This window comes from Lycorma delicatula, chromosome 6 (genome assembly GCF_047948215.1).
Source record: "Lycorma delicatula isolate Av1 chromosome 6, ASM4794821v1, whole genome shotgun sequence".
Lineage (NCBI taxonomy): Eukaryota > Metazoa > Arthropoda > Insecta > Hemiptera > Fulgoridae > Lycorma > Lycorma delicatula.
The window spans coordinates 3890606-3962694 of NC_134460.1; the positions used below are offsets into that span (position 1 = coordinate 3890606).

The 72089-nt window shown below is 30.9% G+C and overlaps 1 protein-coding gene across 1 annotated transcript; it reads right to left on the reverse strand.

Annotated features, from left to right (window-relative positions):
* Positions 1-8178: 8178 nt before the first annotated feature.
* LOC142326467 (uncharacterized) lies at positions 8179-36643 on the reverse strand. Its single transcript, XM_075369029.1, has 2 exons — positions 36576-36643; positions 8179-9667 (listed from the first exon to the last, which is right to left on the reverse strand). Exons 1-2 carry the CDS (start codon positions 36585-36587, stop codon positions 9329-9331), a joined length of 351 nt encoding a protein of 116 aa, XP_075225144.1. The 5' UTR covers positions 36588-36643; the 3' UTR covers positions 8179-9328.
* Between the last annotated feature and the right edge of the window lie 35446 nt (positions 36644-72089).

Here is a 72089-nt window from a genome sequence, read left to right on the forward strand (position 1 = left end):
TTATTTGAACGAGCATATCGTACTTGTTTTAGCTTCTTCGTTTTATCGATAATGAAAAGTTTATTTATTTACTTCTAAACGGTGAGGGAAGAAAAGGGATGCAAAATGATTTTATTTAAAATCAGCTTATTTCACTTCGCTTGGTACGTAACGATGAAATTTATCAAAAATATTCTCTTTTACTCGAGTTGTTACATTTATTTTAAGTTTATGAATTTTCATTAAAACCAATACTAGACGTTATTCCCTAACCTCAATTAGCCTTTGAACTTGTTACGATTGAAACTTGAAATCGATTACGGTTAATCAACTCCAGAATTACATAAAAAATCCGACGATAAAATCGTTACAGTTTCCTGGCAACTTATTCCTAAATAGAGGAAAAATAAAGTATATGAAAAAAGTTAAAAAAATTAAAAGAAAAAATCGAAATTTCTTTTACTTTTTCTGCTTCCCTCCCAAAAATCACTTCCCAAGTAAATATTTTGATTTGTCTACGTTTACAGCACAAATTAAAGAAACTAAATAAAATTTCACTGAAAAATCTTCAACCTATAAAATGTTACGTAAGATTTAATTTTTGAGGGTAACGGTGAATTATGATGAAATCTTATTGTAATATTATTTATAAACTAAAACGATTTTGAAAAATTCAAAAAATTGATATTTTAAAAATTTATTGACTTCTCACCATTAATGTTGCCTCAAAAGTAATTTCTTTGGGGCCACTTACATTACTATTATACTTAGGAAGACGTGAAAAAAATTCGGTAAAATAATAAAACAATACTTCGGAAGCCATAAAATAAAAAAATATAAGAAGATAGTTTTTTTTTATTTCTAGCTTTATTTACTAAATTTTTTCTCTTTCGATCTATAAGCCTTCTAGACGGACTATGCAATTATTAATCGCAGGGGTTTTGGGTTTTTTCTTTTGCCAATAGACTTTCATCTGTTCGTTTTTCTTTCATCCGACAACTGGGCTCCTCCTTGATGTCTTCTTTCATTTGCAAAGACTGTGTAGGTGTTTTCTGTATTCTGGTCTGTTATTGCACGATTCGTTCGTGATGTGTTTCTTTAGTAGCTCTTTCGTTGTTTCGGTGAAGGTTTAGTTTGTATTGGAGTTCGTCATTTCGGTATAGATTTGTTTTATCCGCCTTTTTTCTTCCGCCCTTTTTATGCGTCCGTAGAATTTGAGTTTTCGTTTGACGATTAGTCGAGTAAAATATCTTCTTTGTACTCGTATATTTTTTGTGCGGGCGTTCTTCTGTAGCCTTCTGTTTTCAGCGGCTAATATTTTTTTTTTTAGTACATTCTTTTCTATTTTCTGAAGGTTTTTACGGTTCTGTATTTTTAGAGAAGGGATGAAGTCGGGGAAAATTATTTTGTAAAAGTACAAGATATGCATTTACGCATACGCTGAGCGTAATATAAAGCGGGATTATATTTGAAAAATTGACCCTAAAGAAACTATCTACCTCATACCTATTAAATTATAACAAACCGACAGAAATCCAGACCGTAATTCTATATCTAATATGGAATAAAAACAAAAACAAAAAACAGAAAACTGTAATAGCTGCTACTTCAATGTCAAACTATAAATCTATCCGACTAAGCAACAAGTCGCGCACACATCTGCACGCAAGACAGTCCTCCAACCTGCAGTCGCGGATTCCCTACTTGGCAACAATTCACATATATGGGAGCACTCTCACCTTCTTGACTGAACAGTCTTTGGCGTGGTGTCCCTCCGTATCACAATACGAGGAGAGCTCCTTTCCCTTAAAATTCTTGGCCGTGTCCCCTAGCCCGAGACACTTGAAGCAACAGCTCAACGTAAACGGTCCCTAACCTTGCACGAATGACGTTCAACAAAAAAACGACCTTATTTCTCAACAAGCTTTTTACGAATCTTCTTATCGCACTCGACTATGTAATGCACAACTATCACTATTACGCTTACCAGCAGGAAACGAAATGCCAATTTTCTCGATAATCATCGTAATCGTAATCCGGTAAAAGTATATTCTGATTCCAGGCCGCATCCAGGAAACCTTCCTCCTTCAGGGCAATTTTCCCCTTTTTTTTGGCCGCCACACTTTTTTTTGTTGTTGTTTGGGATCTCTGGGTCATGAAACGTCGAGAAACGCAAAAAAACTCATACCCCATTTTTTGGTAAATGTTGGAAATATTAATAAAAACATCTAGTTAGAATGAAAATTTCAAACGCGGGTAAGGGTTCGTAAATTCCGTTTACAGATCAAATTTTAAATTTATTTGAAAATTAAAAATATAAATTTAAATTTTCTAGTCTAAATATACAAGGAAATACAAAAATATGGAGCTTAAATTTGAGTAATACCTATTCGAAGAACGTATTTTAGCAAGTGTCCTCGATAAAAGAAGGATGAATTCGAAAAAAATTAATATAATTATTTAAAAAAAAATAATTTATTTGGTTACGTGCATACTGTATACGAAATCAATAAATATTGTAACCTTAACCTGAACTGTGTTAGTCGGCTAATATCACGATGTTCATGTTTTGAATCATCTATTATTTCATGTGTTATTGTTATAATTTTTCTTTTGTATTACGATTTTGAAATAATTCTATTCATTGGTGTTTTATATAGACCGTGTTCGGATTTCGTAATATAAAAAAAAAAATATTACATTTTATCCCGTTAATTAATGTTTACTTGCATTAGGAATAGTTTTCATTTCTGCAATCCAGGTTACAAAAATAATCGCCTCTAGTCCATAAACTTTACTATTTTAATTCTGATATGAATTAATCGCCTATAACGGTAGATATGACGTGAATATTTGTGCCATTATCATTTCCGTATAACAGTACTCATTTAAAAACGTCTAACGTTCTTTTCGTTTATTTATCACATAAACATATGTGTTTATTTCTGTAACAAAATACATATGTTGATTTCCACTCGGTTCCGAGCCAAGGTAAGAATTCTAACCGACGAAGCAAGTCGCACTCCGGTTTTTTGAAGTAAATTATCGTACTTTGTGAAGCATCAAATGAAGGCGATCGGGCAGAATTGGTAGATGGGTCTTTTGTCGACGGTAAGCGGCAGAGACGCATTTAACATATTATATTGTCATGGAGATCACCAGGGCGATACAGTCCCCGTTAATTAATTAATTCTCGGTGGTTTGTGGTTCAGATATTCCAGGTTAACGCTTGAGTTTTATACTAAGATTAAGTTTAAAATTTTATATTTAAGAAATATGTGCTGTAATAATTAGACTGTTTTATAAAATATTCATCGTGATGTTTTCTACGTTTTTTTTGTTTTTTTACTGTAAAACGCTTTTATGTTTATTTTTGAGTAATAATTGTTTGACCTTAATTTAAAAAAATTACGATCACTGATTGACATTATTTATGTTAATTAACAATGTTTTGTATGTGTGTGTGTGTGTATATATATATAAGGAGTTAGCATAGTACGGCTTAAAAAATCTCAACAGACACTTTTATAAAAATGAAATTTAACAAAACATCCTACCTCTAAACGATTTTATTTCTGTAGATTAGATTTTCTGAAGGTGTATTTTACTTAGGTTAATTTTGAAAATAACTGTGAAAATGAAATAACAAGGGGCAACATTTTTGGCTTCCGATGGTTTTTTAATTATATCTCACAACAATACCCTTTTAATTAATAATTGTTTAGGTTACCCCAGAGTGTTTGGGTTATGGTGGTCCCAAACTGAACAAAAGATAAATATTAAAAATTAAAAAAACACGACAAAAGATATTTTATTCTAAAAATTTGAAAGAAACCTAATTATTTTATCTGAAAATATATTTATTTTTGGAATTCATATAAACAGTAGTATATGCGAATTAATTCGATAATTTTTTTTTTTTTTTTATCTAATAATACCTTTCATTGTTTATTTTGTAAAATTTAAACTGGTTTTTAATGTTACGGTTATATGAAACAAAAATACGGTAATTTAACCGCATTAATTTATTGATTTTCAATTTCTTTTTCATCGGGAAGTCTTTATTTACGCTATTTTACGTAAATATTTTCCTTTTTTTTGTTTCTATCAGATATATTTAACAGATTTTCAACATTTTTTCTTCTCAAAAAAAAAAGTTGAATTTTTATTTTTTTAAGAAATGCAGTGGTATGAATTGGAATGCAATTAAATCCGTCCTTAAAACACTAAATAATAATAAAAAAAAATTGAAAAATTAGACCCGCCATTTAAAATTAACCCTTTTAAAAAAACAAGCCCGATTAGAATGATCCAGCAGCAAGGGACTCTGTCCAGGTTCTGCGATGGAGTAGGGAGTAATAAACTCCTGCCAACTTTGCATTCCATTCCAGTGGTATGAAGATGCAAATAACAGTACATATTTAAATCAATAGATTTTGCCTATTTATATAAAAACCTTATTACGTAGTTTGTAGTTGATTCTTGTATTTATTAGAATCTGTGTAGAATGATATAACGTATAATTCCCCATAGAAAATGTTACAAATTTTTATTTTTATTTTACTATATGATGAAACATACTATGACTTACGCCTAAGTTATTCCTTCTGAGAGTACAAAGTTCACTTTATACCTAGTAGTTCTTGTGGTGAACTAAGTAAAATTCATCTGTATTTTTGGTAAGCAGAAGTGTAATCTATTTAGTGAAAAAGGTAACACGGGACTATTTCCTTTTTACTTTCCTGGCACCTTAGCTCTAGAAGGGCTATGCTGAAAGAAGTAAAGTACGGTAATCGGTAAAAAAATGAGGTTTGGATGTTTTTCCAATTTTCGACGTTTCATGTCCCAGGGATCCAAAAAAAACAAAAAAAAAGCAGTGAGGGATAATATTTGTACGTATCGTGTTTGAAGCTCACTAATTTTTGACTGGAAAAACCGATTTTAATGAAATTTGGCACAGAGAATTGTGTAAATGGGGCGATATGTTGCTAAAAGTTTGGGGTAGAATCTCCAGGGAGTGGAGTAGATAGTTTGGGGTAAATTTTCTGAAAATTGTGCAAACATAACCTCACTTCTCATTTTATATTAAGCTCAGCACATGCTTATTTAACAGTTACAAAACATTTGCCTGCAAATTCTTCCTCTTCCTCAAAAATCGAAAACCAACCTATTTCTTTTTACGTTAAAGTCGCCCCCAAAAATACTACGGGAACAATATTGAGGGTTGGGAAGCCGATCAAAATCTAAAAATATGTATTTTTTTAATTTTTGAAACCGTTTTTAGTCTTGTTTGGTTTTTCTTTGTCTTATCATTACCGTACGAGCAAAACCATCTCATCACAACAAAATGGATTTTAAAACAAAATTTCTTACCGATACTAGGAAAGTATAACAATTTTTTTGCCAATTTTTTAAAAAGTTTTTCCTTGCAAATGCGACATGGGATGTGTCTTATTTGTCAAAAACGACTATGCCATTTTCAAAAGTCGCCAGCGATTTGATTATAGTCGTAATTAAAAAAAACCTTGAATAATAGAATCTATGAAACGGACCTCTGATACGTTTCGTAGATTCCTTGATTTATCTGTTCTTCTACTCATATCGTTAGGACTACATGATTACAAATGGTACAGATTGACCGAGAATCCTGTATCAATATCGCATGTAATTATTTTCTCGAGTAAAGAATACGCATTTCATTTTAAAGGCCTATTAATAGCTTACAATGTAAACATTCTGTGAATCTTAATGTATTTTCAAATAACACTGAAGTCTTTTGCGCTTCTAGTCGAGTCATATGTCCTGTTTGTTTAATCTCCTTATTTTTTTTCTTATAAGAAATGAATTTAGAATAAATTAATGCGTATTTTTATTTTTTCCTAACATTCTTTTAAAATTATTATTAGATTTATTTTTTGGTTTTGTATATCTTACGAGTAAAATATTTTGTGTAACTATTTTCATTCGTATATATTTGTTGTTTACCAGCTGGGATCTTTAAAGATTTTAGTGTAAAATTTATTTTTACTATATTTTTTTAGTTTTTGACTTTTTTAGTCGTTTCTGACGTAGATTCTACAGTAGAAGTAATATCCTGTTTAATACACCTGAATTTAAAGTTTTCCTTTTTCGGGTAAGGGAAATCATAAGCCAAGCGTAATAACGGTAAACGATGCAATAATATTATATTAACAAAGATAATTCGCTTTAATTATTTATTTTGTAATCTTTTATGTTCGTATATTTATTATAAATTTCGAATATAAAATATTACAAATGTTCTCTGTACTCGGTCGGTCAACGTAGAAACACAAATATAAATTATTATAATGAATTTTGTGAAGCGTAAACTTTGCTGGCAATGAAGACCGCTCCATTTTTACACTATTATTTTATTAAATGTTAAAGTGATTGATTTGACAGAAGTTTTAAGTTATTGTTTTCCACGGTTTTTTTAATAACTAGGCCACGGTCGACGCCTTGCAGGTTTAGTATTTAGATCCCACACTATTTGAGGACAGATAGGACGTCGGAACGGACTGTAGACCGTCGGTTAGTCGGTTTGCAGGTTAAGTTACTGTCGTCGGACAGTTATATTTTAACGAATGCGACCGTTATGTAATTTCTATCCGTCGAGTCTTGACGCCTAACGAAGGGTTATGTCAGTCGTGTTCGCTTTCAGTAAGCGTATTTTAAGTAGACTGATCGCTAGAAAGTATTATTCTTCTAAACCGGCTTTACGTAAAAGAAAATAAAAGTTAATTGTGCAATTACAGTCGTTCTGTTTTAAACTAATTATAATATGAACTACTTATTTCTTTTTGTTTGTTTTGTTTTTTTTTTTTAACTGTATTACGATTATTGTTTTAGTTTAACCGTGATCAGCCGAAGTTCCTATTACTATTTTTTATGGTATTGTAATAGTTATCTGTTCTTATGAATTATTAATATAGCGAAAAACATTTAGTTGTTTTTATTCTAATAATGAATCTCTTTAAAGGATTTACATCGCGATTTTTTTTAGTCTATCTTTAAAAAACCGTATTAAATTTTTTATAATTTAAATATTTTTCCTATTTAATCGACTTCAGAAAAGTAGATTATATACTCGTCCGGAATTTATATTTTTTTTAAACGTTTTTTCTATTAATTCGATTGATATAAATGTTGTTGAAATCGACGCAGTTGTTTTTCGCGACGGTACCATGATGTTTAGACGTAAAACGTCTGTTTGAAAATTGACAAAAAGGATTTTTTCGCCGTCAGGCGGATAGGTATGGGCAGGGGAATCTTAATATTCTATATGTAAACGTCACGTTAGATGATGTTATGTGGTGTTTAGTAGGGCAGGTATTGTGAGTTTTCGAACGTAGGTAGCATCCTTAATAAAATCATCAAAAATCTAGATATCTCTTAAACCTTCAGATCCGATGTACATTATATATAATATACAGCGTCGGTAGGGACAGTGGGAATCTTATAGTTCCATATACATGCATCACATTACTCTGTCTTTTGCGGTCCCTTGCAAGGTCGGAAAATTAAATTTCTTCATAACACTCGTAACGCTGTTGATATGTCATTAGTAATCGACGTAACGACATCTTGAGCGAAGTGCGGTATATCATTTAATCCTGTGCAAGGTTTCTCAATCTTTCCGTTTCAGCAAATTCTTTTTTATCGTGCGAACTATTCAGTACTTTATGTAGATCTAAATCACTCAAAGCTAAACTATCGACATAAACTCGTCCTTTTGCAAATATTTTTTCTTCAAATCTACTGCAGCTCTATTTGATGTACTTTAACGTTTGTGCATTATTACAGCCTAACTTAAAATTAAAGGTAACGTACGGCTTTCTACATCTTCATAACCTTTAGTACCTTGAAAGTAACGCCGTTAACTAAACCATCAGAAAACGTCACCTTCAAAAATTTCAAAATGCCGGGTATCTTAATTTTTTAATCTTTAATATTGTTTGTATCGACTTGATCGGGTGAGAAATATTAAATCAAAACCATATACCTCTTCGTAGGACACTCTGTGTGTGTGTGTGTGTGTGTGTGTGTGTGTGTGTGTATGTGTGTGTATATGTGTATATATATATATATATATATATATATATATATATATAAATTAGGGATTAAAATATTTATCTATGGGTTTATGTTTGAGTTTTTTTCGTAAAAAAAAGAATAGACTGAAGGAAAGAATTTGAAATCTTTATTATTTCAAATTTTGACATTTCGTTCTAGCCTTAAATAAAAATAGATATACATAAATTTCTTTCTATGTTTAAACACAAATATATGTGTACATATATATATATATATTTAACTAACAAAAACATCATATTATTAATTATTTAGTTTTATTATTATTATTTAAGTATTATCTTACTATATTTTTAATTTAAAATTGTAATTTTTAAAATTTCTTATAACACAAAGTTACCCATCATTAATCTGATAATGGTAATATTACTATTATTTTAATCTGATTAAAATCGATAAAGTGTAATTCGCTAATGTTATTAATCGGTGAAGACATACTCGTATTTTGACGGAAACCAGAGATGGGCTAGAAGGAATAGTGAACGGCACGGATTTACTAGCGGGCGAGCAATTTAGTTTTAAAAATCGGTAATAAAATTTAATATAAAGGATGAAAATGTGGAATTAAATACTAAAATAGAAGAACACAATCTTGTAAAAGCGGGAAAATAAAAAATCTATATATTTAATTTAAAAAAGGAAATTAATAAGGTAAAAAAAAATCAATCTGGAGCAACCAAGGAGACCTGTTTTATTAAAAAGAAATATCAGATATAAAACTAACAAAGAAATAGAAAGAGATTCTTACTAACACCTGCTGGAGTGTACAATTGATTGATCGATAGAGAAATATGGACGTAGGAAAGGTCGGAAGGAAACCTGCAGAGATCTTTGATATTACAAAGAAATACGACGTTACAAGTTTATATTTATCTCTTCTTTTTATAAGGATAGGAGAGAAGTTCGCGGCAGAATTTTGTGAAGAGAAGAGACGAACTAGGTTGTGTTACATGTAATAAGACGTCCGGTTTAGTTAATCTGTTGTAAGAGGAAAGAACTGCAGAACAAGTCAAAGATTGAAATTTATAAAGCAAAAAAACTAAAGTCGAGGTTAAAGGATCGATACAGGACAGAAGGAACGAAGCGTAGCACCAAACTAGTCGATAACGATTAAAAATAAAAGTATTCTTTTTATTTTATCGCAAATATCACATTTTAACAGTTAATGTATAGAATTCTTAAAATATTATCTGATAAAATCTAAATAAAATTAAGTATTAAACCGGTTTTCTTTTTGTCAATAGTAACCGTAATGTCCATAATGAGGAAGATAGTGTCCGTAATAGTATGGAGATTTCCATTTATAAACGACCGGTTTATATACTGGAGCGTGTTCCTGATAACGGTTGGAATATGATATCGCACCGATGGGATAATGAGGATAATGATTCCATCCACCGTAGTTTCCATAAGTGTAGGTCGGATAACCTCCTCCGTAATAACCACCGTAACCGCTTGCGTAACTATGCGAGGCTTCAAGGTCACTTTTATCGTCTACTTCTACATCGTCAACTATTTCTTTTTTTACTTTCTTTACTTCTGCCAATGCAACTGCCAATATAAAGAAATAAATTACCTGCAAACATACAAAAAAAAAGTTAGAAATTTTTTAAAACTAGTAGTAATAATATATAAATTAATTTAACATTATTGATTTTATTTGATTTTCAATTTTTTATGACCTTTATTTACTAGAATAAAAGAATTTGTTATAATGAAACAAACAGATATTTTATTCAGGATACTAAATAATTACAGATCTCGTCTATAATTAATCGAATTCACGAATAACAAAGGTCATTTGCTTGAATGAATCGAGGAAAACCGTAGACAAAAAACTCGTCAAACTCGTCACAACAGTATAACGATGTAATATTGTGGAGTATGAACTAGCTGACAGCGATATTGCTGAACTTTACCGGCATTTACATAGAGGTAAATGTTTTCTTAGATTTTTCACAAAGGTAAAATTATTATACTTTTTCCCCTGTGGTAAATTTGAAAATTATTATTCGTCATAGAACCACTATTTTTTTATTTATTTACTGTATTTTTCATTTACGCTTTATTTAATTTCGTTAACATATATACTTATGTTCCAGAGTACGCACAAATGTCTCGGCATCTCTGCAGAGTATTGCTGACATCAAGTCACTGTGCCGTTACTCTGTAACCTGGTATACATAAATAAAAAATCTGATGTGGATACCGCATGACTTCCTTGTACGCCTATTAAATTACATATACACATTTTTTGCTGCACTTCTTTTAAACTTATTTCATTTGATAGTGAGATACGATCCTCCAATTCTTAATAAAGTGGACTTACACGATTGCTGAAACAAAAGAACGTGTTCTCAAATCGAGATCAGAAGAATTATATCAAACCAAAGAGAGATTAAATGAGTGATAAATAAAACAGTTAAACGAAACGATGATCAACTCCGACTTAGGGAGAATATTGTCCTACAATATCAGAGGAGTAATGAACTAAAAGATAGAATATTTAGCAATTTATTAAAGAACGCGCATGAAAGCCTCACTGTATATGTTGTTCTTGTGAGGGTCTATTTTTCAGTCGCTCTGTAGTTAACTTTAATGTAGATAAAATTAAACAGAAACTCTAGAATAATTAAATAAATCAAACTGGAAAATCCAAAAATAATACGATTCTAAATCATAATTTTCAATTAATATTAAATATCAGATGTTTCACCAAATCTATTACATATACACGTATGTAATAATGCCTATTAAATTAAATATACAATTTTTAAAAGTACATAAAATTTCATTTCACTAATTTTTTCACATTTTTTTACAATTTTATTTTTAAAACTTTTTTAAGCGCGGGTTAATAATTATTAATAAATTAATATATTTAAATTAAAAAAAGTTAAAAAAAAAGGAGATGAAGCATGATTCGAACAGATGTGCCTTCCCTTGTAAGATCCAAATATTTCATTAATTAAAATTTTATTTGGCTATAACTTTGGAACCGATGAAAATAAGTATCACTTTTGTTATATCGTTGAAAAGCTCTCGATGAGGGATTATTACTGGCGTTAAGAAAAAGTAAAAAATCCAAATGTTTTTGAATTTGGGCTTTTTTGGACACTTTTGGTCTGTCGATTGCAATGAAAAGGGGAGGTGCACAACTAGGTTACAACAGTCCTAAATACAAAATTTCAACATCCTACGGTTCATCGTTTTTGAGTTATGCGAGATACGTACGTACGCACAGACGTCACGCCGAAACTAGTTAAAATGGATTTAGGGATGGTCAAAATGGATATTTCCGTTGAAATCTGAAAACCTAAATTTTTCGCGATCACAATATACTTCCTTTACTTCGTACCAGGAAGTAATAAATAAATAAAATTACGTTACATTTTTAATCGTATATTTATATTTATGCTTCTTCATTTTTATGTTTATCTTTTACGCATATGATATGAATTCATATTATATATACGTTTATGTTTACCGGCTTACAGAGTAAAAGCACAGTAAAACGATGTCAAAAATACACTGCAGTGTTGCCAAGGCTTCTGTGCGCAGTCTGGCGTGTAAATGTGAAGTCTTGAACAAAATCATGCCGACCTCTCCTGAGACTTGTGTTTAATTGAACCCCGACCGCAAACAACACCGGTATTCACAGTCTAGCATTAAAATATGTATCAGCTGATTTTCGAAATCGATATATATGCATACATACATATACAGCTCTTTGTAGAATTTGAATGAAAACCCCTCTCTCAATTTTTACTTTTTCGTCTAGATAGCGCTGTCGATCTAGAAGGGAAACTATTATAATCGGTCCGATTTGGGTATATGCGGTTTTCATCGGATCTTGACGTTTTGATTACTAGGAACCCAAAAAACCGGATAGAAATTTTCCAAATGTTAATATTCGTATGTACGTGTGTGTGCTCGGTGTCGGCCTCTAAATCACCTTATATCTTCAGAACTACTGAATCGATTTTGACCAAACATGGTCAGATTACTTCTGTATATAGGGCATTGACACCAATACATTTTCAATTTAAACGGTCAACGGGGTGAGGCGGTAGAGCAAGGTCATCCTCAGTATCTCGAGATTTCGCCTGATATTAACGATTATAAAAAATAATCGATTAATAAATCGATTTATTTTATTAAGGTAATCATTAACGATTAAAAAATAACAATATTTGCAAAAAAATGATTTTTGTAAAATCGCACTCCCGCCCCAAAAAATGCTGTTGTAGTCGTCTGCTATGTTGTAACGTCACAGATAAGCGGTAGAGTAGATAAATGAATAATATTTAAAGTGTAAAAATGTAATTCATCCGGTTAGGTTTCGAACACGATCGATTGGTCGACTCGGTACCCGGTGCGTTGAACCTTGCGGCTACACCGGTCTGCCGTACAATCGAAATTTGTTGTATGTAAGTTGTGAAATTGCATTAGTTTAGTTAGCGCCGACCGTCTCCCCTAGTACCGTAACACTCACGTGATATAAATTCGGTATGCGCGCGCGCTTTAGTTAAAGGATTGAATTAAATAAACGAAAATATATTAAGAGTATGTATAATATTTTAATATTATAATAAATAAAAAAATAAATTTTAAATAAATAATTTAATTATTAATAATTTATATAATACTATTATATTTAAATAAAATTATAAATATCTTAAATTAAGTTGTGCGTATATGTGTGTAAGCTGTGCATCAGAAACAACCCACAGTTGTAGGACTTTCCTGGAACGTGGTTTTAGTTATGTGACGGGAAAGTCCTACAACCGTGTTCACCGATTTTTGTATTCAAATTTACTTATGATTCCGGTTAATTGGAATCGATTGTAAATTAAACGCCGAATCCATTTTGACTAGTTTCAGCGTGACATTTGTATATATGTACGTACGTATGTATCTCGCATAACTCAAAAACGATTAGCCGTAGGACGGTGAAATTTTGGATTTAGAACTGTTGTAACATCTAATTTTCACCTCCCCTTTTCATTGCGATCGACAGAACCAAAAGTGTCAAAAAAAAAGCCATAAATCCAACGTTTGGTTTTTAACTTTTTCTTAACCGCATTAATAAGCCCTCATCGAGAGATTTTCATCGATATATCGTAAGTCGTACTTATTTTTATTGGTTCCAGAGTAATAGCCGAGTAAAATTTTAATTCATGAAATACTTTGATCTAACAAGGGAAGTTCGAATCGCACTTCGTCTTCTCTTTTTTTAACGTTTTTATTTAAATTTATATATATCGATTTATTAATAATTATTTATCTGTGATAGTAAAAAAAAAATATTACAATAAATAATAATTCAACAAAAAAAAAGTAATAAAAAATATTACAATAAATAATAATTCAACAAAAAAAAAGTAATAAAAAATATATAGGCGTACAAAGAACTCGTGTGATGTCCAGATCAGAATTTTTTCCTTTTTTTATATCCTTTATCCTGAAATCGCAAGGGAATGTAATTAATCAACGAAAAATTATTATTATTGATGAAAATATATAGATAAATAAGAAATAATATCAGAATCGAATAATAAATAAAATGTTTTAAGGATAATTCGTATAAAATTATTTTAGTACAGAATACATGATGGTAGAAAATTTAGATTTTACCACCGGTTTTAGGGTATCAGGTTACTTACTCAAATCTTTTATTTTGTTTCTCAAAAATATTTAAGGATAAAATAACAGATAAAATTACTTAAAATTTAATTTAGTATTATTACAATTTATTCGATGTCGGCGTCTTCATATGAAAGTGCGATTCGTGCCATTACTTAAGATAGAAAAAAAATTCTCAAAGGTTGTCGACATTATGCTTAGTTCGGAGTATACTTTTATTGTATGGATAATTGGAATTAACTGAATGCAATTTAAAAATTAAAAACGAAACCGATATTATTTTAGTAGACTATATAAAGAAGGGTGGTTTAAGACGAAACATTATAGTGCTAAGAATAGTCTGGAAATTCATTTTGTAATTTATACATTTCTTTGGCGTCAAAAACTGGTTATCTAACCTCTACACCGGTATGAATTAAGAAGAAGAAAAAGCAAGAATTTTATTTTGAAAGGAGTTAACTTTCTTTTTTCCGAAAACTTGAATCGTTATAAAATATTGTGCTGGTTTTACTGAAAAAAAAAAAAAAAATTAAAATTGTAGGCTACTCAGTAATTTGTTTTCTAATTTGCATAATATTTTTTTGACGGAGCGTTAAAATATATTACTACGAGTATATGATACGGTCTAATTTTTATCACGATATTACTAGAAATAGATTTTTAATAAATTAGAATTTAATCGACAAATTATAGGTTTGTAGTAAATGCACACGAGCTAAAAATTTATTTATTAATATAATACAATAAATAATGCGATCTTTGTAGATCGAATATAATACGTACAGCCTAGTAAGTCCTCAAGAACGCTGGACAAATTCTTATTGCGTAAGAAAACTGATGTGCGTGAAAGTTCACCGTGTTGTTTGTTAGCTATTGTAAATGTCATACGGGCTACCTACTTAATAATTTGGCATCGATATTATTACTCTACACAGTCATAGTCAATCACCCTTTATTATTATAACCTATATCTAATCTTTATTATTAATGCAACATTATTTATTACAGATATAAATTAATTCGATAAGTAACAAAGTAATTTAATGTATTTCTATCCGGTTTCCTTTCTTTATTATTTTTTAAAATGATTCTTTAAATAAATTTAGTTTAATTACGTCACGGTTGTTATGTTTGATGTCAATAATGAATTGCAGTTGCCGTCGTGATATATTTAAAATCAATTTCAGTGTATTTACCCTAATATTTAAGCCTGTTTCCTACACGTATCGTAATTTTGGGTTAAAAATATTCTGAAATAGGTTTTCATTCTATTTTGATAAAAATTATTCTTTATTTTCTTTAATCGTCATAAAGTATGAATGAAATTTACGGCGTGTATTAAACAGATGATAAAAACTAAAAAAAAACATGTTCGATCGATAATTTATTCGTTTCGGCCGCTCGTAGTCGGTAGTTCTATTTTGACATTTTGTAGCGGTATAAAGAAATCGAAAAATACCTAATTTAAATTTAATTTATCAAATTATTTATTAGTCAAAAACATTACGGTTTGATAACTAATAATTTTAAAGGTTTATCTAGAAATAGAAAATAATACTTTATTCACTAGCGGTACGCCGGATAAAAGTTTTCCGTTTATTTTTATAAAAAAACAAATCGCAGTAGATTTTAAATTTGGCCAATAGATCGGTTCGTTTTCTTAGACATCAGAGGTACGAGATGGATAAAAACTTTGTCGTTTGCTATTTTCTTAGCAAACATTAATCGCAGTTTAGTTTTAAAAAACTTCAACGGTGTAATATTTAATGAAAAACAACACCGATGTACCTTACTCGTGTATCGATAATACTTTTGAATTAAGTGTTATCGTATAAGTACTCGTGTATTAATTTTTAATTTTTTAGGAATGTGAAAGAATTTATTAATATTTTAGAGAAAAAAATAATTACCGTCCGTCGCCATAAAATTTACGAACGAGTTATGTGTAATTCTGCAAGGGAAATGCTTGCCGGTTTTCTCTGTCAGTCTTTTTAATATATTGTGGAATAAGCCGACACAAGTCTCCAAAGTACTTCAGACGTTAGGATAATTGAACGCTAAATAATTTTGTGGAAAAAATTGACTCGCTCGGCCCGGTTCTGTGTCTCTAATAACTTCCAGAACGTTTTCATAACCGGATTGAACTTAACGAAAGATAGGTCCTAACGATATCAAAGCGCTTAGGCCTCGCATTCAAGAACGATAGTGTTTATCGATGTCTGGACACCGACAACAAATTCTACGTAGAACGTCATCCGGCAGTAGCCCTCAGTACATACGTCGCTTAGAAATTGTTCCCGTCCGATAATAAATAAATAAGACCTTCTTCAAGAAGATCTTGATTAACTGGTACAAAAGATTCATTCGTGATTTCTGGTTGAAAATATCTCGCGGATTTTCTTAGCGTTTGTACAACGCCTGGTGGTATTCAATGCGGTATAAATTCGCATGGATACATACGGATTATCTAAACTTTTCTACAGGGTAACAACATTAGGTCTATACGGTCCTAACATATAATAATCGGTTCTTTCTTGATGCGAGGACGGGAGGAAAATAATATAAAACATTACGTAATTTTTTCACTCTTGAAAATTGTTTCAATGCATTTTATTAAATCTCTTTTTTATTTTACTTTCACAGTAGGCTATTCTTTCGGCATACACTCTTGCTTATTGTTAATTTTTTTGAAGAAAATCGGTAAAAAACTGAAATAGTATGGGGAAATTCTGGGGAAAAATTACAATAAAATTTGTCAAATTCTAAAGTAAAGATCGGTAATTTAAAGATTTGTCGAACCGGTTATATGTTTTAACGCTAACAACTCCTGTGACTGGCCACCATTCTGTTGATGATTTCTAATTAATTCGATCATTCTAACCAGGCGATCCGAAGATGTAATAAGTTAAAGATACCTCCGAGTCAAAAAATTGAGACTTCTGGGATATCATGTCAAAAGATTTTTTAATTTTTTATTTTAATATATCAAACATCTTGCCCGAACAAAAACGATTGATATATAACTCACTATTTGAGAGTAAAGGTTTGTATATAATATAGCTACAGCTAAAATGTCTTCGGTTAAAAAGTCGTGAAGTGAAGTAAAGTCGTATAGTAATTGGGGATCGACAAACTACAATGTATTTCAAATGAATAATTCTATAATGAGTAAGAATAAAGAGACGTTAGAGATTTGCTATCTATACAAAGGTATAGTTTATTTGATGAATCTTCCTATAAAAATACGGTGACAACAGAAAACCTTTTTTATTTAAGCAGAATAATGAAACGGAGAGCACACTAAACTTAAATAGAAACTAGTTTCTAATAATTACCAGAAATACTACATTTATAATACTAATATAAAAATCAGCTGATAAAGGCGACTTGTAGTTAGTTACTGTAAATCCGAAAGTTTCAAAATAAGTAGGATCAGTATTTAAAGATATAACGTTTTACAAAATATACGCTTTCTTTTGAAATACTTTTACTTTCATTTAAAATTGAACGATAATATTTAGGTTTCAATAAATAAATAATTATACTAAATGAAAAAATAATTTTAATAATTAATGATAGATTAACAAAAATAACTCCTAAGTTTTTATTTTTAAACCGGTATTTTAGAATCGTTCAAAAACAGTACCCCCCCCCCCCCGATTTATTTTTCAATTTGTATTTGTTGTTACCTTCTACTAAAACCGGTTTTAATTTTATTATAATAAAATTTCCGAAGGTATTTAAAAAAAAAAAAATATTTAAACGAGAGAAAATAGTAATGAAAATTTCATTGACCCTACCGGTATTTAATAAATAATAATTAATTCTTAGGATAAACTTTACCGTTCACAAAACTTGTTTTACCATAAAAGATTGTTCGTCTTATTTTATAAAATCGAATGGCGATTCAAAATAAATGTATTAATGAATTAAATACTTAATAATAATAGATTGATTTAATAATAGACTTCATCAGCTAGATTCTTACCCTGAAGTTCTTAGGTTCTATCTCCGGTTAATGTAAAGAAAATTAACCATTAGTTACCCTAAAAGTTAAATAATATACATATTTAGTATTCGCTAATGATTTTAGTACTTTATTTATACGATAAACTTTAAAATAAAATACTACGATAAAAAAACCGTATAACAAAGAAACGTTTGTTGTTTTAATTTAACGGCTTTAAATTTTGACTTAGTCGCCACCGGAATAAAAAAAAAATAAGTAAATAAATAAGTTACCGATGAACTAACGACCCTTACTCGTTCACAAATTTTCAAAACTCTTAATATAAGAAGAATTGATAAAATATTATTTACTGTTAAACATTTTTTGAGTCATTTTTGATTTGATGTCGGTTTTACTGTAACTATTCTAGTTATAATTTTATATAAAATACGGTCAAACCTAAAACGGTAAAAAACTGTTTGCACAAAAGGAAAGACAAGAAGTCTTATAAAAATAAGAAAATAATGCACGAAAGCGATCGTAAGATATTACTATTAAGCGAGAGAAACGCTTTTTGGAACGGATATATTTTTTTTTTACTGTTAAGTTTTGTCACTGATATTTTAATTTTTAGCGAAAATACTCGAATATAAAATGACTTCAAACTATAATATTATTCTATTATATTCCGATGTTAAGAAATAATGAAAACGGATTAGAAAATGAAAATTATTGTAAAATCTTTCTATCTAGATAATGTACTTTTCTTAAAAATAATTTTTTCGCTTAATTTGTCCTTAAGAACTTAGTAAATAAAAAAAAAAGAATTATTAAAATTGGTGAATTATAAAACGCTCAGTTCTTTTAAGTGAAATCGGTTACAAGTAAAAGAGTTTAATGTACGCCGACTTATAACGTTTTCAAGTATTCCTGCTTTCCGCATTGAAGTTTCCGATGTGATCCCGTCTACGTTCTGGAAAGTGAAATGGAAAAATTTTAATTCGCTAATAAAAACTTTAAATTTGAGTCTGAATTTTTAAATAACATTTTTTACAATTTTTAATAATAGAAACGTACGATTATAAAAAGGATAAAAATGTAGGTTACATAAATGATAGTCTAAAAAAATTGATTTGCCTTTGCGGATGATCTGGCAGCGATCACAAAAGATCTCGAATAGGATATTTATTTATTACGGTTTGAATACTAATTAGAGAGAAATTAAGATATTTGAAAAAATATAAATAACTCGGAGAAATATTACAATATAACGCACTAGAAGAGATCCAACTCAGAAATGAAAGCAAATAATGAAACTAGTTCATCAACAAACAAAAAATATATGTACAACCAACGAAAGCCCCTTTCTTTTAATGTATTATTTAGACACAATAACCGTTATACTACAGTGCGTTCGGAAAGTTGTGCGCTGGAATTATGGAAGTGTAATGACGAAACTTTCTTAATTATTACTTTGTATTTTTATTTCATTATTTTCTAGAAACGGATATTACAATAAACGGAATAGTTTATAAAAGACGTTGAAAATGACTTCCTCTAACATCAGTACAACACTGCATACGTTTCAATTTGTTTTAAAACTCTTTAACCGGCTGATAAACTGGAATGTTTCGTACGTATGCCGTTTTTAGTTCGTCAATCGAGCGCGGTCCGTTGAGATACACTTCTTGTTTCGCTACGCAACCGTAGAAAATATCTGAGGGAGTCAGATCGGTCGATCGTGCAGGCCACAAACCCCTCGAAATGATCGTTCACCGAAGACATTTCGTAAAAACGTCATTGACCTGTTAGCTGTGTTGGCCTGATAGCTGTTAGATGTGCGCTGTGGCGCCATCTTGTTGGAACAACCGTGATTTATTTTCACCGTTAACTAACAAATGAAGTTTTTAAAATAGCACGATAACGATCACTATTAACTGTATTTTGAAAAAAAGATTGGACTCGCAATACGCGTTATACTCGCACCGATCCGGAATCCAGTTTTCGTTTCGTGTAAAGATTGTTCGTGTAATTCATCGGGGTTAGTTGAAGAACACAGTCGACTTTATAAATCGATATACCTTCACCGATGAAACCGTGCTTCGTCTGTAAAAGACATAATATCGAGGATACCTGCGGAATTTTGGTCGATAAAACGTTTAAACGGGTGACAATAAGTTATTCACACATTACTCTGCGGGGGAAAAGTTTCAGTTCTTTTCTTACAGCTTTATATAGGGTAGCGATATCTTGCTCCCGTGCTAACTTACGCGCTGACTTTGATGGATTTTCGTATATAGCATCCGAAATATCAAGCGGCTTCTGTTCGTTTAGTTTAGCTGATCTTCCGCTTCAATTACCTCATCAACAGCGCCCTATTGCGAATTTTTTCGATAAGAGTTCGAATCGCATTGCGATGAGGAACTTTCTAGAATAATATCTGGAAACGTTTCAAAAACCTTGTGCTTCATTAAATCCGTATAACTTGTCACCTTCACGAAAGACGTGTTCAACGAGATAAACGCTTGCTTTACCGAAAAAACCGTTACGTTACTCGCCGCTATTGATTCCGATAAACGAAACGAAGCGCGTTCAATCACAACTCAACAATTCTAAAGCGTACTGAACAATGAGATTTTGAACGCACTGTAGGATGTTTATATGATGCAGAAATCGATGATGACAAAATCGAGACTGGAAAAGGAAAATTTAAAAAAGGTTTTAGAACCTTAATATAAAAATAATACTAAGAAATTAACCGCATTAAAAAAAAGTAACGAAAAAATATAACCATCTACTGCAACAAAAAGAGAATTTTGTTTTTACAGTCGCTTAAAAGGACTGGTGGGCAACAGTTTAACTGAAATAATATTTAATTGTCTTTCTAGATTAAAAACTAAAAAAAAAAAAATGATCACAAGAAATCGAAAAATGTGTAAATGATTTAAATATTAAAGAAGAAAAGTTTTGGACCAAATTACTTTCAGAAATAAATTTAAAAATTTCAAGATTTTTCTGGGAAAAATCAAGAAAAGAAAGGAGGAAGCAAGTTTTCAACAAAAGAACGAAGTTAGTTATAGAATGAAAGACTACTGGGAGAAAAGGAAACGAAATACAAAATGAAGTTGTGTTTTTTAAGCGATTCATAGATGGTCCAAACGAAAAAAAACCTGGTTTTTATAAATTTATGTTTTAATGGTTATATTAAATAAACATCAATCTGTTAGTGATTTATCCGCGTACATAATGTTACAACAATAAGGTTACTTATATATATTTTTTTTACGAATCATTATTACCTAATTTCCGTTTTTTTGCAATACCTAGGTTGTTAATTGAGATGTTATTACTGTACTGTAATCTGTAAACGCGCGCGTGTGTGTATGTGAGTGGTTTCATTAAGAGACGTATAAGTTAAGGTGGATATTTACGAAGTATTGCGTCCCTGATGATTAATTTATTTTACTTTCCCTCATACCTATACTTATCGTCTCCTTTATGCCATTGTCCTGTCTTGTCATTAAAAAACACTTTATCATCTATTCTGTTCACTCTATCGATTTCGATGCAAGTAATTTTTTAATGTTAAATCAAATTCGTGAGACTATGTCGTAAACTATTCGCGCACAATTTGTTTTCTATTCTTTATAACTAAACTATAGATTATGATCATTGTAACAAAAATTCTTTTAAATTTATTATGTAATTTCTTGTTCTTTTAGTTCTTTCTTTTTGTTTGTAATAATTGCAGTTTAAAAAGATTTTTATCGTCATCGTGGTAGGGTAAATGCTCAGAATAATAGAGAATGGAATGATGTTTCAGGGTCATTATCAAATTCGTAACTTGAGTGTAAGTTATTCATAAATTTCAATAAATATTTTTTCTCTCCTTGTTGAATATTTAAAAAATCAAACAAACTTTAATCGCTTAGGTATGACATGTAATAATTTTTAGGCTTGTGATAATTAAGTAATTTATGTTTTCATTTTATTACTTTTGTTATTTGAAAGACGTGTTTGGGAATAATCATTTTTAATCTGATATGATTAAAATATGTTGTAATGAGTATGAAATGCCGGCGCTTATCTTTTCACGCAAATTAAGTCTTCATCTTACAGTTTATTATTGTTTTTATGATAACCTGTAACTTATGATAAATGTTTTTTTTTTTGTTCTTATTCGAAAAAAATCTTATCTTAATTTCTTTTTGCGGTTATACAAAGCATTCTGTAAGTCGCTATGCAGTACTCTTTAGAATTACGTGATGCATTCGGTTCTTTCGCCGTTATCTAGTTTGCCCTGTGGGTTTCTTGGGAGTTGATCAGTATTAAACCAAGACGTCAGTAGTTGAGTTGTGATTGAAAGGGTTTCGTTTCGTATTGTTTCGCTTATCGAAATCAATAGTTACGAGAAACGTAACGGTTCTTTCGGTAGAGGAAGGCATCTTCTCGTCGAACACGTCTTTCGTGAAGGTGGCAAGTACACTGATTTAGTGAAGCACAAGTTTTCTGAAACGTTTCTAAATATTCCTGTTCCTTACTACAATGCAATTCGAACTCTTATCGAAAGATTTCGGCCAAAAGGATCGGTTGAGAACGCTGATCGAAACAGAAGACCACCTAAACTAAACTAACAGAAGCTCTTTGACTTCGGATGCTACGGCCGAAAGTCCATCAAAGTCAACGCGAAAGTTAGCACAGCAGCATGATAACGGAGTTGCTACCCCGCTTAAAGCTATAAGAAAAGAGCTGAATCTTTTCCTCTACGAAGTAACGTGTGAATAATTTATCGTCAACAGTTTAAACGGTTTATCAACCAAAATTCCAAAGGTATCCTCGACATTATGTTTTTTACAGACGAATCGTGGTTTCATATGGGATGGTATATTAATTTTTTCAAAATACTCTTAAGCGACTGTTACTGTGCTAGTTTAACAAACTTTAGCCCACCGGGCTAAACTCATCATCGCAAATCAGCTGATTTCGAAGTCGAGAGTTATAAGGTTCAAATCCTAGTAAAGGCAGTTACTTTTATACGGATTTGAAAACTAGATCGTGGATACCGCTGTTCTGTGGAGGTCGGTTTTCAATTAACCACATATCTCAGGAACGGTCGAACTGAGACTATACAAGACTACACTTCATTTACATTCATATATATCATCCTCTAAAGTAATATCTTACGGTGGTCTCGGAGGCTAAGTAGAAAAACAGAGAGTTTAACAAACTTCGTTAGTCAATAAACAAAAGTGGAAATCAGTAAGGTTGCTTCAACATGATGCCGCCACAACGCACATGGCTAACAAATCAATGACTTTTTTTCGAAATGTCATTGATGAACGAATCTTTTCGAGGGGTTTGTGGCCTGCACGATCGCAAGATCTGGCTCTCCTTGATTACTTTCAACGGGTAGCAGCAAAACAAGCGGTGTATCGCAACAGATCACGCACGATTGACTAACTAAAAACCGCAATCACGGCAATGTATTTCAGTACATCAGTCGGTTAGTATTTGAAAACAAATTGAAACGTTTGCAGGGTTGTTGAAAGAGGTCGTTTTCAACACCTTTTATGAACTATTTCGGTTGTTGCAATATCCGTTTCTGTAAAAAAGTTAAATAAAAATACAACGTAATAATTAAGAAAGATTCTTCACTACACTTCCATAATACCATCGCACAACAACTTTTCGAAAGTACTGTATTTTAAAGCATTTATCTGATTTTATTGCTATATAATTTTTCAGAAAAGCTTTAAAAAATTAAAATGACGTAATTAATGCATAGAGATGTGTTACGTAAGTTATTCGGTGTTATTTCATAAATTTTGTTATGCTACTAGAGATAAAACTTCTAATCCTAAAAGTCTGATATTTATATACGTTTATTCGACCACTGATATTCAAAATTTTTACTCCCGCTCGATAGTAGATTCATTTTTATTTCTACTAATCGATCAGGATTTTAAAAAGTCTATAAATAATCCACTGCAATGCGAGGCACGACGTCAAATGATTGATTATTACCTGACTAAGTTTTTGTGGCGATAATGATACAATAATGATTGTTATATTTGTTATAACGGCAGAGACGCTTATCACTTCACTACGAAGGTCGATGTATTTTTAAATTATATTATTACAGACTGCCAAAAAACGAGTCTGCTTGTTTATGTTGTATGAATGTATGTATCTATGTTCCACCGTGGCAGCTCAACGGCTCAACTGATTTAGATGTACGACCCCGCGTTGGAATCCTTACGTTACCGACAGTGTCATAGGCTCTATAAATTTGTCGCTTCAACCGGCAAATCTCTATTAAGAATTTTGTGAACCGGGTTTGAACTGAACGATTCGAATCGATCGAATGAATAATATTACAAAAATAATAGAATTAAATTTACTTTAAATAAAATAACATTAAATAAAATTAAAATATTTCTCTTCGATAAAATTTTCTGTTTAACAATAACGGGCTTCCCGTCCGGACTGCGTGTGAGGCTAGAGAGGTGAAGTATGCAAGCACCTCATGGGAGGCTAGACCAATCATCACCATCAACTGTAACAAACAGGGTGCCTGTTTTGGGAGGTGCAAAACGGGGTGCTCTTGTAATATCTCTGCAAACAATCCTCCGATTTTCAAAATTCAAACGGGATATTTGCTAGTATATACAAAATCATGATGGAACCGAACCAGAACAAAAAGGCAATGTTTTTTCGGCAGTCGTTTGTTTTAATATTTATCTTTTGTTAATAATTTAGTTATTAATATTTTATTTTACTCTAAACAGTTTTTTATTCAGTTAAAAAAAACATCGTATTTTATAATAATTATATTATTGTAATAGGTAAGGGATAATTATTTGTTTATTACAAAAAAGAAAATAATATAAATTTGTACGTACGAGTATTAAAATAAAGCGATTGTTACTCATTCGGTAATGTATAAACAAAAACTGTGTATGACAATCAGATTATTTTTGTGTTTTGTAAGTTGTTTTTCTTTTTATATCTGTTTACTTTTGTATTAGAATTATTAGACTGTATATATTATTTATATACGCATTACTTTCATAAAAATTAATAAAAAGGAAAAAAATAGTTTTTAAAAGATTTCATTTCACGAAAGAAATTGAGTAACTTTATTTCAATAAAAAATGATGTAATAACTAGTGTAAGAGAAAAATTGTAATGTAACTATTATCATTTTAATTAATTACAATGCTATGCGATAATAATCGTGATATTTGATGTAATAATTTATTGTAGATATATAGTAATATAATAAAAATAATAATAAAAACTAGCGGGACAGTTTCTCAACGGCATTATTGTGTATTATTATTATTAAATGATTGCCAGTTATTAACTTTGAAAGAAATTTATATCGTCGATTTAGGAATTTTACTGTTGGAAGGTTGTAAATATATATGTTAAACATTTATAGGGAGATTTAAATAAGTGTTGATAAAAAGGAAAAGATAAAATTTTTATACTAAAATACGCTTTTTAACCTACTTTAATGAGAAGTTCTCAGTTTTAACCGTGTGTTCTTTTTTCGTACCTATGTTCAAGTCAGTTTTTCATAAAAATAATAGATCGATTTTTATGATATTCTTTATTTTGTAGAGAAAATTCCTGTACTCGTATTGTTGTAAATTTTTTAAGTTTTCCAGGTTCATGATCGGAACAGTTTTTAAACGAAAAATTAAATAGTTATTTAGACAAACAGAAGATATTTTTCATTTTTCTATAGCGATGATCGTATAGAACTGGATTGTTACAGCTTAATCATACCCAGTCTGATATCATTTTCATACATAAAAATTGAAAAAGGTAAGTAAAATTAAAAAGAACCGGTTTATTATATTTCTCCGGATTTGTTTTTTTATTTTTATCGATTCGAAAATTTCTCTCTTTGGTTTTTCTTACAATCAGCTATTTTTTCTGCGAGAAATGTTTTAAAAACATTCCTCTAAGTAATTATATTACAAATAAAATAATCTTTTTATAGAAATAAATCAGATTTCTAAAGAAAAATATAATAAAATGTAAAAGAATAGTTTCAATTCTCTCGTTTTTTAATTTCAAGTTTTTAAAGTCTGAATAAGATTAAAAAATTAGTAAGTTTCTAGCAGTTGTTTTACTTTGTTGCTGAACTAAATCGACATTTGAAAAAAAGCTCAATTTTTTTTGTAGCTTGTATTTAATAATTTAATGTCATTCTTTTACTATTTTACTATACAAAAGTCGGAACTATAGTAAGATAAATTATAAATAAAAATTTTATTTCCTTTATGTTTTATAATTAGGATTTGGTGCGATTTTTATTTTAAAACTGTAGATTGAAAAATAAATTGTAGATGAATTGTAGGATAAGAAAAATTACATTTATGAAGATCTGTATATATTATATATATATATATATATATATATATATATATATATATATATATATATATATTAGCTCCCCCGTCGCCGTCAATTTTTTGATTTTATTTTATATTTTTTGGTCTAATAACAGGAGGGAGGTGCAATCAGTCGCGTCGCACATGCAGTAACAATGGCAGTTGTGTCGGTTGAATCACCTTCGCATCCCTTAAAAAATCGAAATCCAAAAACCCCGAAAATTTATTTTTAGATATTATCTGAAGTGTATTTGCAAGTGTATTCTAATTCTAGTGAATATCTCGTTTAATATAGCCGGAAACGGTGAAAACATGTAATCATTTATCAAAATCTTTTACCTTTCTTCAACCATTTCAAGGTCGAATTTCAAAAAATCCATAGATCGATTTTTAGATATTCACATGAGAAAACCAAGAATCAAGTCGATATCTTCATTTGTTACCGAGAAATTAAAAAAAAAAAGAAAAGTAAATTACATCGTTACTCCATTTTAACCGTTTACACTCGGAATCTCAAAAACTCCCACGTCATTGCGGACGTAGACCATAAGGAAAATGTATATACAGATTTTTAACGATCTATATTCAGTAGTTTTTTTCCGGGCGTTGATTACGAATGAGTCAAGACATGTTATATATACATTATAAATATCGGTGGTCAGTTATGGAGAAACGTTTAAGAAGAAGATTATTTACTGTTATAAGATATTTTCACAGATGTTACAACAGTATATAAACGGGGAAAGAATAAGAGATTTACCCTTCCCTGAGGAGGCCAGAGATTCACAAAATATCTACGGGCAGTTTGTATTTCAAAGTTGGAAAGATTTTTAAATTTCAAGATCTTTCTTAGTTAAATAAAATATTGTTGCGTCAATTCTTTTAACCGATTTGTATTTTTATCTTTAACGAAGTGTTATTTTAACAATAAAGTATAAAACTAATAAAAGCTTAAAATAGAGAATCCATTATTAAAATTATTCACTAAGGATTCCATAAATTAAGGAAAAAAGTGAATTGTGTGAATAAACTTGAATCATGAGAGAATAAATTTTCAATTGTGTTTAGATAAAAAAAAAAAAAAACAAATAAAATTTCATCATAATTTAAATAAGACTTTTGTTAATATCCTTATTAAAAGTTCGGTGTCGTTTAAAATTTCAGTTTCATATATTTAAGTATCTTGTATAGATATTGAAATAAAAAAAATAAAAACCAACAATAAAAAACGTTAATGTATGTGTCAATATTTTATCAATTAATTTTCCTACCTTTGTAAAAAAAAATAATAAAAGAATAGATGTCAGATAATGTAAAAGATAAAAATCAGTGAAGTGTGAATAACCGTTCAATTATGTTTCATATTTTTAACAGCAAATAATCTGGTCGTATTTGATGTCGATATGGACTGTGATTTAAGGCCACGCCGCGTTTAGAGCTAAGCAAATTTATGATAGGCCACTTAATAATAATAATAATTATTATTAATTATTTTATTTTATTTATTTATTGAGTTGTATTAGAGTCGTGATAAAATTTCCTGTAGGTTACAATAAGCTTTTTTGAGGAATTACATACAAAACTATTTCTATTTAATCTATAATATTAATTATAACTGTATTTTCTAATATACAATAATATATTAAGTAGTTTTTACAAATTTTCTTTTATGTTATAATAATTTTGTCTTTACGAAGAAAATTATTTCAATTTTAGTGTCTAAAATGAACATGAATATAAACTAATTTCGCATACAAATCAAAACTCTGTATTCTGACAGATGGCACAAAGATTTTAGTGAAAGTTTAGGGTAATGCCAGAAAGTGATGTCTCAGTTCAGTCTTCAATGTAGAAAAACCACTTATAGATCTCAAATGAATCGGCAGTTCATTAAAATAAGAAGGAGCAAAAAACTTGGGGGGTTGACTTCCCATAACTCGTGAAATATCGCGGTACATTAAAAAATATACCTGTTTCTCTTCATAATTAGTTGTTATAAATTTTTTATGTGTCAACAGAATAGTTCTTCAAAAGTACAATATACATCAACAAATTATGCAACTTCATAATTCCCACACTAGCCAAATCAGTATGTCCAAATAAAACTTTAAAAATTCTAATTAAAAGGTTTTCAACCGGGTTCAAAATACTCGTATACTGTGGTGCAAAACCATAAGATGTAAGACCACCATATACCATAATTTATTCGACTAATGCAAAATATAGAATCTTTTTTAATGTAAAAGAAAATATATCAGCAACCCGATAGAATTTAAACGAGATAATTCTGAGTGTTTTACACAAAAAATCAACACGAGAGCATCATTTCATATTATAATCAAACATCAGACCAAGATACCTGACCGTATGAGAATGTGGAATCTTCTCACAAGAGCAGTTATAATCAAACTGAAAACAGTATGAAAATGACAAACGATGAGATTACAGTCAGCTAAGCAATCATAATTAGATCTCGGCTTTCTAAAAACAATTGATTTTTCTTTTGATTAACATGGATTCTGCTATATTAATATAATTTAATTAAAATATTTAAATCAATTTGCAAAGTATTTGTTGGTAAAGATAAAGATTTATTGAAAAATAATATAATTAAGTCATCAGCAAACATAAACAGTGAACATCTTAAATTCAGTCCACAAAACTTCATTAACGTACAAGATAAATAGATTCGGGCCAAGAATTGAACCCTGGACAACGCCACAACCTTGCTTCACTGAATTGTCGACTGTATATCGTATTTTACCAGCTATTAGTCTATTGGAAAAATAATTATGAAACCGCTCTAATAACTTTCGGTCTATTAGGTCTGCCATTACACAATTATCATTATCAAGTGACTCATTTATCTTGTATGTAATTTTTTCCAAAACTCCAGTTGCCGATCTACCAGGAATAAAGCCGTGTTGAGATTCGGAAAAATGCAATTAGTAGTACAAAAATCAACATGCTGTACATTTACAAAAGACTCCATAATTTTTGAAAAGACAGATAGATTGCTTGTAGGCCTTCAATTTTCTAGTGTGTGATTTTTACCTGATTTATGCAAGGGGTTTTACGTGAATTAATTTTATTCCATCCGGTATTGTCCCTGAATCAAAAATTCTATTAAAAAATTGATTCAAAACAAATTTTAAATGGTGAAAATTTACTTTAATATGCCTAGCATGTATAATGTCTGGACCAGGACAACATTTATTTTAAGTTAATTTATTATTTGTAAAAGAGAATTTTCATCGACGTTTTTGAAATACATCGATAATTTATAACCATCATTGTAATTAGTTTTTTCTGTTAGATAAATCAAAATCAGATCAAACTAAATTTTTATTTAAATCTGCAATCGTAAAACCAAAATAATTATTGAATTTATTTGCCAGATTCAAGTAACGATCAGGACTCTTTAAAGAAAATGATTTTTGTATATTAGAAAAAGATGAATCGGACTTTCTATTATTTTTCAATACTGAATTAACCATGTTCCAGGTTTGCTTTATATCAGTGGAATATTTTTCAATGATATTAAAATAATATCTTGTTTTAACACTTCTAATTAAACAGGCTACAAAATATCTTTGTTTATTGTACTTCCAGGAAGTAACTGATTTCCAGGATTTCATTTCAAAAGATTTCATTAATAGTTTTTCTTTTTTATGTGAAATTCAATTTCTTTATTATAACAAGGATTTTTTTTTAATTTTTCTGGTTTTTAATTTTGGTTTTTAATTTTTAATTTTGACACTGAATAAATCATATTAAAAACTTTTACAATTTTATTATAAATTATGTTTGGATTCAATTCTGCAATGATATTTTGCCAATCAAATTTCTGAATTAGCTCATTAACTTTTGTATCTGAAAGAATAAATTCATATTTAGCGCATTGCTTATCTTGCTCTGATTTCGAACTTTTATTAAAAGTAAATCTCACAAAGTGAGATTACCTGGTACTTTCGAAAAAAATGTTTACCTTTGTTGTATCGTTTTTCACATTGACGTGATTACAAGAACTTGTAAGAATATTATTACGAATCTCTTGTCGAGTCAGATTCCTTATTCCACTAATACAACCGCGGAAAATAAGAATGTCCATAAATAATCTCTGAGGCGGCGTAGATAGATCCAATGAGCATATATTAAAATCCCCAGTAAGGAATACATTCCCAGTCACTCTAAAAACTTCAGATTGTAACTGTGACTCTAATTCGACATTAAAATTTATTTTACTTGTTTCTGGAGGCTTATAAAAAGCAAATACGATCGGTTTTTTTACTGGCTGCAGTTTCAATCTCTATTGAGAGAACTTCCGCTGTAGTGAAATTAATGTCACATCGTTTTAGTTTTTAAATCTGATCTGTGATAAATGGAAATCTACCCACCGTTGTCCCTAGACCTGTACTTTGAAATTAAGGTAAACCCCTTTAAAGGATACTCCAAACATTCACCGTATGCGATATTGGTTACTGCCAAAATCAAAATATTTAAGTCGTCAATAATCGGACCGATAAATGGTTGGAGTGTATTCCAGTGATATTCTACACTTTTTAAATAATAAAAACACAATTCAAACCATTTCCGTGATTAAACGTAAAGCCGCTAGCTTTGGATCATCAAAATACTGAAAATTCCTTTCAACGTCTACAATAAAACCCGATAGATTCATAGTGTAAAAGGTAATAAATATTACAAAAGCCAAAAAAAAAAATAATAATACAATCAATAAAATTAATTATCTTTTAAAATCTATTTTTCTTTAAACTGAAAACAGAAAGAGACCAAGTATTGACGGAATTAAATTTAATTCTTCCTTATCTACTTAAGTAAAAGAATAACAGAAAATGATAAGGAATAGATGGATTCTAAAATACTGAGATAAAGTTTCCAAATTAACGATAGCGTCATGTAAAATAAAAAAAAATTTCTCAGAACAGTAATGCAGTCTCGTAAAATAAACTTATTGTGTATTCCTAAAATATAGTAATATATTGGTAAATGATTTTTTAGCTTAGACAAAACAAAACAGTCTGAATACAAAATAACTTAGCCGTTCTTTCTTTCAGATCTTTGTTAATATTGTTAAAATTTAATGTTAACTAGTTAATGTTTGTTAGTAAAAAAATGAGTAATTAAAGAAAAAAATGATAATAATAATAGTAATTAAAATAAGATCTAATGAATAACAATAACAATGTTAACCCGACGGGTTAAGTTCTACGGGACAGTTTATAGGGGGGGGGGGGGTAGTCAACTGCCACGGCATTCTGGGGCCACTGATGTGCTGCTTAACGACGGTTCCAGTTACCCCGGGGGTGCTTAAATAAAACAAAGTAGACAAAAAAATGAAATGTCGGTACTGTGAAGCCGTTCTTTTTCATTTATATTTTTGTGTTTTATTTATTTTTTTAATTATAATATCGGGGCCCTTTACACTCTATAAGTGTGGTTTTTTGTTGTTGTGTCTTAATTTTTCTGTGTAGTTTGTGTTTTTAAATAAAATGTAAGGGCCCTTTACACCCTTACATATGACGAACTTGTTGGTGATTTAAACCGTCTTTTTAAGAATGTGACGAGGGCTAATGACCGTAGAAGTCGATGCCCATACAACCCCCCCCCCAAAAAAAAAGGTAGTAGTAATAATAGTAATTATGATAATGATAATAGAAACGGAGTGCTGTATTGCATAACTTTTAAATCCTTCCTTCAATATATTCGTTTAATAAACACAGGTGTTACCTGTAAATTGGATTTTTTATTGTGTAATAGAATACTTGACTAAAATTTAATTGTAAGTTATATGAAATATAGCCTACTTAAATCTTTATTTTGCTCAGGTCAAAATTATGAATAGTTTATTATCATCTCTGTTTAAAATCTTTAAAACTTCAGAACAAACTTTCTACTTAGTTTTTAAATTTTAATAAACACTACATCTTTGCTACAGGTTGTAAGTAATTTGGTTCTTAGTTACATTTTTAAGGTGAGAATATTTTATGATATCGATGGAGCGGATTTGGCCTTCGGCGCAATCGTCTAGCAGCGTTTCATTTTATTGCAGGGAGTCTTACCCGTTATTCGATTAAGGAATAGTATATGTAGGGGATGGCTTTCGGCTTCCGTGCAAGAAAATGTAGCGCGACTCGTAACTTTAATAAATGTTTATTTATCGACGGTTTATTACCGTTCTATAATATTGGTGTTAAATAAAGACTATTTCGCCGACCTCTCTGTTAGATTGGTAACGTTGAAATTCTTTATTCGGGATTTTAATTTTGAACCCGGTTCGAATCCTTTTCGAAATGCTATTGTCATGTAATACGAAATTTCTTCGTCGTACATTTACGCGTAAGTTTTTTTTCTTTTGCGTCATATTATTTATTTAAGAAGAAATAATAATAACAGTAATACCTAATCGATGAATTACTAACAAAAATATTAATAAATAAAATTATATCAGGTTGTTGTGCGGGCATATCTAGAGCCAGTATACAGTTTCCTGCTTTCCTAGGGCATTTTAATATCGTAAAATAACCTATTATTTTGCGTGGAACTGTATGATTTTAATCGAATAAATAATATTTTTTTTAAATTTATATTTACAAAAAATGATTTTTTGATTGAATGAAGCGAACAAACGTTTTCATAAAAAAATCATCAGCAATTTTTGTGAAATATTTTTGAGGATCGTAATAGTCATTGGATTTCTGTACATTTTAATTAAATTAAATACAGAATTTTGGAAGTATTAGAGAGAAGATTATTTTCGTACAGAAATTTTTTATTTTGTTTTTAATTCTTACGATTAAATAGTTTTTTCTATCAAATTTTCTTTATAGAATTTAAAGAAAAGAAAACTGTATATCTCGACATTTGTAACCCGGTTTACTTTGTTGTAATTTTTATTATTGTTGTCTTCTTTCTTTTTCCCGTTTAGCCTCCGGGAATTATCGTTCAGGTATTACTTCAGAGGATGATATGTATGAGTGTAACTGAAGTGTATATTCTTGTACAGTCTGAGTTCGACCATTCTTAAGATATGTGGTTAATTGAAACCCGACCACCAAAGAACACCGGTATCCACCATCAGGATTATTAGTATTGTCTGTCGAATACTAAGTAAACATTTGATTAAATCTGTAAGGTTGACGAGGCTATGATCGTGCGCGATATTGTCAAATTTTTCCTAACTTATCAAGTTTCTTTTAAGTATTTTACATGAAAAACAATCTGTGCGGCTACGATAGCTATAAATGATGAAGGAGTACCGTTATCCTCCCGCGGATTGGTTTGTCACAGTCTCCCTAACTTATTTATTATAATTCTTTTTAACAATAATTTGAATTCTTTATACTAGTGAATTAATAACTTTTTTCCGTCAGGTTTGAAGCGTAAGAAATTGCTTTACGGTTACAGTAAAACATTAATGTGGTAAATTCTATTATTCCACCATCAGTTTCAGTTTTCGATGTAATTTAATTTTGTTATTGAAATCTGTAACAAAAAACTGGAAAAACTTATAAAAAATTATTCTTTCCTTTATGTTTTAAACATTTTTGATTATTTTAAATAATAATAAACATTTGTTATGCTTAAACGGTATAACATTCTTTAAATTATTTTTAATTCGATTTTAATTAGTAACTTTTAAGTCATCTATGTGAAAAGCAAAAAGGTTTCATAAACCGAATAAGAAAACGTGTATTTGATAAAAAACAAAAAAAAAAAAAAACAAACAAAAAATAACCATAATTTACGTTTGTAGATGAAGTTATTTTTTGAAAATATATTATAATTTAATTTTTAAATAACTTTTGGTTTAATTGAAAAATTCTTTAATTTAAACCGTTTACTCAGTAATATGTAAACAGGTGAGGGCAATAAGAGAAGATAAGTAATTAGGCAGTTAATGAGTGGCACTTTATTTCTTTGTTTTTTTTTTTTTTAATGTGTCTCACATTAGGATTAAATTGTTAGGTTGTAATCATAAAATTGAATTTTTTAAAACTTTTCATTAAGTTTTTTGAAAATAATTTATTATAATAAAGAGAAATGACTTAGCTTAATGGGAAAAAAGATTAGAGTTAAATAAGATTAAATTAGATTCAATTAGGGTTCAATTAGTGTTAAATGAGATTCGATTAGTCTAACTAAGGTCTACGTAGATGATTTTGATCATTTATCGGGCGTATTTATTTAATATTTTATTCAAGACGAAGATATTTTTCTTTGTTTATTCAACCTACACTATCATATTTCACTTTACAAAAACAAACATATTGTTTTGAGTCGATAAAAGTGGGAATTTTGTGAATTTGTTTTACGATGTAACGGGTAAAGTAAAAATCAAAAATATTCATTCCTTCGAAATCTGAAATATTTCGATAACGAAGTGATTAACAGTGTACCTGAATCTGGTACAGCAACCTACAGCCCCAATTGATTCGATTCCCGCCTTGGTTTTTATATACGTTTAAAATTTGTCACTTCATCTTGTCATACTACCAAACATAATTTTACTTTTAGGAAAAATTAATCCATTCAAAAATTCTATATATATATATATATATATATATATATATATATATGAATATGTATATATATATATATATATATATATATATATATATATATACATATTCAAAATCTAAAATCTGAACCATTTAGATTATATATATCAACGGTGTACCTCCATCTGGTGGAACAACCTAGTGTGTTCTTAATTGATTCGATTCCCACCTTAGTTTATAAATATATATACAAAGATCACTGCCTATGAATAAAAATGTATTATTAAAATATTATAATTTTTTTCTTTCAGATTAAACTTAAATAAAAAAGATTCATTTTTTTAAAAATACACCCTTCACAAAGAATAAAAGTAATCGCATTTTACTGGAAAAGTCAGAGGATTGTTTACGAAACATACTTAAAATGTTTTACAAAATGGTTTGGAAATGGTTTTAAAATTTGGACAGATTACATCAGTGGGAGATTCAGAAAATCAGGAAGACTTCCAGAAAGAATGAAAATATTGATTCTGTAGGACCAGTGTATCGGAGGATGCCGCAATGACAACACGAAAACGTTCAACTCAGTCTGAAATTAATCGAACATCATTGCGCAGAATTTTGCACAAGAATTAACAAATTTTTCCTTTTAAAATCCAATTAGCTTGTAGATCGGACTCGATCGATTACGCATTGCGCCTGGTATACTGCCGGCAGTTTATCAACACTGACGATTCCTGTTTGCCTAATTTGTGGATGAGCTGATGAAGCCCGTTTACACCTTAACGGCTACGTCAAAAAACACTGAACGTTTTTGGGGGTACTGCCGATTCCCAAGTTACCCGTGAACGTCGTTTACAGCCGCAAAAAAGTAAGGTGTGGTGTGCTATTTGTCAACTAAGACTCATCTGGCCTATTTAATTCCGGATCTTGGAGATATCGTCGAAGAGGCCTGGAACCGGCAAGGAGCCGAGGCTCACAACAGCAGCGTAATGGAGTTCCTTAGGTCAAAATACAAAAATCGAATAATTTCGAGAAATTTAGATTTTGTTGGCCTTCAAGGTCACCGGATATGACGGCTCCTGATTTTTTCTTTGGGTCTGTTTGAAAGAATAGAGGTTTATGTAAATAAGCCACACAATTTAAAAGAGCCGATATAGCGGCAATACCGAAAGAAACATCGGTTTTAACTATGTAAAACGTGAAAAAAAGAGCTCACATTCGTAAATTTTTCAGAGGTCAGTATTTAAAAGATATTATTTTCAAAACCTAATTCAGTAAATCTTGTGTTAAAGGTAAAAAATTAGTTTTGAGTTAATCTGTAACGTTTTATTAAAATAAAAATTGAGAAGTTATTTTGGCCCGCTCTGTATATTCAAGACGAAGGTATTTACTGAAAATCTAAACCGTTTAGATTCCGAAATAAGTTACAGTGTACCTCCCAAACAACTTAAATAAAAGTGTTCCGAAACAAGTAATGCTGTAGCAACCTACGACTATTCTTAATGGATTCGATTTCCGCCTTGATTTGTATATATATATATATATATATATATAAATGTATATAAAATTTTTTTTTTTTTTTAATTTGTCAGTACTTCATCTTATCTTATACTACCAAGCATAATTTTGCTTTTAGGAAAAATAATTAATTCAAAAATTTTATATTTTGATATATACAATCCGATTCGAAACTGAATTTGTTTCATTATAACCTATGTCGATTGAGGGCCATTTTTTGAGAACCTCCCGCAAAAATATAATTAAAAACAAATAAAAGCAACAAATACATTATTTTCAATGTTATAGATACGGTTATTTTTCATGTCAGGCAAGAATTTATATAATATACAGGATAAACTGACCGCAAATCATTTAAATATTATAAAAAGTAACTTCGAGTAAAAGATTCTTGTTTCTTAACTTTAGGAGTAAAATTTAATGAAACAATAAGGTACTTACCAACGATCTCATGATTATTCTGTATTCTTGTTTGATATCACAGAGCAAACTGAATGGAAATTGGTGAAAAATCCACTTTTTATATAGGATAGTGGCCAATTCAGGGACAAGTCACGGGTAATTTGCAATGCTGCGTGGACTCTGTATTTCCCAATAGGTTACTACTCCGGCAAATTATAATAATAATAATAATAAACTGATAATAATTTCTTTATAATTGGCCTGGAAAAAGATTTTTATTACCTTATTGTTATATTTTATTTATTTATTTTTATTATTTATTTATATCAAGGTTTCGTTTAATTAAATTCTTTAGTAATGTTTTACGTTCGCTGTAATAAATATATAAATTATTAAAAAAAAAATACTGATAATTGTTCGTCATTTTCGATCGGTCGAAGTATTTTCGTTTGAAAAAAACTATTTCTCAACAATATTCGTTACCTAATTTTCTAAAATAATAAAGCTATTATTTTCGGCAGGTAAAATACAATTGATTAAGAAAGTATGTATAATAAATTAGAAAAGGCTTTTAGATTCTTAATTTTGTGGTATCTTAAATAAATTCTCATACGAGTTGTGTCGGTGTATACGTAGCATAACTGCACATTTAATTCTGTGAAATTGGATTAACATACGCGAATTTTCATCTATAAACAGAATTATGTAGTTATTAATCAACATAATAACACAATAACTTGTGTTATTACATTACAATCAAGTAATGTAATAACACAAGTTAATCATCGTATGTGTAACAATATTCCCTGATGGAAATGAGGTTTTTTTGCGCTATATCACAAATTTGACGCAAGAGAATTAATTTTTTAACAATTTTTCACGATGAAGTATATAATGCACGTAAAACATATATTATGTGTGCGGATAATAAATGCATTGCGTCTTATTTTAAAATTCCAACTGAAATTTTTATTAGAGTCTCTTAATATTAAAAAATAAATTATACGATAGGTTTAGGAAAATATATGTACGTGCTAGAAAAAAAAAAACCAAAAAACAATAATTAATAAATACTCGCCGATTATATCTCATAACAAAAATAATTGGTGAATTCAAATAACTTTTACTTATTAATTTATTAATCTTATTAATTACCTATTAATAGAAGACTATTAAGTTTCACAAAAAAAGCTTTTATGAATAATACGTCTTTTTTAAAATATATTTAAATTATTACATAACGTATTAATAAATTGACAAATTCATGTACTGGCACTAACACAAAAAAAAAGTTTTTGATTGTAGGATTAACCATGTTATGCAAATGAGCTTTAGTCGATTTTTTTTTAATGCTTTTATTTACAATCTTATCAACAATTACAGCAGGAAAAATAAAGAATAAACATAGACATGTAACAACAACAAATACAACTAAAATACAAGATAAGACAATTAATTATCGATCAGTTTTGTAGTACTTTCCATATTATAAATATATAATAATAATAATAATTTTTTTTTTTAGATTTTTATTAATGCGATAACTAAAAATGTATTTACACAAAAATCCGTTATTAAGTAACAAGATGGAGTTGTAGTTGAAGAAACACATTGTAAGATGTTACGTTCTTGAGAGTAAGGATACGTGTGAAACGTAGACATTCATACATGTGTGTATAAGAATGTGAAACTAGGATACAAAAAAAAAAGAAAGATCGAAAGGTCTTTACTATTCTTGGGACTCACCATCATGCTCATCCCGAGGTAATACAATTCAACGACTGAGGCAGAACTTAGATTTCTGCTTATTGAGCGATGGATCGTGCACATTTGTATCATCTTCGTGCACCGATCTCTCCCTCTGTTCAGCAACCTTATTCCTACGTCTTAGCTGGAGCGTTACCAAAAACTTCTTTGGAAACGATCATAGACCGGTTGTAATCTCAGTCGGTAATAGTGATTTGCCTCAGAGTCAGCCACGCAGATGGGTGATTCAGAAAGCGGACTGGATCGGGTACAGGGATTCCTTTGGCCGGTTTGAAAGAAGCGGTAGCGAGAATGGTGTGTAAGTTTACACACCGGATTCTCGATAGCGCCGAAGAATTCATCCTTTTAACATCTGGGAAGCCAAGGCGGCCTGCTGTTCCTCGGTGGTATGAGGACCGCAAGCCCGCACTAAGGGACTAAGAGACAAAGAAAGGGCTTGTAGTAGCCGATGGTAAGAAGACGGTTAAAATATTTCGGAATCTCTAAAGATTGAAAAATCTGATGTGAGAGCCGATCCTAAAATGAAGAGGCGCCATAGAATGAATAATAGTCTATGATATCGGCCGTCGTCTGGCAGAGGAGGAGGTATTAACTCTATAGAGAGCAGAATACCAAGTTGGATTAAGCTGCTTTTAAGGCAGAACGTTGATTGTTGTTTAAAACGGATAGTTTTAATTTAAATTAGGAACAATAAAGAATAAACATAAAGTAACGACAACAAATATAAACTAAAATATTTGTGAATCTCACTGTTTTTTTATGAATTAAGGCGCCTCTTTTTATGCTCTTTAGTAATTTATTTTTGAAACGCTGTATTATATCGACGCGGCTACTGTTTTTAGTATCCAAAAGCTGGATTCTATAGGTCCAATTAGGTCACATACAGCAATTTGTTAGTGAAAGTTGTGATCTGCTTAGCGACCAGTACATTTCCTTAAACTTAATATTCAGTTGTTTTCTCTGTTCCCTTAGGTGGACCTTCCGCGTCAGACGACGATCAAAATGAAGATTAAAGCGTACCGTACACCTCGGGCATTCGGTATGAAAACACCATCGGATGGACCTGTGGGGAGTCTCCTCTCCTCATTGCGAATGTAACACGACTCGACTTCCCTTAATTAATCTTAATTTTCCATCTAGATAGGCATCCGTCGATTCGGTACGATTCAGATTTATTTTACTTGAAGCTAGATACGGGTCAGCATCGACAGTCAGGATAGTCGTATAGGCAAATGAAGCGACAGTGACTTAGTTCGGTCCTTTCGGTCCAGCGGACCTTTCTACACCAGAAAGGTCCGCTGTGAAGATAGAATATAAGACGGGCCCTAAAACCGAGCTAGCTTAATTCTCGACTTAGCGTTAAAGAACACGAGGTCAAATATATTAAATTTAAACACATTACATTATAATTTATAAAATAGTATCTTTACATTTACTAATTATAAAATACATTCGGAAATAAATTTAATTCATTACTAAAAAGTTAATAATATTTGGATGTATCTGTAATACATTTAAAATTGTTAATTAATCTAGGGCATTTTTTTTTAAATTTTAAAGTGAATTAACAATCCCAAACCCTAATACAATAGTGAATGCAATGAACTACGACAAATTTTTTTCTTACCATTTTTTCCTTTCTCTTCTATACTTCTTCATTTTTCTTTTATTTTTACATTCTATTAAGAAAAAATCAGAATAAATATAAACTTATTAATTACCTGAAGAACAATTTTAATATTTTTAATTAAAATTGATTATTCTAATACAGAGTTATGTGATTATTGTAATTAAAAAATAGCGTAATTACTTTTATTAAAAATAAAAAAACATATTATAATTTCCTTCTGCTAGACGACTATTATTTAACATACACTTTATCGTTAATTGCAATTCGAAAATGAAAATATTGTATGCATGAAGCCAGGAATTTGCACTAGTGGTTTTTGCTCTGAACGTTGTATTGTTAGTTTTGTTATTTTATTATCGGGTATCTGTAAGTAGTATTTGTGATTCAGTAGAGAATTTTACGTTCTTAAAATTATATTAATTTAATTTATCGACTTTTTTTTTTTTGTCTTCAGTCATTTGACTGGTTTGATGCAGCTCTCCAAGATTCCCTATCTAGTGCTAGTCGTTTCATTTCAGTATACCCTCTACATCCTACATCCCCAACAATTTGTTTTATATACTCCAAACGTGGCCTTCCTACACAATTTTTCCCTTCTACCTGTCCTTCCAATATTAAAGCGACTATTCCAGGATGCCTTAGTATGTGGCCTATAAGTCTGTCTCTTCTTTTAACTATATTTTTCCAAATGCTACTTTCTTCATCTATTTGCCGCAATACCTCTTCATTTGTCACTTTATCCACCCGTCTGATTTTTAACATTCTCCTATAGCACCACATTTCAAAAGCTTCTAATCTTTTCTTCTGAGATACTCCGATCGTCCAAGTTTCACTTCCATATAAAGCGACGCTCCAAACATACACTTTCAAAAATCTTTTCCTGACATTTAAATTAATTTTTGATGTAAACAAATTATATTTATTACTGAAGCCTCGTTTAGCTTGTGCTATTCGGCATTTTATATCGCTCCTGCTTCGTCAATCTTTAGTAATTTTACTTCCCAAATAACAAAATTCTTCTACCTCCATAATCTTTTCTCCTCCTATTTTCACATTCAGCGGTCCATCTTTGTTATTTCTACTACATTTCATTACTTTTCTTTTGTTCTTGTTTATTTTCACGCGATAGTTTTTGCGTAGGACTTCATCTATGCCGTTCATTGTTTCTTCTAAATCCTTTTTACTCTCGGCTAGAATCACTATATCATCAGCAAATCGTAGCATCTTTATCTTTTCACCTTGTACTGTTACTCCGAATCTAAATTGTTCTTTAACATCATTAACTACTAGTTCCATGTAAAGATTAAAAAGTAACGGCGATAGGGAACATCCTTGTCGGACTCCCTTTCTTATTAGGGCTTCTTTCTTATGTTCTTCAATTGTTGTTGTTGCTGTTTGGTTCCTGTACATGTTAGCAATTGTTCTTCTATCTCTGTATTTGAACCCTAATTTTTTTAAAATGCTGAACATTTTATTCCAGTCTACGTTATCGAAAGCCTTTTCTAGGTCCATAAACGCCAAGTATGTCGGTTTGTTTTTCTTTAATCTTCCTTCTACTATTAATCTGAGGCCTAAAATTGCTTCCTTTGTCCCTATACTTTTCCTGAAACCAAATTGGTCTTCTCCTAACACTTCTTCCACTCTCCTCTCAATTCTTCTGTATAAAATTCTAGTTAAGATTTTTGATGCATGACTAGTTAAACTAATTGTTCTGTATTCTTCACATTTATCTGCCCCTGCTTTCTTTGGTATCATAACTATAACACTTTTTTTGAAGTCTGATGGAAATTCCCCATTTTCATAAATATTACACACCAGTTTGTATAATCTATCAATCGCTTCCTCACCTGCACTGCACAGTAATTCTACAGGTATTCCGTCTATTCCAGGAGCCTTTCTGCCATTTAAATCTTTTAATGCTCTCTTAAATTCAGATCTCAGTATTGTTTCTCCCATTTCATCCTCTTCGATTTCCTCTTCTTCCTTTATAACACCATTTTCTAATTCATTTCCTCCGTATAACTCTTCAATATATTCCACCCATCTATCGACTTTACCTTTCGTATTATATATTGGTGTACCATCTTTGTTTAACACATTATTAGATTTTAATTTACGTACCCCAAAATTTTCCTTAACTTTCCTGTATGCTCCGTCTATTTTACCAATGTTCATTTCTCTTTCCACTTCTGAACACTTTTCTTTAATCCACTCTTCTTTCGCCATTTTGCACTTCCTGTTTATAGCATTTCTTAATTGCCGATAGTTCCTTTTACTTTCTTATTTATCGACTAATCAATTTATTTTTATTTATCAATTATCGTAATATATTTATTATATATGTTTATAAAAGAACATATCCTGACCGATTGACAGATTCACCTACGCCCAGCAAAAACTGTTGAAAATTTTAAGTATATTCTTCTTTAGGGTGTAAGTGCACACTGAAAAAGGATTTTTTGAAATTCCGAGTTTAAAGGGTTAAAATGGAACAACACTAAAATGTTTGATTTTGTTTCATTTCTCGGTAAAAATGAAGGCGTCAACTTGATTTTTTTCGTGCGTAATCTTCATGTGAATATCACACGAAGATTACACACAAACAAAATTTAAGCAATTTCTAGATTTTTCGAAATTTGACCTTGAAAGTGAAGAAAGGTAAAAAGAATTCTGAACGATGATTGCAAATTCTCCCCGTTTACTAACTATAACGAAAGAAATATTCAGTAGATTTGGAGTTGCAAATACATATCAGATAAATATTAAAATGCATTTTCGTTTTTTTTTTAAGTTCAGTTTTTTAAGGATCGCGACGGTATACGGCGCGGCAGCTTAACAAACACAGCTACTGTTACTGTATGTGCGATCGACAGGCTGCACCTGCCTCCGGTTACTTGACTAAAAACCATAAAATAAAATTAATTAAAAAAGAAAAAAAAGAAACGAAGTACGGTTAAAATTTGTATTACTAATTTTAGAAAATAAGAAAATAAAATTCTAATAGTACAACAATCAATTTTGATATTTTTTAAAAATATCATCAATATTTTACTTAATCATTACTGTATTTAATTTAAATTGTTAAGTATAATAATGAGCAATTTTTTATTAATTTGTTCTTTATAAATTTTATTTTATCTGATTCATGTATATTATTATCTCAAATATGGTTAAAGACGTAGAAACGTTTTTGAAATTTGTTACTGCCGATGAACGTAAGTTAAAAGAATTTTGAATAGGTTTGAATTTATTTTTATTTTTACAATTGTTGATTATTATATTACAATATTATTATAAATAATATAATTTCTCTCTCGTCGTTAATATGTGTAAATAGTTAAATGATAATCTTTTTACGATAGGGGTATTGTTTATGCAATATTGCTTTTAATAAATGCTTTTTAATTACATTTAATTTATTTATGTGAGCGTAAATTTGTTATGTGATGTCCCATACTGTAGAATGGATTGGACATGCGTCTTTATGAATGAATAAGTTGAATTTCTCGGTAACAAATAAAGATATCAACTTAATTTTTTGCGTATATAATCTTGATGAGAATATGTAAAAACCGGTTTCCAGATTTTTCGAAATTCGACCCTGAAAGTGATGAAGAAAGGTAACAACATTTTGAACAATGATTGAAAATTTTCCCCTTCGTAACTATATTAAAAGAGACATTCAGTAGATTTGGGGTTGCAAATACACATCAGATAAATATCTAAAAACCATTTTCGGGTCTTTTGAATTTCGATTTTTTAAGAGCTGCGACGATGCGGCGCTCAACCGTTACAGCCGTACATATTTAAATACATTTAAAATGTATTTAAATATTTAGTAATATTTAATACACTTGATATTTGATCTTTTTGATTTTATAGAATTTTACTATTAAATATTTTAATCTTGAACACAAATATATGATTATTTCACTTTTTATATATCGGGTAAATATAAACCTTAAGTAATCCGTTGAGTTTCCTTTGCATAATATCGAGTATCGACACGGTAAATCGTAAATATTTTGACGATCTGTTTAATTTAATTTCAAATTTTTGAAGTACGTGATTGTTTTTTTCATTCGGGTAAAAAGTTATGTAATTTTTTTAAATTTTTTCCCGCCAATTTATTTGAATTTTATGAAGGTATCTAACTCTCAAAATCCTTCTTTGAAACGAAATGTTTTATTCGATATCAAAATCTATTAATATTTTTTCAATATTATTATGTCAACTTAAACATAGGTGTTATAAAAGCTTTATACGCACCAATCGGGTTTAAAGCTATTATCGCACTTAGATTTAAATCAAGGGGGTTCTTTTCAACATTAAATTATTTATTATTTAAATATTTTCATAGCGATTATAAAATATTATTTTTCACAGAATCTGTAAAATTATTTCTAACAATAATCGATAATTTATCGGTATAAGTAAATAAATATTTACGATGAATTGTTAAAGTATAAATAAAATTCGGATCTAGATCCTTTATCGCCGCATTTATTTACTCTACAACATTAATTATAAAAACATTCGTATAATAAAGAAATTCGTGAAAAATCTAGCTTTTCCGTGTAATTACACAATCTATTTTTAATATTTAATTCTTATATTAGAGTTTATTATAACTGACACTAGTTCTAGGTTATAATCTTTAATTTCCTAATTTAGTCATAAAAATGTATTCTTTGTTTACGCTACTTTTACATTCATTTTTGTTTTTAATCACAATACATTAAATAGAAATAGTTGATTCTCTAAAAGAATAAACGAAGTACAGATAAGATTTGTGGAATCATAAATCTTCAAGAAATGTACAATGATCGGTGGGGAAAAAACCACATTAAAATTTCGAGACGAAAATTTTTTTTACGAAACTGTTTGCCGTTTCAATCTTTCTTGTTTTTTTCCTATTACTTAAAATTTTAATCTTTTTTACGATGTAAAGAGTTTTAACCGAAAAATGTCCTTCTTAAAACGGTTTTTAGCATACATTTTAACTCGTTAAATATTATGCAGTATTTTTTTTTTTAATTTAACAATAGTTTATTTACTGTTAATGAAATTTTGATCCTGTTTCTTTAATATTAAGGACAGTCGCATATGTCAGGTACTACGATTATTATTAAGTTTAAAGCATTGTTTGAACATAATTGAACAAATCTGACCTTGGCAATGATATTCGCCAAGTTTTTCATATATATATATATATATATATATATATATATATATATATATATATATGCTAAAAAATTTATAAGAGAAAGGGAAAAAGAGAGAGAACGAATAAGACGGGGGGGTCGATCGATGGAGTATGTTTGCACGGATGTGTCTGAACTGTATCTACGACTATACTTTGTAATACGCAGACTTCCTTCTTGTTCGATAATTTTCTTTGGTAGCCAGTCGGCTGCACATGTATGTATATGGGATCGATGTATAGGTTGTTTTTCACGTAGTAAGGTCCGTTTATTTCCATTTCATTACTTTTATCACTCCATTACACCCGGTTCTTTGTTGTCTTCAGAATTTTCTTCTTTTTATTGAAACGACTTCAAAGGTTCAAAAACATTAATCGTTTTATAATGCGCTATTTAATTTTCTTATGTAATTTTATATAATATTTATCCGGTTTAATATGACCTTTCATTTAATAAATACAGAGACAAAGGTTCAGTTTTTAAATATTTATTTTCGTGACATTTATCAGAAGTTCAGGACGCATAGGTTAAAGTAGCAATAATAATGATAATATCAAAATATTATACAAAATAATATGAAAACGTGTGTCAGTGTTTTTATTAACATTAGAATAACGCTAACATTGAAGTAAGGAAAAAAATATTTAAAAAAATACAAATTTTGAAAGATAGGAATGATTTACTTTTCTTCAATTTTTAAAAAACTTAGATTATAATTAACATTAGATTTTTGTAAGATAAATCGTTAATAGTCAATTTATCTTAAATTATGGTAAAATTTCAAAAAGAATCTTTAATACATAAAGAAGAAATGACATTACTATTTAAATAAATTTTACGAATGACGAAGATCAAGGTCTAGTTTTTTTAACTAGCCAGTCGTAACCGATGTTTTATTCGGTTGCGTTTAATATCTATCTCAAACGGGAGACTACATTGAAACTACTCTGTTTCAATATATCTTGAGGATAATTTAGAACAAAAAAGAAGTTGACGTCAAAAAATTCATTTTTTTAATAGAATGTGCGTTTATTTAACTCCTGAAAAGGTTAGAGCTAGCAAGTATTTATTTTCGCTTAAGTCTACGACTTAATAATTAATAATTTTAGAATTTTTCTATTAATTCCAGATAATCCCCTCAAGAAGTTAAAATTTCAATTTTTCTGTAGGTATCGGTAAAACTTTTTATATTATACCGGTTTGATTTTACGACTGGATGCAAGACATTATTACAACTTCGGCTAATAGTGGATTTTTCTGATACAATAATCCTGCAAGGTAGCTTTATAAGTAATTTATCTCTTAACAATTCATTTTAATTAAAGGTATCCCCTCACTTAATCAGTAGCGAAGATATTCGGTCGAATATTTCAATTACATACTTTCAAACTCTTGACAATTCCCGGGATAATTAAGCGGGTTTATCCCTTAAATTGCTAAACTCAACCAATTGTTAGGCGGTCCTGTAGTTTCTGGAGGAAGGCGGTTTGTATTTGAACCGGGTATATAAAACAAAATTGTTACAATAGCTATTGTGATACTGAATAAAAGATTTCTTGATCTTCAGTGGGATATTTAATTTGGATAGGCGTTCAATGTCGGAGAAGGTCTCGAAGCTTTTCTTTAGGTTTCACTGAAAGCTACGATTTCACGTCCTAGATCTCCGTGATTTTTACCGCATGGTAAGAATAATATATATAAATGATATGATGAAAAAATATATATATTTTTTTTTAACGTAAGTCGTTTCATCCTAATTTGGTTTCTTGAATCATGATCTAGGCCCTGCCCGGCTCATACTGAAGATGTTATCCATGATTCCTGTTCGTCCTTGGTATAATATTCTGGGAACGGTTGCCTGTAGTTCTGAATAGGATACTATATCTCCTATTAAGTTGCTTCACAATAAACGTAATGGCTGAAGTACCGATTATGTAAATTCTGCTTCTTTAATCTTTATAAAAAAATTTAAAGCATAATACCTTTGTGTTTTTCTCGTACTCAATAAGTTTGCCCTTCGGCTGTCTCCCTAGAGTCAAGGAAATATATAGAAATATATATATATATATAAATTTTTATATTATATATATAATTATATATATTTTTTAAATATTTCTATTAAATCCTCTTTTATTAGGATCCCCGTCATAACAAACAGATGGTTGTTTGACATTAGTTTACATCACTGTAGCAAAGTGAAAATAATATAATGTAGAAAATTCTAAGTTACAATAAAATCCGTGTTTTAACCCAATATACTAGGGTAAGCTTACTATTACGCGTTTAATTCTTTCCAGTTTTATTTAATACAATTGAATAAGCAATTAAATTTTCCTCAGTATCGTTTCCAAACTCTGATCCTGAATAAAACTTTCTTGGTCTTTTATAAGATTCAACAGATTACGATTTTCATCTTTCTGAGCCGGTGATTGACTGTAGGGTGAGAAAGATACACTTTTTATAAAATTCATTATACACTCATAATCCATTATAATAGATTATCAGCCCAACTCACCCTGTTAAGCTAATAATTATTCTGGAGAATTGGTACCTGCTAATACTAGGGCGAGACAAAAATTATTTACGCTTTTAGTTCTTCAATTTTTTTTTACAAGGTAAGAGTTATCTATGTACATTATCTTTCTACATGAATGATCCATTATCCGGTTCATTCCCTTCACATATTACTTAAAAAAAAACTTAAAAACGTTTTTTGAGTATTATTTAGTAAACAGAAAATTAAGCAAGAAAAAACAATAGTAAGTATTAAAACTAGTTACCTTCTTCGTCAATGCACTTGGTCCTGTGGTATACAAACGTGCGTATTCATTTCAAGAAGAAGGTTTTCGGTTGGTCACGAACCCTTATTTGCACCGATTTCTTTACGTCTAAGTCTGTGGAAAATTGACGACCTCGCAAAGCATCATTGAGAGACCCAAACAGATGAAAGTCGCAGGGAGCAAGATCTGGCCTGTAGGGAGGAGGCAATACCTCAAATTTTAGCGTTGTCAGATGTCAACGCGTTTGATCTTATGTTCTACAGTAAAATTCCTTGTTAACTTTACAGAAGCTCAGCTCGTGGTAGATAATTTGAAGGGTAGAACCGTGACTGACGTTCAAAGTAGACGCTATCTCATCGATGGTAACTCGCCTACTCGCCGGAACCATCCCTTGAAATTGCTGAATTTTAGCGACCGTGGTTGGTGGATGTCCTGCTCGCTATTTGTGCGTCAGACAATCGTTCAGCCAGTTATAAACTTATCGATCTACGAAAAAAAACTTTTGCTTCATAAAGCACTGTTCCTGTATTGCGATAAAAGTCTATGATGAATTTAATCTACCTTCCACACTCTCCGACCAAAAAATCGGATCACGGCTCGTTATTTCTCTTTGATGCAAACTGCTAACGGAGCAGACATGTTTACGATGTCCTAGCCGGAAGGTAAATGCCGCGATCGAGATCTAATTTCGCACACGTGACTGCAGTTGTACCAACTCTAAGTACGCACGTGCAGAAGGTAGTATGACATCCTTGAAGATGTTTTATGGCGAAAGTGTACATAATTTTCCTGCCCTCGTATTTAAAATTTTTTTAAACTATACTTAGTTTATCTGTTAAAAATGGTCTTGTTTTAGACATTGATCAGATTAAAATGTTTGAAACGTTTGTTTTAGTACTAACTATTGTTTTTTTCTTACTTCATTTTTGTTTCATTAAATAATATTCATATTTGTTTTTAATAATAATATTAAATAATATTCATATTTTGTTTTTGTTTGTAGTAATATGAGAAGGGAATCATCGTTATTTGCAAGTAATTATTCTAATAGAATTTTATATTGAAAATTGCATTGTTTAAAAGTTACCTCTTATTTCAACTATTTAACGAATTTGAACAAAATTTTAATATAGATTTGAAATTTCATATAGATTGATACTTCCTCTATGAATCATGAGACCTTGCCGTTGGTGAGGGGGCTTGACTGCTCCGTGATGCAGAGTAGCTGGACCGAAGGTGCAACCATATCGGAGAGATATCTGTTGAGAGCCAGACTAAGGAACGATTCCTGAAAGAGGGCAGCAGCTCTTTCAGTAGTTGTTAAGAGCGTAAGTCAGGACGACTTAAACGGCCATATCAACATCGCTCAGTCCTCTGAGTACTGCGCAGCTGAAAAAAAATGGAAAACTACAGCTGCTTTTATCCAAGAAAATGTAGCTCTCTGCGTTTTCATATAGCAATGATGGAGGCGCCTTCCTTGGTAAAATATTCCGGAGGTAAACTAGTCTCCCGTTCGGATCTCCGGTCGGGGACTACTAAGAAAGGGACTACTGTTAGAAGTTTAAAAATGGTTGGTAGGTTAGAAAATTTAAAGAGGGAAATGGATAGGGTAAATGTAGATGTAGTAGGAATTAGTGAGGTTGAGTAGGAAGAGGAAAACGACTTTTGGTCAGGTGATTTTAGAATAATTAACTCAGCTTCAAATAATGGGCAGGCAGGAGTAGGTTTCGTAATGAACAAGAAGATAGGGAATTGAGTAGAGTACCTCAAAATGCATAGCGATAGAATCATTGTAATAAGGATAAAATCAAAACCTAAACCGATATTGTTAACGTCTCTGCGCTTATAAGACTATAAGCGTACATGATGATGATGAGGTAGATTGTGTATACGAAGAAATTGATAAAGCAATTAAACACATAAAAAGAGATGATAATTTTATAATAGTTGGAGATTGGAATGCAAGAATTGGAAAAGGGAAGGAAGGAAATATAGTGGGTGAATACGGGCTGGGCAAAAAGAATGAAAGAGGAGACCGACTTATAGAGTTTTGCACGAAGTATTATTTAGTAATTGCTAACACCCGATTTAAAAATCATAATAGAAGAATATACACTTGGAAAAAGCCAGGCGATACTGCAAGGTATCAGATAGATTATATCATGGTTAAGCAAAGATTTAGAAATCAACTCGTTGACTGCAAAACTTACCCTGGAGCAGACATTGATATCGACCGTAATTTAGTGATAATGGAATGTAGATTTGGGTTTAAAAACCTGAAGAAAAGGTGTTAGATGAATCGGTGGAATTTAGAGAAGCTTGAGGAAGAGGCGGTAAAGAAGATTTTTCAGGTGGACATCGCAAGAGGTCTGAGTAAAAAAGATAAGGTAGAAAATGTAGAAGAAGAATGGGAGAATGTTAAAAAGGAAATTCTTAAATCAGCAGAAGCGAACTTAGGCGGAACAAAGAGAACTGGTAGAAAACCTTGGGTTTCAGACGATATATTGCAGCTGATGGATGTAGAAAATATAAGAATTTAAGTGATGAAGAAAGTAAAAGGAACTACCGACAATTAAGAAATACTATAAACAGAAAGTGGAAACTAGCGAAAGAAGAGTGGATTAAAGAAAAGTGTTCAGAAGTAGAAAGAAAAATGAACATTGGTAAAATAGACGGAGCATATGGGAAAGTAAAGGAAAATTTTGGGATACATAAATTAAAATCCAATAATGTGTTAAACAAAGATGGTACACCGATTTATAATACGAAAGGTAAAGTCGATAGGTGTGTGGAATATATTGAAGAGTTATACGGAGGAAATGAATAAGAAAATGGTGTTATAGAGGAAGAAGAGGAAATCGAATAGGATGAAATGGGAGAAACAATAATGAGATCTGAATTTAAGAGATACTGAGATTAATAATAGAAGGAAGATTAAAAAAAAACAAACCAACATACTTGGTTGCCATTTATAGACCTAGAAAAGTCATTCGATAACGTAGACTGGAATAAAATGTTCAGCATTTTAAAAAATTTAGGGTTCAACTACAGAGATAGAAGAACGATTGCTAACATTTACAGGAACCAAACAGCAACGGTAATAATTGAAGAACATAAGAAAGAAGCCCTAATAAGAAAGGGAGTCCGACAAGGATGTTCCCTATCTCCGTTATTTTTTAATCTTTACATAGAACTAGCAGTTAATGATGTTAAAGAACAATTTGGATTCGGAGTAACAGTACAAGGTGAATAGATAAAGATGCTACGATTTGCTGATGATATAGTAATTCTAACTGAGAGTAAGAAGGATTTAGAAGAAACAACGAATGGCATGGTTGAAGTCGTACGCAAGAACTAACGCATGAAAATAAACAAGAACAAAACGAAAGTAATGAAATGTAGTAGAAATAACAAAGATGGATCACTGAATGTGAAAATAGGAGGAGATAAGATTATGGAGGTAGAAGATTTTTGTTATTTGAGAAGTAGAATTACTAAAGATGGACGAAGCAGGAGCGATATACAATGCCGAATAGCACAGGCGAAACGTGCCTTCAGTCAGAAATATAATTTATTTACATCAAAAGTTAATTTAAATGTCAGGAAAAGATTTTTGAAAGTGTATGTTTGGAGCGTCGCTTTATATGGAAGTGAAACTTGGACGATCGGAGTATCTGAGAAGAAAAGATTAGAAGCTTTTGAAATGCGGTGCTATAGGAGAATGTTAAAAATCAGACGGGTGGATAAAGTGACAAATGAAGAGGTATTGCGGCAAATAGATGAAGAAAGAAGCATTTGGAAAAATATAGGTAAAAGAAGAGACAGACTTATAGGCCACATATTAAGGCATCCTGGAATAGTCGCTTTAATATTGGAGGGACAGGTAGAAGGAAAAAATTGTGCAGGCAGCCAACATTTGGAATATGTAAAACAAATTGTTGGGAATGTAGGATGTAGAGGGTATACTGAAATGAAACGACTAGCACTAGATAGGGAATCTTGGAGAGCTGCATCAAACCAGTCAAATGACTGAAGACAAAAAAAAATTGATTGTGACTGTCCAAAACTCTCATGGTATTCACTTAGATTTACTTTAATAATGGAATAGATAAATATTACGGTCTTATTTGTTTTTCAAAATTTAGCCATTAAAACGTCAAGAATAATACTATTCGTTAATGGAATGACATTTAGTGAAATCGAATCTTAGGCCATGGAATTGGTCGTAACGTGTCATAAATCATAGTTAAAATCCATTCAGATGACGTATTGTTAAAGATTGGTTATTGCGTAGTTATTGTTTGGTATTCTTGAGTTATGTTGGCTTTCAGTTCTTCAATGGCCTGTGGTTTTTTTACACGACATTTTAGATATCCCCAGAAAAAAAATCTGCAGTAGAAAGATCATGGGACCTACTCGGCCATAAGTCAGTAGATATTATTCTTTCACCAAAGAAATTTCTCAAAAGATCCATTGTTGCTCTTGCCGTGCGACATGCGGTCCCGTTTTGTTGAAACTACGAATCTTTCTCGTTTAGTTGTAAATTTGCAATAAATTGCGTAACAATTTCTCGGTAGTGGTTTGCATTAAAATTGTTTTTAAAGAATACAGGGCCGATTATTCTTCGCCTGGAAATGCACATTACACACTAATTTACTGTGGGTGTAGAGTTCGTGAACGGATTGTTGGAGCGAACGTAACCGCTCAAATGAATCCGAGCCTCACCTGTAAAAATTACATTATCCAACACTTTTATATTTTCCCGAACATTCTGACTAAATCATTGACAGTAGTGGAGCCTAGCAACGTAATCAACGGGGTCTATGCTTAGCAGCACAATCAACAGACACTTTACCTTAAGTAGCCGAGTAGCTTTAAATGCGCTATACAGAATTATACCTTTCTGTTGCGCAAGTTTTCATAGTGATATGTTCAGTAGTTTAAAAAGCTTACCCTAGTATCAAGTACCGAATGTTTCCGGCTATTCTGTAATCCGAACCGGTTCCGTTATATTTCTCCATCAAACGATAAGTTAAAGATTTATTTGACACATTCTTATCCGGGAACTCCGATCGAAAAGCTATTTGGTACAAAACAAAAGATTTATTCGTTAAATAACTTTACGTAATAAAACTCTTTTCTTTCGCGTCCAAAACCATTTCTAATAAGAAAAACAAGATAACTAGATAATAAAAAAACAAGATAACCAAAAATTACTGACTGTTAACAAAAAAGAAAAAGAAAATTGTATCGGCTGATTATAAAACAACCACAGTAGGTAGTATTGCTGATCTCTTCATCCGAAATTATTGTATTAACTTTAAAAAAAAAAATTTCTCGGGTTCGTTTTAAAACAAACATCCAGTATTTATTAAATTTGTTTATTTAAACTCGTAAACGAGTGAAACGTAAGGATGGAAAATAAAGTACCGTACCGTTCTCTGTGTTGTAGTATATAGTAGTTAGTAGTAGTATATAGTAGTTAGTATATAGTAGTATATAGTAGTTGTAGTATATTGCAATTTACAATAATATCCATAAGAAATAACAAGAATTCTGTGTATTTAATATTTGATGTTTCGTTAGTGAAAATTAAGTTATTTTTACTTGAGTTATTATTAAGTTTATTTAATTTAATTAATCTTAATTAAGGGTAAGTATAATTATTCTGGAATATGAAACAATTTGAAAGAAAATTTTATCGAACCGATTCGTACGGTATAAATTTAAATCTTAAACGTTTAAGAGCCAAATTTGTCGATAGAGTGAATTTTTGATAGTTTTTTATTTTAAAAAATTACGCAATCCGTTCCATAGTTATCGAAAAATTTGTTATAAAGATTATACTTTATTACCTTCATTCGGCAAACGGTTGATTTCTATCGAGTGAAGTTCCCGTACATCGATTTGAATGGCCGGATGGGTTTTACTGTTTAATGGAACTCGCATTGTGAATTTAATTCATTAAAATCATAGCTACCATATAACTTAAATTATTAATAGGAGTTCCGTGATTCCCCTTGACAAAAATATTAAATTTTTATCGATAAGAAAATAACTTAAATAGATAACTCGAAAGTCGCGAAAGGAATAATTTTAATCTTTTTACCGGGTTAATAGAATATTTATAACTATATAATTTTAAGCGAATACAAATTCTAGCTAAGTTCAACAATATCGATACCACTTATTTTTTCTGATAACATCTTATAATAGTTGCTTGCAAGACTTCTGGAAATACAAGGAAGAAATATAATTTAATATTTCACCGCTTTTGTTTGCTTATAATTATTTATTTTAATTACGGTTTAAATATAATTTATTAATCGTATTTTTTTTTATTACTTCTCGATAAATTTACTATATTGACATAATTTTGATAAATAAAGATCGACTAGTTAGAAGGAAATGTAATAATCTTTAACCTTCATATTTATCTATGCCTTCAGGTAATTCATTCCAGTTCTGACACGGACATAACAGCTGGATTCATATAGTAATATCAATTATAGTTCTTAATTCGTTATGAAATTTAGGTGTAAGTGATTTTTTTTTAAAAATATTATTAAATGCTAAACATGTTTATAAATACAGAAATTACAATAACATACGAAAGATACAGTAGTAATACGAAGGAAATATACTCATATTTATACGTAAATATTTAAACATATACTAAACTAATTTATAAATTACATAATAATATAGTTAATTGGCACCGACTGGCAGAAGGACAAAAAAGTATTGTTTACCGGCGGTTGTTATATTTTTTGCAACTTTTATTGTTTATTTACCACAGTAGGAACTTAACAACAACTTATAATTACAAGCCTTGAAGCGTGAAATTTATATAGAGTATTAGATTAACAACTAAATAAAACTCATTACACTAATTAAAAATATCGGATGCATCGATACATAATTGACAATATCAAATTTAATATTAGTGACCGATTTGTAAATAATAATGACCATCCATAATAATAAAAGTAAACATTTCTGGATTATTATAACTATTACATTATAATAACTATAAACCGGTAAATATACTATAATTATAATGACTATAATTACACTATATTCTATAACTATAAATCATAAGGAGAAATAATAATGATAATTATCCGGTTTAATAACAAACAATAAACTTAAGTTTAATTAATGATTATCAATAAGTAGGATAAGTAGCCTGTAGTATATTAAATAGAGTTTTAAGCTGTTATTAATTTCAAAAAATAAATTTTCAGTTATCCATTTTCTTCGATCCACGTTAAGGTAAACGTTTTCTTCTCTTTTTTTTCATTTCTCTCCTGAATAAGGAGGAAAGGGATCGTATTAATAAGCTTGGTACTGATATCTGAAATACGAGTATCTTATTCGCTTGCGTACGGTGGTTATATTAGAAAATTCAATGTAATACTTCAGGCTAAATATCTAAAGTTATAGAGATCGTTCCGGATCTTCTCTTCGAAACCGTTCCTGTATCTATAAATATATATAATAAATCTTTAATATAAAGCTGTCTGACAGTCATCACATCGAAGTCTCTAAAAACATTTGCGTTAGGGCAGTGTTTCTTAACCTGTGGGGCGCGCTCCCCTAGGGGAGTGTGATAGCACTAAATGGGGAGCGCGAGCTATCGAAAAGAAAATATTATTAAAAAAATGTATTAATTTACCGAAAGGAAAGCAAAACAAAATAGTTTCTGATGTAGTAATTAATAGAATACACATTTACACTTCACTGCATGATGTATTTATTTAATAATTAACTTATCGATACTAAATTAAAAACAAGTTTAATAATTATTAGGGACTCCCTTGGGCCTTTCTTGCACAGCAAAGTTTTTTAAAGGAAGGTTAAGCTTAGAAATACACACTCCGAGTTCTTATTCTATATTTACCTGAGATGTATATATACCGTTTTCAAAACAGCCACCGCAGAAGATCCGGTTTCGCAAAGGTTGGATGTTAAAAACGGTAATAGTATACGAAATGCTTTGGTATTCGGTGTAGAAAGCTCATCAACCACCCCTGGCAAAAATTCAAAGAGTGATTTATTGTTAAATTGTCTTTTGATTTCACCGCTTGCTGTAAAGTCTATGAAGATTTCATCTTCGGCGATTGAGAGCTCTTCGGAAGTATTTTGAAATGGATCTCTAACCCGTTCGTAACTTGCTACTAAGTTGTCGTCACCAAGAAAATATATTTTTAAATTCTTTGCCGGCACGGTTAAATGATTTTCAGCGGTTACAAAAACAACTTTCACACGTTGTTCTTCAGCCTTGTAAGTTTTAACACATTCATTCACATTTGCAAACATTTATAGGTATTTTTGCTTTAAATTTCTGCTCCGCAATTCCAATTTTCTACAGAAAGCGTTAACTTTATCACTCGTATCCGACAAACGTGTTTGTTCATTGGAATTGAAAATTCAAAGTATTTAATTTCTCGAATATGTCGACCAAGAACGAGTAGCTCAGTTTTATCACAAATAAACCATCCCGAAACTTCTTGGCTTCCGGTTTGTTTTCCTCTTCTAGAAAAATGGCGATTCCTCTCTTAATTCATAAATACGTTGCAAAATTTTCCCACGCGATAACCATCATGTCTCGCAATAAAATAGTAACGCTGAATGTACTGCACCCACGTCTACAAAATGCAGAAAAGATTTCTGATTTTAGGAGTCTCATTTTTATAAAATTTACTACGGTTACAACCGTCGTTAGCACAAAATTCAGACCAGGATTCGTTTCTTTGGAAGCCAGAGCTTCTCTGTGGATCGTGTAATGGGTACAGACACACTGTGGAAACTTTTGTTTCACATGTGCTGGCATACTTTGGAATCTACCAGACATTAAACGAGCACCGTCGGTGCATGTTCCGACGCAATTTTTCCACTCTGTGTTTGCCTCGTTTACAAAATTATTTAAGGTAGCAAATAATGCGAATGCTGTTTCTTTGAGTTCTATTGGTTTGGAGAAAAGTAGTTCTTCTACTGCTGACATACCATCACAAAATCGAACATAAGCAATGAAATGAGCATCATTATTGCTGTCTGATGCCTCATCAAGCTGAATTGAAAAAAATTTGTCAACAACTTCCCGAAAAGCTGATACTGTACATCTGCAGCTGTATTATCGCTTCGACAGCAACAGTATCATTTGATAGAGGTATGGACTAGAATTTTTTGGCAAAATTATCTCCAAACATAGTTTCTACAATCTCAATTGCAGCTGGCAAAAATAATTTCTCCACCATTGGTGTGAGGCATTTTACATCTGGCTATTTTATATGAAACTTTGTTAGAGGAAATTAAAGCTTTTTCATTCGCAGACAAAGTTTTTTTTTAAATTCATGTTTGCTTGTCGTTTGATTTTAATTTTAATTCGAAAAATTCTCGGGGTTTGTTAACTTACTCGCTATGAAGCGTTTCCAAATGTCGTTTAAGTTATTACGTTTCATGCTGTCTGCTGCCAAAATTTTTGAGCAAACGACACACAGATGAGACACGGGGGCTTTACTTTTTCATTTACTTCAGTACTGGTACACCCAAAATTTAAGTATTCTTGATTTTATTTTCGGAGCCACGCTCACCGTGAATTGTATTTAACACGAAAATTACAACATAAACATCCACGGTAGATTCGCTAACGACAGAAGGATCGACTCGACTGAGACTGGCTGGAATCGAACGGGATACAGCATTTATGCACTTTTGCGCAGACGGTCGCGCAGAGGTTCCAGAATATTCGAGACAAATCCGAACTTCTTCTGAAACTGCGGCAATGTTCAATATGGTGGACGTAAGACGGAGAGCAATAGAGAGGCATCAAATCGGCAAAAGAAACAATTTTGCAATTTCTTAGTTTTATTTTTAGCATACCGTTAACATATATTTGTTCCTTGCGGCGATCTGTACTCGTTTAAGTTAATACTATTACACTGATGATTTTTTAATCGCATTCATCGATTATTGTTTGATATCGGTCGCTTAGGTACAGTTATTTTACTAAAAATAATAAAAATGAAAACAGTTAAATCTAATTCATTGCAAATGACACAAAACATATTTTCACTATATTGAACGACTTAGAAAAGACGTATTATAATGAACTGATATTTTGTTTATAAATACGAGGTCTGTAAATAAAATAATGAGACAGGTTCAATAAAACGTTTTATTTACAATCCAATTATACATGGACTCATCACCTTCGAAACAGTTCCATTGGTAAGCCACGCAGCGCTTTAAACGGTTTTCGCACTCTTCATAGCAGTGTTGGAACTCAGAAACCGGAATATTCTTCAGATGGTCGGTTACATTTTTTTTTATGTTTTCCACTCTTCCAAAATGGTGGTCCTTTGAGGTGTTTTCTTAAAGTCGCGAACAAAAAAAGTCTCAGGGACTCAAATCAGGTGAATAAGGTGGTTGAGGAACTACAGGAATGTATTTCTTTGTTAAAAACTCACTAATCGACGGTGCAGTGTGACAAGGTACATTATCATGATGCAGCATCTTGGTGTCTTTGATGGCTGGTCTCACGCGGGTAACTCTCTTCCGCAGTCTTTCAAGAATTTCTCGGTAAACATATTGATTTAATGGACAATGCCATTACTATCTAAGAAACAAATTAGCGTGGTTTTGATTTGCTCATTTTTGCTTTTTTGGGATGTGGTGAGTTTGAAGTGTGCCACTTCTTCCTCTGGTGGTTTGTTTCTGGGTCGTACTCAAATATACAAGATTCATCACCAGTAATAACATTTTTTAGAAAATCGAATCGGTTTCAATTCGCCCTAGAAGATCGAGGCACACTTCTACCCTGCTGTTTTTCTGTTCAACAGTGAGGTTTTTTCGAACTAATTTTGCACAAATTTTTTCATGTCTAATTCGTTTTTCAAAATTTTATGGACTGTGGTACGGTTGAAATTCAATTGTTCTGCAATCGTTCTGACAGTTAATCACCGGTCGTACCGTATCGAGTTTCTGATTCGCTCAACATTGTCGTAATTTTTTGACGTTAACGGTCTTCCAGAGCGTGGATCGTCTGCTATTGATTCCCGGTCATCTGAAAATGCTTTGAACCATCTAAAAACGTGGGCTTATGTCAGAGCGTCATCTCCATACGCCCTTTTCAATTTTGAAAAAGTTTCATTAGCATTCTCACCGAGTTTCACATAAAACTTGATTGCACAACGTTGCTCGTAATTAGTATCACTCACTTTTCCAACGCACAACAAACACTCGTTTCACGAAAAGTTTGTTTACGTCTCACGCGGCAACAATAGATTAAAAATATTAATACCTAATATAAGTCAGTTGTTCATATAACCATATGTTCACGAGTAACTTCACAGTGTTGCTACTTTTGCTGCCAAAAAGAACTGATCTCATTACTTTATTTACAGACCTCGTATAAAAACTCACGCTAAAATAAAAAATGTAGGTTCCATATTTCCGATCAGATATGATCAAAATACAAACTGCACCGTTTCCTGGAATTACAGTACAGATATAATAATTTTTTTCCTAATGTGTACCTTTCAATCTATTCAAATAGTGAACAATAAGCAACCTCCTGCCTACGGCCCAAAGAGATGAGGGTGATATATATGACATGTAAATTATGTGTAGTCTTCTAGAAACTCAGGCCGACCGTTCCTGAGACGTTCGGTTAATTGAACCCCAAACACCAAAGTACACCGGTATCCACTGTCTAATATACAAATCCGTATAAAAGCGACTAAGTATAACTAGGATTCAAACCTCAGAACCTTCGACTTCAATAATCAACTATTAAACAAGTGATTTCCGACGGCAAGTTTACCAATAGACCAGCCCGGTGGGCTAATAGGAGCCAATAGGAGCGGTGGGACCAGGACATCGCCTTATTGGGGACATGAGGGATTGGTGCCGAAGGACCCATGGCACGCTGAGTTTTGAGTTAACACAATTCCTGGCGGATCATGGGGGATTCAGGTCTTATTTGTACAGATTCGGGCTCGACCTATCTAAAAATTTCCTGGAGTGCGAGGTGGAAGTGACCTCCAACATGTATTCTTTCTGTGGCCGCGATTCGCCATAGAGCGTAAAAATATGCTCGGCAACCTGAGATGTGAGCACACGTTTCACTTGAACATTCACATGATATGTGAGCGCTGTTTTATGGCCTTTTTTAATCATCTCGTGCTTTAGGGCGACCGAATGAAGCGGTGGCGGAAGAAATGTCAAGCGAGCCCATGTTTCGCCCTCAAGATACTCTACGAATCCTATTTCAAGGTGAGGCACAGTGGAGGACTGCGTAAAGATTCGTCAGGACGGTCATGAGGCGGCTGCATTTATATTGAGGAGTGTCGCAGAGGAGAATGGCACCGGAGGGCGCGGGTCGGACAGGTTCTCGGCTTAGTGCCTAGGGGGTCCCCCGTACGTGTGGGGGTCGCCTGGGTGCGATAAGGCCGGGGACGCTCTCTTCGCGGGTCTGATGCTGGCCACTGGTAAGTTGTGTGACTATTTGAGATTTCTGTCTTGACTGTGTGTGCGTGTGTATCGCGTGGGTGTTGTGGATGTTAGAAGCTTTGTCCTGTTTTCTGCACGGTTCTTATGCGATGTTGTTGTCGGTGTTTGTATTTGACGTGCTGTATGTGTTGTTTCTAGTTGTGTTTGTGTGGTGTGTAATATCTTGTTGGTTTGTTATGACTGTGTTTGCGGGCGATTCCCTCTTCTTCTGATGAAATGCTTTTATAAGTAGTATCAGGAAGAGGGGAAGCCAAGGGTGGAGTTTTAGTCGTTAGTGCGCAGGTATACATACGCCCTTGGTTATAACTGCCGGAACCTGTTAGCGAGCCCAACACTGCTTAGACGCCCGTAAATGGGGTTCCTCCACCTCCTTAAAAAAAAACCCTAAAGATTGTTGGCAAACCGACACGAAACACAGATCACTTGCAGAAACGATGTAGTCATTATCAAGAATAACAATCGTCTGATTTCAGGTTTACCAAGGAAAACGGGTTCCCTTTACCTTGTTTAAAAAGTCAAATGTACGATAAGGCCAACGAAATGTAGTTAATATTAAGCGCTGTAAATGATACATTGGTTCTTTTCATCACAAGGGTCGCTGTTTGTCGATCGTCTTTATTTCTCGAAAAAAGCAACACTAATCGGCCCTTATTGTACCTCAGGTTATTTATATGTATTTCAACATAAGGAAGGCTGCGATGGCTAATGTAAAACAGGAAATTACTACTCGAAATTACAACTCCTTTCTGTTATGAATCGATGAGTTATACGCTTCAATTCAATAAAGTAAAAATAGCTTACACGTTAATGAAGTTGAATGTATTTTAATTAATTTAGTTTAAACCGCTAGATATTTCAATGCAAAAATCAGATCGGGCGCATTTATGAACTAGAACACGCCTGAAATTTCTGTGGAATTCGTTCGATTAAGTAGAGATGATAGAAATTGAGAATAAAGAGGGGTCATGAAATGTAATTTCTTGATATTCAGCCAAGAAAAGTTTTTGTAGGACTTATTGTGTGAACACGTGTTTCTCTACCGAATCTAAATTGCGGCGTCGTAGATATATTTATCCGAAAGTATACAAAGGATGACTGTAAAAATTAAATATTGATGTATTTCGGTTCTTTTATGAATCGACCACCAACCGATACGGCGAAGGAAACTCTGCTGTTCTTAGTGCCTGTAACGACTACAAAGATGTTACCTGCAAGCATCTTTTGCGATGTATTGTTATAATTGCGCAAAGCTTAATTGTCCTTCAGGCTGTCAGATCGGTTTAGTTTTTAATTTTTATTTATGAAAATTATTTTTTCAAAGTACGCATTAATTCTACGTAGTTTATATTTGTATAATATTTTTATTATGTTTGCGTATCGATTAACCGGTGTTGGATCAAGGCCAAATGTCTCATATTTGAATATGGTCAAACATGATTTATGTGGAATTGTCAAAAAGCGACCGCTCTTAGTTTCACTTCTCTTTTTTCTCCTATTAGTGGAATCCCATTTTAATTACATCAAACTTGATTTGCGAAAGAAATGCACTTCTCTCCGTCTCAGTGATCATTTTACGTTATACTTTATTAAATTTATGTATACAAAGAAACCTACGATAAAAAAAAAACTAAATAATGTTTATTACAAATAAACATCTTTAATTTTATTATATAAGATAAATGGTAGGTTATTAATAGGTAAAGCTCAAAAATAAAATCGGTAAGCGGTAAAAAAAATACATATATTTAATTTTATATCGTAGTACAAAATATTAATTATTTGGATAAAAAAAAAAATTTTACACTTATAATATATTACAAGATAATATGTAAAGTATTAAATTAAAAAAACAGTGTATATAGAAACATGTGACCGGTGTATTACAACATAATCTCTAAACGTAAGTGGGTTGTATTATCTGTGTGTGATTCGATGCATGTGTGTTTTTTCACTACACATACACAGATTATTCAGTGTAAATTATTTATCCGTTATATCCAAACCGTACTTCAATTTTTTACCTTTATAAAAGTTAGGTTACCTTACCTTATAAAAGTTAGATTAAGTTACCTTTATAAAAGTTGAACGAGTACGTGCGGATAGTGGGTAAATAGTAATAATATTTTGTCCATTATATATAATCGTATAATGAGGATTATCACACTATTAATACAAGTATGTTTTTGTTTTAATTACAACAAATTTGTAAAATATAGATTATTTATGTAAATAATTTGGTAAATATAATGGATATTCGTAATCGAATCCGTGTCCGTACGAATATAATGGTGCATGATACAACGGTGTATAATGTTTAACGTACGGTTTTATAACCGGGTGTGAAAATTTGTACGTATTTGAATACGAGGTGGCTAATGGAGCGTGTGCGACGGCAACAGAAGATAATGATTTCACTACTGGTACCGGTGAATATGCGTAATGTCCACCGTATATCGGCGCCAATGGTGCACCTACGTATCCTGCATGCGATTTGCCCACAAAGGTAACAACAGCCAACAATACTACTGCGACCTGAAACAGATAATAAATTTTATTATTTCTTACGTGCACGTTACTTTTATATTTATATAAATTAAAACGCGCCTGATAAATATAATTGCAGAATTTCCATCCTACGTATTTTGTATATTACGAAATAATTTTAATTTTGAGATATATACGTTAATTCTGTCTACGTATCTAAGTTATACGTATTACTTTAATTGAATTTCATAACTGGAGATACTCAATTCCTCTGACACCAAGCAGATTAAAATTATAATACGCTTTGATTCGTAATGCTTAGAATTTTAGTTTGTAATCTAATTTACTCCCGGTATTTTGTTCCCCTTTTAATTAATATCTGTTGATCGATTCTAATAAAAAAAGGAATTTCTCGATTCGATCCGTGTATAAATTTTTTTAATGAATATGCTAGCGTTACTTGTTAGCGAATGCTTATCTACCGGTACGATTGCTTACGATCTACGTAGAAGATTTGTTGATTTCCTTCCTTTAATGGAGAATTTAGTTTTGGAGTAATTTTGAATTTAGTTTTGTAGGCGAAGAGGTATCGGAAGAAAATGTTGGGAGACAGGATAGTAGGAAGAGTTATAGTAGAGGAGGCTAAGCCTCATAAAGGGGTGAAGTACGGGACAAATAAAGATTATATATATGCATATGTATAAGCATATATATTATAAACAATCATTAAATTAGAGCATATGCTGCAAAAACGACGATGATGATAGTCAAAGAATCGAGACTGGAAAAAATTAGATTTTAGAACCGACCTAAAAATAATCAAAATATATCTTAAGCTCAAATAAAAATGAGTACAATTAGTTGAGAACGGAGTGGTTTCGAAACGGGTCAACAAGTGATAAAAGAATGAAGCCGAGAAAGTTAACACGTACTCGACATAAAAACTGTAGTGATCTTAACGTAAAAGATAATAGTAATTATTATCTAATAACGGACTTAAAGAAGTTTTAAAAAATAACGGACTATACAAAAAAAAAAAAAAAAAAATTTTATTTTACAAACGCTAAAAAATAGAGGTCAACAAATTAACAAAAAAGAACCTTTAAATATCTTTTGAGATTCCAAACGAAAAATAACTGGTTTTAAGAAATCGAAACGATCTGAAGGAATTAATTATTATTATAATTATTATAAGAAGAGATTTTTGATAGAATTACTTTTAAAAATAAATTGTTAAATTTCAAAATCTTTGGAGGAAAATCCAAGAGAAAAAAGAGAAAGATAATTTTTTCAAAAAGACAGACGAAGTTAGTCAGAGAATGAAAAAATATTAACAGAAATAAAAACAAAATATTAAGTAAAGTGTCTTTTTTTAGAGCGATCCAAATGAAATAAAAGAATAAATCATTCAGATTCTAATTTTGAATCCCGTTTAGGGTTGGAATTTTTTTACACAACAAACTATATTTCTCATAATTACCATCAATAACTGTATTTACAGAAAGAATAAAATATAAAGCCAAAAAAAAATCTATTTCCATATATTCCTTATTTCGTTCGGTAGTATAATCTTGACTAAAGGTTCTACCTGAGCAAATGAGCGTACGCTGGTCGAGGCATTAACCATTTTGCTTCATCACATCGCAAGGTTTCTTGCCTTTGCTTTTTTTTCAAGCGAGCAGCGGTTTTTTTTATACTTCTAACCGCATTTTAATCAAATATAAACTTTAGATAAAACATTTTTTTGTTTAAATCTACCTTAAAAACAGCTTCGCTAAAAGAGAAGCTAATCTCTTTTGAAGCCAATGTCTGTGATATACTAAATCAAAAGACTATTAGGTTATTCTGTTCGTTGTTTTTAATTTGACACCGTACAAAAGTCGAATTTGTTAAGACCGATCCAAAAGGGATATAACGTGTGATGCTTAATATCGAATTATAAGCGTAACTTTGGAATTTAAAATTAATTTTATCCGTACATAATTTATTCTGTATATATGTGCTGAATTTTTAATATAATTTATTTAATAAAAGTATACTATTTTCATACTATACAGAAATAAGAAAAAACTTTCTTTGTCTTATTCCAGAGTTAAATTTTCGGGAAAGTAGTATTCAAGAATTACGCTCAGAGAAACAATTTGAGAAGTTTTGTTCAGGTAATGCTTTTGTCTCTGTGAAAATAGTATTTATTACTTAAATAAATAAAATGAATAAAATAAAATGAAACGGTAAATGAAATTTGTAAATATTAAATTTTTACATTTTGAATTTGGTTTTTTCTCTGTAAGTTAATCGAGTCCTATTTTGCTAATGTGTAAGTGTGGATTTTGTTGTGATAGTATATCACGTTTTGAAAAGCATTATTTGCAGTAATCGGTCAGCATCTTTCTTTATATAAATTCTATTATTGCGCAATAATAATTTTTATACGGCTCAGTGCGCATGACTGCTTTTTTTACCTTACAATATATATATATATATTTCTTTATTTATGTTTACTCCTTTTAATAATAATGTTCGAAAACGTGAATCTATTTTTAAATTACAAAAAAATCAAGGATTTATTCGTCGTATTATTTCCAATTTTTTTTCTTAGATTTCTTTCTTTGCGTTTCAACTACGTTTGGTTCTTTTTATGGAAATGATAAAGAATTTCTACTTTAATTGAATTAGTTCTCAATAAAATAAAAATTAAAAAGTGAATATTTTAAACTTGGAGTAAAATATAGGAATCTGGAAAAAACTACATGAACATTATCCGTACAACTGTATGTGTTTGTTTATAGATATATACTACATGAAAATTAATTAATGAAAGTTATACTGTCCCTGAATTAATTTAAGTAAGTTGTACAGTCTCGCTCATTTATATTATTGCAACGTATTAAATTGTACCCAAAAATATAAATAGATTAGGATTTTTATTCGCAGATTTTTTGAAAATATAATAACCGCATATATCGTGGAGTTCGTTAAAACCTCGTCGGTAAGAGTCTTTCCTTTCTTCTCTTGTTTAGCCTCTGGAAATTACCGTTCAGGTATTACTTCAGAGGATGAATGAGGATGATATATACGAGTGTAAATGAAGTGTAGTCTTGTGCAGTCTCAGTTCGACCGTTCGTGAGATGTGTGGTTAATTGAAACACAACCGCCAAAGAACACCGGTATCCACGATCTAGTATTCAAATCCGCATAAAAGTAACTGAGTTTACTAGGACTTGAACGTTAGAATTCTCGACTTCCAAATCAGCTTATTTGGGAAGACGCGTTCACCGCTAGACCGACCCGGTGGGGTAAGTCGGTAGAGTCTGTATACGAAGTCAACGAACTACGTTTACTGTTCTAAACATGACCTAACCTAAATGTGAAATGAAAATGAGAAATAAAATAAGCGTGAAATCATTATATTTCAGTTCAATTAGATTTATAATAAAGAATAATTTCAAAAATTACCTCGAATTTTGTTAGACAACATTCTTTTTCCATTTGATGAACCCCGACTCGATATGTCATTTTATTAATTTTTTTAATGTAGTTTTACGAATAGCGCCGCTAGGTTGGAGTACTTGATAGTACTAAATGGTGTACAAAAACTTGATTATGTACTTGAAATAATAAAATTTAAAGGAAAATATACTACAGCTTGTTTTAATAGTAAATGCTCTTATGTAAATGAAAGTAATGAAGATGAAATAATTTTTTTAATTCCATCATTTCTTTAAAAAAAAATTAAAGTATTGGTTTACAGCAGATTATACTACATAGTTTTAATAAATAATGAATAAATAAAAAAGAAACAGATTCGATTGCTAAAATCGAATTTAATGATAAAAATCGAGGGTTTTTATTACGTGTATTACATCAAGGATCTTCTATTCGCGAAGGTCACTGAAGGTCATTAAACTAGTTTTATTAAAAAGTAAAAATATGCTATGAAGTAAATGATACGACTAACAACAAAATAAAATTGGCCGTCAAGTACAAAAAATGTGTATTTGTTTGTTTTAGAAAAACAATAAATTTTAATAATAAATTCATAAGATATCAATCAGTAATTCATAAAAAAAAAACAATATTTTAATAAAACGCAGTGATAACAAAAATACGAGTAATTACAATGAAATTGTAAACCATTCGGTAAGAGTCTCGCCGATGTCATTTTTTCCGTTCAAAAAACAAAACTTTTTGTAATATAAAGAAAACTGTTTTTAACAAAACAATACTGACATCAAAAAAGGTAAGACACTACATTTCTATTATCAAAATCTGTTATTAATTTAGAATTTTATTTAAAAAAAAAATACGTCTTAAATATATGTAATAGACAATATATATACAGTAATAGATAATATAAACAATATTTAAGCATTCCACCTAATAAGAGAAAAATAGAAAAATTCTTACCGGTCCGATTTCATTTATTAAACAACGAATAACCATAAGAATTTTATTATTTTTTTGTAAATGTGATATGTGTTACAAATAAATAATTTTTCTATTTTTTGACTGTTATATGGAACGCTTAAACATTGTTTATATTATCTATTATTGTATATCTATTGTCTATTACATGTATTTAACGTGTATTTTTTTTTAAACAAAATTCTAAATTAATTACAGATTTTGATAATAGAAATGTCGTGTCTTACCTTTTTTGATATCAGTAACGTTTTGTTAAAAACAGTTTTATTTATATTGCAGTAATTTTTCTTTTTTGAGCGGGATAAATAATACCTTTTTTTTTCTTTTTTTTAACTCCCTTCCCCACAAGGCCCGACCCACGATCCCGTATAACACGCCCTAGAGGGTCCCAGTTGCCTGGTACCATGCAAGACCCGGCTAGATCGTTCCTTACAGCACCCGCAGAGTCTGGCACTCGGTCTTTTAATGAGCGCCTGCTTCTAATCCGGGATCCCCTATCGGGGCCCCAGACGGGCCTTTCTTTTCCCCACCTAAGCATCCCAGGAGTCCCCGGTCAATCATTGAAGGTGAGACGCCGGAGCATCCCACCCCTCCTGAACGGGGTTGTCCTCCCTGCACTAACGCTAACACTCCTCACCCGTCTTCCACTTCTTCCAGCGTCTTTCGGATGATGTTCCCTGTTACCTTACTATTGACCGGTTCCGCTCACCGTGAAGCATTTACTATATTATCTGCGGTAACCTCTCCCAACCGCGTCTGCATCAACATCCTGTCTATCTTGGGCGCTGGAAGACAGTATGTTCTGCGGTATCCCGCTTTCTGGCAGCTTTCAGACGAACGTCTCCTCCTGCCGCATAGGTAGCTATTAAAGCTACCGTGCCCCGATAAAAATTTGGTTAGCTCAAACGCGGGTTCCCCGTGCTCATCTCTGAGCCAAGGCCTGATATCGGGTATTAACCTCTTCATCCAGTTACCCACCTTGTCAATAAGGGTGTCCTTGTCCTATGCTAGATGGTTATTGAGATATAATAACACTAATGAAAAAGTTCAAGAATTATTTACAACAAAAAAAATCTATGCGCATTTCAGTTGTTATACGATTATCATCGGTCGATAATGTAGATGAATTAATTAAAAATAAACTTCAGTAAAATAAATACGATAAAAACAAATTAATAGAAAAAGCTCAGTGTTTAGGAGTATTACAAAAGTAATTTGGGTTTATTTAATAAATGCTGGCGCGCGCACACAATGAATAGAGAGAAAGGGAGAGAAAGAGAGAGAGAGTAAAAAAAAATAACTTTTTATTAATGAAACAAATTTTTATTAATAATAAAATAAATCGCTTGTTTTAGTTTATAGGTAACTGTTTGTAGAGCTTCTAATCTTAGATTGTATTTAATCATTTTTTGTATTTTTAATTAAATCTTTTACATCTACTGATGATTGCCGGGCAGTTAAAACACGCATTTAAATTACAGATCTGTATGTACGTTTTAAATGGTTCTTTACTCTTTTTATTTACTATTTAATTATATATTTCGTAATATTTTTTTTAAATTTAATTATAAACATTAATATAGCCTTTGTAAATTTAACGTAACCCCTTTAAAAATTCATCATAACTCAAAGGAGGAATGAAACTAATAATTATTAAATAAAATAACATTAAGCTGTAATAATGCAGGTGTTATTAATAAATCTTGTTTTGCATAAATGGAAACACGATGTGTATTTCTTTCTTTTACGTTACATTTATTTATAATCGCTATACTTGACTTTGCATGAGTAACTGGTATTTATGTAGCTTGATTGCTTAACAGCTGCTTGCTGGAAAGTAATAACAGTGGCCCCGTATTGTCTACACTGACCGATACTGCTAGAATATCGGTAGGATAATAAAATGTTATCGGTTAACACTTCCTCTATCCAAGGTTCATCAGTCAGTCGTTTATTATTAAGGAATCATCTTAGATAGTTTATTATTAATAAGGTGTACCAGTATGGCTACATCGTATACAAATATAACATAGCCGGTACACATGTACATTTATTTGTCATTTGAGTAACAGATAGGCTACAAGTTTACCTTTGCTTGAAGTATTTGGAAATATTTATACTCGCATCTAAAGTTTTTGTTGATTATTTGTTTTAAAAAAAGTTTGTGCCTGTGTAAATCGAGCAAGTGAACGAATATGTCTTAAATAAACTACATTTTACCTATTTTTCATTTTACACAATTTTTTTTTTAAATCGAAAATTTTGCTGTCCATGTATTTTTAAGAAAAAGATTGCTAAAAATATATTGTTTTTGTATTTAATCGTAAGTATATTTGTACACCTACATTAAGTATAGACTTATAAATCTTATATTTGTAGTACATTTAAAATAGCAAATAAAATTAACAATTTAACTAAAGTTTTTTCATCTACGACGAAATGTTTTCAGTCTTGCATAATAGTGTTATCATTGACTGTTAATTATGTGCGTAAAGAAAAACGAAACGTAATAGGTTTGAGGTTAGTTTTTATATAAAATAAGTAAATTTGATTCAGATTTGTATAATAATATATACTTTTTTCGGTTTTCTAATATATTTAATTATTCTTTTCTGTAAATGAGTTTTCCTTTTCGGTAGATAGTATACTATTTGTATTATTACACACTGGTTGTGGTAAAATTATACTACTCGCGTTTTACCTCGGCCGATAAATTTGAAAAGTGAAAATATTGATAAAAAATTGAAGCTGCCTTGTTTTATTTAAAAATCATTTATCTGTTACTACCGTTATATTTGTATCGGCTAAGATTTATTTTTTGGGGTAGGAGTAATTTATGATAAATTGTATTTTTAAATTATCACGTGTTTAAATAAATTTTAAAAAAATTAGATTCAAAAAGTCGGTATTATTTTATTTTCTCGGCTCCACGGCATCCAAAATCACCTCCCAAGAAATTATTTAAATATTTTTACGTTTAAATTGGAAATCTAGAAAAAAAATCACTGAAAAATGAACAACCAATAACAAAATTACGTAAGTTTTATTTTTTAGGGCTGGGGTGAATTATGATGAAATTATATTGTAATACTATTATTAAAAGTTTAAAAAACCAAACAAAAATTTTTTAATTCAATAAGTCGATGATTTTGAAACTTCCTCAGCTCCACCATCCGCAATATTGCCCCCAAAGTATTTTTTTAGGTTACTTGCAGAAATAATACGCCTATTAATACTACAAAAAAAAAAAAAAAAAATACAATAAATAAAAATATAGCTTTTTCAATTTTGTGGAAGGGAGGATTTTGGAGCAAAATCAAAAAATCGTAAGATAAGCATGTACACATGTTCTGAGCTTAATATAAAGTGATAAAGTGGGGTTATGTTTACAAAATTTGGAGAAAATTGACTCCAATCGAAATATTTATCTACCTCACCCGCTGGAGATATTGACCCCCAAACGTTTACCAACAATTGTGTGTTGTACACAAATTACATCAAAATCGGTATATCCAACGCCAACACACGTGCATACGAATATTACCTCTCTTTTTTGTTTTTTGGGAGATCCCTGGGTCGTGAAATGTCGAGAAATGGAAAAAATCCGTACCCCATTTTTTGACTGATTACCGTGCTTCTTCCATCATAGATTTACAGCTACGGAGTCAGGAAAGTAAATATGAGAAAAGTTTTTATTTTTATACTACTTTTTAACTTAACGCTTTACTCCAATGCGAAACGGGGAAAATTTTTTATTAGTATACTCTAAATATTGTTTATCGACTAATCAGTTGCCTTCATCGGTTTCGAAGTTTCTGAACCGACGACAGTTCTGTTATATTTATTTCTCTTTGCTCCTTGTTGGTCTTTCAATGTCTCATTTCTCAAGATGTCGGTTGTTTTACGGTATTCTTTCATAAATCAAGATAGCAAACAAAAAAGGAAAAATAAAAGTGAAAAAATCAATATTTTAGTGTGGTATAAAACTAGATAATTTTTTCTTACCGCTATTAAATTCTGTTTAAAAAAATTACTACGGTAAAACAATAAATTTACAAGAAATTCGTAAAAATTTGATCGTTTCTCCTTGCCGATTAATGTATTTTTCCTACTTAAATAGGATGAATTTAAAAAAAAACAATCTCCTTTTCAACGAACAATCATGTTGAAATATTTTTTTGTATGTTAATGTTAACTATATTTAAATAACGTTAATCTGTTGTAGTTATGTATGTCTTCTAATAATGTACGTTAATACCATAAATATATTGACGTAAGTGATTCGACTTAAAATAAATATTCCCATAAATAAGTTATCGTTCTGAAATGTTACGTGCATTTCACGCCAAGTACTAGGATTTATTAAGAGGGAAGTGGTCTTCCGTTGCTTTTTTTTCGCCGAGCTGAATATAATGTTGCATAATAGCATGTCAAGTCCAATTAAATGCATTCCTATAAGTGACAGGACAATATCGGATGTATAATAACACTATTACTGTCAGAGAAAGCTTTGATTAATACCACTTCAAATTAAAATTTTGAGTCAGAACTATAAGAATAATTGAAAAAAAACAACTAAATATGTTTTGCTAAAATTTTTATTATTTACGGGTTAGTGACTCGTTAAATGATGAAGTTATGTGTAATTTTAAATTTTTTTTCGTAACGACCTACTGTTTTTCCATCTTTCTCATCAGGGAAGGTCGTCATCGATGAACAAGTTTTTTTTTTAAACGATGAATGACCT